The sequence below is a fragment of the Capsicum annuum genome, chromosome 4 (assembly GCF_002878395.1).
Source record: "Capsicum annuum cultivar UCD-10X-F1 chromosome 4, UCD10Xv1.1, whole genome shotgun sequence".
Lineage (NCBI taxonomy): Eukaryota > Viridiplantae > Streptophyta > Magnoliopsida > Solanales > Solanaceae > Capsicum > Capsicum annuum.
Genome location: NC_061114.1, coordinates 211,247,298 through 211,319,386, shown reverse-complemented (window position 1 = coordinate 211,319,386; position 72,089 = coordinate 211,247,298). Strand labels below are relative to the sequence as shown.

General features: G+C 34.8%; 4 protein-coding genes across 7 annotated transcripts; 2 read left to right on the top strand and 2 right to left on the bottom strand.

The window, feature by feature from the left end:
- The first annotated feature begins 27,469 nt into the window (after window positions 1–27,469).
- Window positions 27,470–34,428, top strand: LOC107867446 (O-fucosyltransferase 7). The gene is made up of 12 exons (XM_016713696.2): window positions 27,470–27,872; window positions 28,625–28,723; window positions 28,921–29,020; window positions 29,136–29,203; window positions 29,958–30,046; window positions 30,200–30,380; window positions 30,459–30,587; window positions 30,672–30,805; window positions 31,328–31,541; window positions 32,836–33,020; window positions 33,131–33,226; window positions 33,755–34,428. The coding sequence occupies exons 1-12, from the start codon at window positions 27,726–27,728 to the stop codon at window positions 33,906–33,908; spliced, it is 1,596 nt and encodes a 531-aa protein (XP_016569182.2). The 5' UTR covers window positions 27,470–27,725; the 3' UTR covers window positions 33,909–34,428.
- Window positions 34,429–34,701: 273 nt separating this feature from the next.
- LOC107867447 (protein FRA10AC1) lies at window positions 34,702–40,555 on the bottom strand. Of its 3 annotated transcripts, none has more exons than XM_016713697.2 (2): window positions 40,415–40,555; window positions 34,702–35,991 (listed from the first exon to the last, which is right to left on the bottom strand). In XM_016713697.2, the coding sequence occupies exon 2, from the start codon at window positions 35,767–35,769 to the stop codon at window positions 35,038–35,040; it is 732 nt and encodes a 243-aa protein (XP_016569183.2). In that variant the 5' UTR covers window positions 35,770–35,991; window positions 40,415–40,555; the 3' UTR covers window positions 34,702–35,037. The 3 variants fall into 3 exon arrangements, with proteins under 3 accessions (XP_016569183.2, XP_047266922.1, XP_016569184.2); XM_047410966.1 differs by lacking the exon at window positions 40,415–40,555 and adding an exon at window positions 38,129–40,050; XM_016713698.2 differs by lacking the exon at window positions 40,415–40,555 and adding an exon at window positions 36,135–38,088.
- Window positions 40,556–41,372: 817 nt separating this feature from the next.
- LOC107867450 (thylakoid lumenal 29 kDa protein, chloroplastic) lies at window positions 41,373–48,705 on the top strand. Its single transcript, XM_016713701.2, has 11 exons — window positions 41,373–41,664; window positions 42,214–42,312; window positions 44,853–44,937; window positions 45,029–45,063; window positions 45,155–45,220; window positions 45,295–45,335; window positions 45,977–46,107; window positions 46,576–46,682; window positions 46,923–47,060; window positions 47,936–48,070; window positions 48,345–48,705. Exons 1-11 carry the CDS (start codon window positions 41,572–41,574, stop codon window positions 48,453–48,455), a joined length of 1,041 nt encoding a protein of 346 aa, XP_016569187.2. The 5' UTR covers window positions 41,373–41,571; the 3' UTR covers window positions 48,456–48,705.
- Window positions 48,706–48,797: 92 nt separating this feature from the next.
- On the bottom strand, window positions 48,798–64,851 carry LOC107867448 (serine--tRNA ligase, chloroplastic/mitochondrial). Of its 2 annotated transcripts, XM_016713699.2 has the most exons (10): window positions 64,524–64,851; window positions 64,288–64,436; window positions 62,738–62,831; window positions 62,511–62,659; window positions 62,333–62,425; window positions 54,253–54,432; window positions 53,472–53,638; window positions 49,771–49,905; window positions 49,547–49,640; window positions 48,798–49,346 (listed from the first exon to the last, which is right to left on the bottom strand). In XM_016713699.2, exons 1-10 carry the CDS (start codon window positions 64,672–64,674, stop codon window positions 49,062–49,064), a joined length of 1,497 nt encoding a protein of 498 aa, XP_016569185.1. In that variant the 5' UTR covers window positions 64,675–64,851; the 3' UTR covers window positions 48,798–49,061. The 2 variants fall into 2 exon arrangements, with proteins under 2 accessions (XP_016569185.1, XP_016569186.1); XM_016713700.2 differs by lacking the exon at window positions 64,524–64,851 and having other exon boundaries at window positions 62,738–62,838; window positions 64,288–64,427.
- Window positions 64,852–72,089: the final 7,238 nt, after the last annotated feature.

Genomic DNA, 72,089 nt, shown 5'->3' with positions numbered 1-72,089 from the left:
CTTTATACTTGAGAGATAGTATTAAAGTTTTGTGGTGTTTTCTCTACTTTTTGATCTTTTGTTTGGATGGGACTAGTGTTTATAGAGGTTTCACTACACAATAGGTAATTTTTAAATGAGTCGATTGTCCTTACTTTTTTTCTTTTCAGATATATTACGTGCATGTAATAAAAAAAATTTAAAGAAGTTTATGAGTCAATAAAGTGGGTGAAAATCATGAAGCATGTTTAAATTTTAATGAAGACAAAATATGATGTGAGTTCTTTATTTGATAATATTGCTAGTATTAGAAGATAGCAGGTATGAAATTAGTCAAGATATGCACGAAGTGGCCCGATGGGACATGTGCTTTGACATAATGTTGGAGCTACCAAATGTAAATAAAACATGAAAAAAATGATTGTTCTGCTTCAAATCGTTTCTCTGGGGCAATAATATAGGAGTATTATACAAATAAATAAACAATACATTGATGTGAAAGACATGTTTTAATATTTCTGATCTACAAGCCAATCCAAAATGGTTTTGTTTCTCGTGCTTTTCAATATCTCCATTTTACTCTTCAAATAAGACTAAAATATTTCATTTCCACATCAAAATAAAGTAAGAGACAAATGTAAGAGATTGAGGAAATATAATAAGTATATTTAGAGCATCGATCTTATGCTAGTTAACTAGATAAATAATTAAGTGCTCCACTAATAATCATAATTATCTTGAGGGCATGACTCATCTAAATATCTAATTGTGTTCTTCACGTTAAAAATTATATTAGTTAAATATGGATGTTATAATTCAACCTTTATCACAGAATATATGAGAAAAACGTGATTACTCGAGTAATTGGATAAAAAATATAATCGAGAATAGAAAGGCAACTACTATAAAATATAGAGCTGCCTCTTTATTTGTTCACAGAAATCTCTACTTTCTGACATGTAGAGTTTTGATGATAGACATGTGAATGAAACATGTTGTAAAAGCTGGTCCATCCAAGTGATCAAAGCTAAGCTGCAGACAAGTTATGGATAAGATATCTCTACGTACAAACAGAAATGGATAATATCTATCACATCATAAGTTGAGTGGAATAAGAAGTTCTGTAAAAGAGTCCTAGTTAAGATGAAGAGAAACATGAAATAGTACAGAAGTCGGGTTGATCAAGGAGTCCAGCAATAAGAGAAGAAAGAGTCCTATTAAATCTAAGAGAGAAAGAGGCGGCAACAACAAGTAGAAGAGTCACTTGATAAGAGTCCCGCTGGAGAGAGAAGTAGACATCAAAAAGGAATTTATCAGAAGAGGGCTTAAATACAACAAACGGAATTAAAAGGCTGAGTACTCAAGCACTGAAAAGAAAATCAGCAATCAGCATATCAGTTCACATACTTGAAGAAGAACCTGGTTTCTTACTTAGCAAGTCGTAGACTGTGTATAGTAGGCAGGTTCTTTGAGTTGTAATGAGTCATTGTTCTAGTTTCAGTGATCTATAAACTGAGTTAGGAGTTGTGTCTTCAAGTTGGGGAACTCGAAGATTTGAAAACACTTATCTTGGAAAGATTTGTGTTTTTGTAGTGACAGGAGTTAGAAGTTTTAATTCCTAGTTTACAAGAAGTCTTGTAATTCTGTTGATTGTTAAGGCTCAAGTATTATAGTGAAGTTGGAGTTAAATCCTGTAGAGGTACAGATCATGATTTTTTACACCTTTCTAGAGCCGGGTGTTTTCCACGTAAAAACACTGTGTTCAGTATTTACTTCTGTGAACCATGTCTACTTACTTATTAAACAAATAGGCAATTAGTAGGGCTCGTACTATAACAAGTGGTATCAGAGAGAGGTTGTCTTAAAAAAGGCTAGTACCTAAGAAAAGATCAATATGATGAATTTCGCAACTCCTACTGGTCAAAGTGAAGGTCAGTCAACTACTAGACCTCTACTTTTTATGTCTCTCATTTTATTTGGTGGAAAGCAAGGATGGAGATGTTCATTCAAGATGAGGATTATGAATTATGGGATAGGATTACTGATGGTCCCACTATTCCAATGAAAACAATTGATGGTGAACCAGTCAAGAAAGTAAGGAGTGAATTTACTCCTGATGACTTGTTGGCTTTGAAGAAAAATGCAAAGGCCAAGAACATCTTGGTCTGTGGACTAGGACCATCTGAATACAACAGGGTATCCACCTGCACCACTGCTAAGCAAAATTTGGGATGCACTGGTAAATGCTCATGAAGGCACTTCTCAAGTAAGAAAATTCATGATCTCTCTCCTTTTTACTGAGTATGAGACATTCAAAATGAAGAAAAATGAAACCTTGCATGAAATGATGACAAGACATACCACTTTAACAAATGAACTGACTTCCTTAGGAAAAGTCATCTCTGAGGAAGAACAAGTTGAAAAGGTACTGAAGGTATTACCTAAATCAAAATAGAATTTCAAGGTGACTACAATCAGGTAGGTGAATAAGGATCTTGAAGACATGACTCTGGATGAACTAGTAGGGAACTTAAGGACTTATGAAATGGAAGTTGATAGAGTCAAAGAACGAGCAGCTCTTGAGAAAATCTTAGCATTGAAAGTTTTTAATAGTGATGAGGAATTTGAACTTGACAAGGAGCAAGTTGCCTTCATAACTAAGAACTTCAACAAATTCTTCAAGAAGAAGAAGAGAACAGGTACTAAGAAACGTTCCAATGACAATCCAAATGGGTGCTATAAATGTGGCAAAACTGATCATCAGATTAGAGACTGTCCAGTCTGAGAAATAGAATGAAAAAAAGAAAAGGGCTGAAAAGGAACTAAAGGCAAAAAAAGAAAGAAGAGCGTACAATGATAGCAGCCTGAGAATCTGATTCAGATGAATATGAAGTTGATGAAACTGCATTCATGGCCCTTGGGGATTCAGATCTAAATGAAGAAGATGAGGACTCTGAGGTAAGTATACTCGAACTCAAAGAAAAATTAAAATTGTTTTCAAAACCAAAACTTATTTCCTTGATGACTGCATTGATTGATAATTTTCAAGAGTTAACCTCTGATAGGGATGAGTTGTTCAACAGTCTAGCAAGTCTTAAATTTGATCTTATTGATTTAAAGGCTTCCTCAAATATAGTTGACAAAAAAAATTACATTCTCAAGAAACAAGTTGCAGAACTTGAGATTTTAAAACAACAATCTTAGGTCTGAAGTTCTCAAATTAACCCTCACTGAAAATGGGAAGAAGGCCATGAGTAAAGAACAAGAAAATGCTGAACTTGAGCTTGTTAAATACAAACAAGAATGCCATAATTTAACTGAAAAAATAAATAAGTTGAATCAGGAATCTCTAAACTAAAATTGGATCTTGAAAGGACAAAAAGATGGACAAACTCCTCTAGAATTGTTCACAAATTAAGTGAGAAAAATTTTAATGAAAAGGTAGGTTTGGGATTCCACAAAAGTTTTGATGATCCAAAAGATTTATGTTACATGTGTGGAAACCTTAGAAATCCAACCACTGAATGTCCAGTAGCAGCAAAAAGCAGATCAAACAGTCAAAACCTGGCTAACAGATCTTCTCAGACCAAAAGAAACAAAACCAGTTCTGGCCAGAGAAACAGGTTGCACTAAATGTTGCCTGGATGGACTAAGAGAAATTTAATTCATCCTTTCACTCATAAAACAGGACCCAAGTTTGTCTAGGTTCCTAAGGCTAACCTTTGAATAATTTTGCAGGAGACGGTGAAAGGAAACAAAAGGCACTGGTATTTAGATAGTGTTTTCTCAAGACACATGACTGGTGATAAGAAAAAGTTTCTTTCACTCTCCAAAATAAATGAGAAGGAGTTTTTTTTAGTGATGGGAAAAAGGGAATCATAACTGGAATTGGAAAAATTGGCTCATCTGACTGAAAAGCATTGGAGGATGTCTATCTTGTAGAAGGATTAAAGCATAATCTATTGAGCATCTCACAGTTGTGTGATAAAGGTAATAAAGTTATTTTTATTATTGTAGGAGTCAAGGTCAAAAAGATGGATACTGAAGAGGTTGTGCTCTCTCCAAGGAGATATAAAAATGTATACAAAGCTGACATCATGGCACTACCAGGACCTGAGCTGACTTGTCTGAGTGCTATAGAAAATGATCCCCTTATATGGCACAGAAGACTTGGTCATGCAAGTCTGAAACAACTAAACATACTTTCATCCAAAGACATGGTATTGGGATTACCCAAGACCAAGTTTAAGGAAGAAAAGCTATGTAGTGCATGTGTAAGAGGAAAGCAGGTAAGATCCTCTTTTAAGTCAAAGAACCATGTTAGCACTACCAAGTGCCTTGACCTGGTTCATATAGACTTATGTGGACCCATGAGACTTCAAAGCAGGGGTGGAAAAAGGTATGTGTTTGTAATTGTTGATGACTATTCCATGTTTACTTGGACTTTGTTTCTAGCCTCTAACGAAGATGCCTTTGATGTCTTTGAAATATTCATTAAGAAAATTAAAAAAAAACTAGGCACTTCATTAGTTTCCATAAGGTCTGACCATGGTTCAGAATTTGAAAATGTAAAATTCTTGAAATAATACTCAGTAAATGGTATAGATCACAACTTCTCAGCTCCTAGAACACCACAATAAAGTGGAGTGGTGGAGAGGAAAAATAGAACTTTGAAAGATATGGCTAGAACAATGATGCTTGCAGCAAATGTTGCTAAAAACCTTTAGGCTAAGGCAACAAGTCCTGTAACATATATCATAAATAGATGCATGATCAGACCTTTGTTAGAGAAGACTCCCTATGAATTACTAAAAGGAAGAAAGCCTAACATCTCTCACCTTAGAATCTTTGGATGTAAATGTTTCATACATAATAATGGAAAGGATAATTTGGAAAAATTTGATACTAAAAGTGATTAGGGAATCTTCTTAGGATATTCACTTCATAGTAAAGCATATAGGATTTTAAACAACAGAACAAATTGTGTTAAAGAAAGCATGCATGTGATCTTTGATGAATCCTGTGTTAAGACTAACCTGGAGGAAGAAAATGATGCTGAGGAATAGGTTACACAACCCGGTTCATTGACTGAAGCTACCAAACTTGGAGGCACTTCAACAGGGGGAACTAAAGCTGAAGGCACAATGACAGGGGGAACTGAGTCACCAACTACCCCAGATCAAAATGTCATCAGTAATCCCAGTAGCTCACTAGGCTTGATTCCAAAAGGGTACAAGTATCAAGGATTGCATCTTATAGAAAATATTCTCACTAAACTCATATCTGGGATTACTACAAGATCTATACTGAGAAGTATGTGTGCTTTCATGGTATTCCTACCAGAAATAGAGCCAAAGAAGATAACTGAAGCATTGTTTGATGCTGATTGGATCATAGCTATGCAGAAAGAGCTGAATCAGTTTGAAAAAACCAAAGTATGACACTTAGTTCCTCTTTCAAAAGATAGATCAGTAATTAGAACTAGGTGGGTGTACAGGAATAAAGTTGATGAGCATGGAACAGTCACAAGAAAAAAGGCAAGGTTGGTGGTCCAAGGATATAACCAAGAGAAAGGAGTCAACTTTGATGAGACTTTTGCTCTTGTAGCAAGACTAGAAGCTATAAGATTACTTGTTGCCTTTGCTGCCTACAAGGAGTTTATACTCTATCAGATGAATGTGAAGAGTGCATTTCTGAATGGCTTTCTCAAAGAGGAGGTGTATGTCAAGCAACCTCCAGGATTCAAAAGTAAGGAGTTTTCTGATCATGTGTATAAACTGAATAAAGCCTTGTATGGGCTGAAACAAGTACCTAGAGCTTGGTATGAGAGGTTGTCAAAGTTTCTACTGGAGAATAGTCATTCCAGAAGTAAATTGATAATACCTTGTTCTTAAAAACTAATGGAAAGAATTTGTTAGTTGTGCAGATATATATGGATGACATTATTTTTAGATCAACCAACATTAATATGACTCATGAATTTGCCAAACTCATGAGTAGTGAATTTGAGATGAGAATAATGGGAGAGCTGAATTATTTATTGGGGTTGAAAATACAACAGTCAGCATCAGGGACAATGATCCACCAACAGAAGTATGTCAAAGAGCTTCTCAAAAAATTCTTCATGGAAGAAGCAAAGGAGATCAGTACTCCCATTGCCACTACCACAAAGCTGGATTTGGATGAAACAAGTTCAGATGTAGAGCAAAAAATGTATAGAGGTATGATAGGATCATTATTATATTTCACAACAAGCAGGCCTGACATTGTGTTCAGTGTTGGGATTTGTGCCAGGTTTCAAGCAAAACCCAAAGAATCACATCTAAAATCTATGAAGAGAATTTTTAGATATTTGAAGGGAACCAGTGATCTTGGCTTATGGTACCCTAAAGGTAGAAATTTTAATTTGGTAGGATACTCAGATGCTGACTATGCAGGATACCTGATGGACAGGAAAAGCACTACAGAAATGCCACACTTCCTTGGATCATGTTTGATTACCTGGTCCATAAAGAAGCAAAATTCAGTAGCTTTGTCTACTGCTGAAGCTGAATATGTTGATGCAGGTTCTTGTTGTGCTCAATTGCTATGGGTTAAGCAAAAACTCATGAACTTTGGTATAGATGTTGGTCGTGTTCCTATTTTTTGTGATAATACAAGTGCTATTAACATAGTTAAAAATCCTGTTCAACATAAAAGAACCAAGCATATTGATATTAGACATCACTTTCTCAAAGATAATGTTGAAAAAGGTTATATATCAATTATGTTTTACTCTACTGAGGATCAGATTGCTGACATTTTTACTAAGGTTTTAAGTAGAGAACACTTTGAGAAAAATAGGTTAGCCTTGGGGATGATTAAAATTGCATAAGTCTCCCTCAATGCTTGATTAGAAAGAAGTTGTTCTTAAAAAGTGATCGTTGGTTAATTCAGTCTCACACATTTAGTTGTGTATCCTAAGTCCAAGATCTTATAATATGTTGACTAATGTATGTGTTGCTTTTGCAGAGAGTCTTGATTACAACAGTAATTTTGTCTATCTTTTCATTCAGGTATGATTATTATTACTAACAGTAGCTAAAGAGAAACAAGTTGGTTACCTGGTTCCTTTCTGGTCTATTTAAACCGCCAAAGTCAAAGAGTCACATTTACTCAAAAAGCTGCTACTCGTTTTCCCATCAGTCCAGAAGTCCTCATCATTACGTTCCTTTTCATAGGTACAGTTTCTTATCTCTTCAACTTCTTCCATTTCTCTTTTAAATATTCCCTCTCCTGTTTCATGTTTCATACTCTTCTCCTCAATTAAGAAAAATTATCAGTTACCAATGGCTTCCTCTTCATCTTCTTCATCATCTTCTTCTCCTAGTTCTGCCAAAAATCCCTGCACCACACTTATTCTTCATCCAAACATTACTTTACCTTCCTTAATCCCTTCTCAAATCTCCCAAAGATTCACCAATTTTGCTGCTTTTAGAAATTTCCCAAACCCTTTTGCCCAAATTTCTCCACCTTCTCCATCCTCCTCAAAACCCCTCCTTCCTCCTTCTATCCCACTCCAAATTATTGAATATATTGATAATCCTAGTGACAGAGATGACCTTCATATCGCAGAGTTAATCCCAAGGAGATCCAGGTCCAAGCTCTCAAGAAAACCCCCTTCCATTCTCGTCACTATTGACAACACTGCCCCTTCAGAACCTTCTCTGAATATCTCTATTCCTCGAACTCCTCACACTCGAGGAATAAAATAATGAGAAGATGCATCCTTTGTTGAGGCTCTTCAAGCCAGCAAAAAAAAATGTGTGGCTACATCTGATCCCACCCCTCCTCGTGCATCTTCTCCTGATCTTCTACTTTGATCTGTCAGAAAGAAAAAGACTATCATGGCCAAAGTCCCAAAACCCACGTTTCCTACAAAACCCTCTTCTAAATCTACTAAAAAAGCCTCTTCCTCTTCAAAATTCCATTCCATTGTCAAAGGATCCACCTCCTCAAAAGTTTCCCCTTCCAAGCCTTCTACTCGTCCCAAGAAACAGGTCACCACACCTGTTCCTTCTAACTCATCTGACTCTAACTTTACCCTAGATGCTACTGATGAGTTGGGACCTGAGTTTGAAGTTCCCCACCCATCTTCTCATCAGGATACTCCTGAGGCTCATCATCTTCACTTTCAAAAGTGAAAATTAGCTAGAGAAGGGGTAGTTAGTAGTTTGGGGGGGCCTGATATACAAATGTTACTGGAAAAATTGGAGTTTCAAGGTTGGTCACATTTATTTCTTCAGCGTGATCTTCAGCATAGATTTACTAAACCTGAAGTATATGAGTTTTATACGAATGGGGTGGGAATTGGTGAGTTGTTCTCCACTACTGTCAGAAAGGCTACCATGAACCTTTATGTTGCTGACATTGCTAGGATTTTACATATTTCCTCTGGGGGATGGGGTCACTATGTTAAGTGCGCTTGGCCACCTCTGGATAATCTTGCTTCTGCCCTCGACATATGTAGAAAGTTTTCTAGAAATCCTAAATTGCTCTACCATAGAAGAGTCCTTAAGAGAGAGATTTCCCCACTACGTCAGCTCTATTTTGATTCGGTCCATAAAATGACTATCCCTGGGAAGGAGATACAGTGTATGGCTAGTTTTCTTGATCTTACACTCATGGAACTGTTGGACACTGAAGTGAGAATTGATTTACCTCGACTGATCTTGAAGCACGTGCAAAGGTTTATCCTCAAAGAGATTAATGGATATGCCCTACCTTATCAGTTCTGGCTCACCCCTATATTTGAAGAGTTTGGTGTTTCTGTCTAAGTGTGGTCTTCACAGACTACCAAGGATATCATAGGGCCTATGAACCACATGACGCTACCTGTTTTCATGAGGAGTGTTGATAATCCAATGCAAAAGTTGAGAAATGCACTGGCTGATAAACAAGCTGAGGTGGAAGTTGCTCAGGCAGCTTTGGAGGCTGCACAGGCTGCTCATGAAGAAGAAAAGGGGATTCTTCAAGCTCAGATTGCTTCCCTTACTTCACTATTTGAAAAAGAGAGAGTTGAGAATGTTGATGTCATTAGGAAACTCACCTCCCTTCTTCTCTCTTCTTCATCTACTTAGCTTTTCTACTTAGTTTTTTTATGACCTCCTAGAACTGTCTCTTTTTGTTGATGCTCTGGATAACTTGTTTTCTATGTAGTTGTTTTTGGTATATGTAGTCATATCTACTACTTAATGAAATGGACTTGGTTGTTATATTGTTTTCTGCTCCTGTTCCTTCATACTGCATTTATGTTATATTATTCTGAATTTTGATTGTCTTAGTGATAGCCTCAATGGCCATGAATTATTAAATATTTCCACTTGTTAAGCCAGTCTTTCGATGAAGTCAAAAGGGGGAAGAGTAGGCTATGCAATACTTATAACTCAATTGGATTAACATGTGTTTCATTCTGCTTCTTTTACTTTAATTTCTTAGTAAGTTTATGTCAGGTGGTGTTTTGCTGCTATGTTTGTCATCATCAAAAAGGGGGAATTTGTTAGAACATGTGGAGTTCTGACGATAGACATGTGAATGAAATATGTTGTAAAAGTTGATCCATCCAAGTGAACAAAGCTAAGCTGCAGACAAGTTATGGATAAAATGTCTCTGCGTACAAACAACAATGGATTATATCTATCACATCAGAAGTTGAGTGGAATAAGAAGTTCTGCAAAAGAGTCCTAGTCAAGATGAAGAGAAACATGAAATAGTGCAGAAGTTGGGTTGATCATGAAGTCCAGCAATAAGAGAAGAAAGAGTCCTATTAAATCTAAGAGAGAAAGAGGCGGCAACAACAAGTAGAAGAGTCACTTGATAAGAGTCCTACTGGAGAGAGAAGTAGACATCAAAAAGGAATTTATCAGAAGAGGGCTTAAATACAACAAACGGAATTAAAAGGCTGAGTACTCAAGCACTGAAAAGAAAATCAACAATCAGCATATCAGTTCACATACTTGAAGAAGAACCTGGTCTCTTACTTAGCAAGTCGTAGACTGTGTATAGTAGGTAGGTTCTTTGAGTTGTAATGAGTCATTATTCTAGTCTCAGTGATCTATAAACTAAGTTAGGAGTTGTGTCTTCAAGTTGAGGAACTCTTGGGAACACTTATCTTGGGAAGATTTGTGTTTTTGTAGTGATAGGAGTTAGAAGTTTTAATTCCTAGTTTACAAGAACTCTTGTAATTCTGTTGATTGTTGAGGCTCAAGTATTATAGTAAAGTTAGGGTTAAATCCTGTAGAGGTACAGGTCGTGATTTTTTACACCTTTCTTGAGCCGGGTGTTTTCCACATAAAAACACTGTGTTCAGTATTTACTTCTGTAAAACATGTCTACTTACTTGTTTCACAGATAGGTAATTAGTAGGGCTCGTACTATAACAGGTACATATATCACTAAATCATATATAGTTAAGTACTCCCAAGTCCTAATAGATATGTGTATTTCATTTGTCACAACTCAAGCACAATATGACACATTTTGTGTGCATTAGCACAATAGGGGATCTCACAAATTTGTCATTTGGTGGAGCTACACCATCATCGAAACAAAAAAAAAATACAAATATCATATAAATTTGTGTATTATTTCTTCCCTTTCTGACGTAAGATTCGCCTAAATTAAAGTATCATGTGTTCCCTTTATGTCAGATCTTGTATACGCGCCCTCATTGATCCGTCTTCTTCAGGATTGTCACGTTAATTATTCAAATAAATACCATATGCAAACAGTTTTTTATTTCCAGAATGAGGTCACCAAAGCTTGGACGTCTTGCAGACTAAAAGGTATAAAGTTAAAAATAATTTAATTAAAAAGGGAGGGGGGCAAAGAGTCACGAGAACTCAAAGAGAATAGGTGAAGTAAGGAATGCAAGGTTGCTATTACACTTTTCTATTGGTTTCTAATGGTGTTCCGTATCTACCTAAAATTCGATCAAATTTAAATTCGCAAATTGCATAGTCATTTCTAAATTAACCATCCATCATGTGAGAGACAACGCCCCACATGCATCTCCTAAAATGCTTTCCCCTCCTCCAAAAATACAGAAGAATAAATATAACCTTTTCCTTTTTATCTTAGAATCTTTTTTATTTTATTTTTTTTACTTACATAGGAATATATGATTTAAATCAACCAAAAAAAGCGTCAAAATGGATTGGTGTACCCTTCAAGCACAACCAAAGCTTACATATTAGTAATAATGTTAGTATAAGTCTTCCATGTGATATGTGTGAGTTCAGTATATTTCCGGAATTGTATACATTGCTTGTGATTAATTCGTATTATAAAACAGACTTAAACTCCTTAAATTTAAAATAAAAATCAAGCTAGAAAAAAAAAATAGAGAGAGATTCTTAGGCTGTAAGCTAAAAGTTGAGTCCACGTTTGGAAATTGGAATTGATCCAATATATTAATGGTGACAGATCAAGCCAAGCAAACCAATTAAGAGATTACGGTAATTAATCAGAAAATTAGGTGGCATTAATGGTTTCTTACTAAAAATAAAGGAGAAAAAACCTACAAGCATGTACTAAATAATTGTTTTATTATTATTAATGGTTCATCAACTTTGATGACACTTAATACTACTCGTAATAAAATTAATAGAATGGTCCATTCCATTATAGAAAAATTATTAGTATATCTTTAAAGGAATCAGTCTGAAGAGACAAATTAACAAATAGTAAGGCTAATGTATAGACTAACCCACACCTAGACCTAGTACATGCATTGAATGACTTTTTTGAGACATTGCTTTTGGACTTGACATTTTCCACATATGATAAAACTTATTATCAACAAGATTATATACGCCAAAACTATATGTATACATGATATTACTCTTTTTATACAAACTTTAATTGCAGATTGTGACTGATTTAGGATGTTACGTGTATGTTTGTGTGTATTCTGACATAGTAGTACTGTTACTAATTATATCAATTTCTTTCTATACAAACTTTAATTGTTGACATCAATTAAATTATAGTACAGTAACATTTAATTTATGTCTACCTTTTAATGGGCTGCGAGAAAGCTACAGAAAGAACTCATATTATCTCATGTTGTTAATACTAATTTTCACGTTTCTTGGTCCCCAGCTAACTTTATTATTCCTTGAGAACAACATATATTTTGTAATTGCATTTACACAAGTTTAAGGGAAACATTTGTTGTCTACCTTTTATTGAGAGTGTTATTTGTTTTAAAGGCTAAATAATCAAACAACTACTTCATATTAATCGTAAATTATTTGGGTTCAGTTATATTAATTATCTATATCTATTTTGTTCTATCCATTTCAAGTTTCAACAGCATGAACTATTATATGTTCAACACTAAAATAAAAAAATAGAAAAAATGGACATTCTTTACTTTTATTATAAAAAACATTGCGTGTGTTGCCATGATTCTCTAGTAAACACTTTACAATTCGTTTGTTATTTTTATACTTACATTAAAATTTACAGACCTCATACTAATCTTAACTCTTATAGTAACTTCTTAAATAGTAGTTTCATAACAAGTGTTTTTTTTTTTTATCTATGTTTTTCTAGGCTCCTTGTTGGGTATAAAATAGAAAGGATGATGCCAATTTTTCTTATGAAAACCATGACTAGTTTAGAACTTAGAAGTATTCTAAAGCATACATCATGCCAATTAAGGTAGATATTAAATGTGTCAACCAAAAAAGATACTCCTATTAAATGCTACTTAGGTCATCTTGAGATCTGCACGCAATTCTTTCAACTATATTTTAGTTCCATATGAGAGTAGCTAATATAAAAAATATTTATAAAAAGTCAAAAGCACAAATACTAGTAATTCAGAGATGAAACTGGTAAAATATTTGTTTTAAATCTTTAAAATTTTGAGGCTTCAAAAAGTTATAATATGAATCTTATAATTTTATTTTCACTTAATTAAGGCAATTGAAGATTGTAAAAAAAAAAAAAAAAGTACAAAATCTATGTTTAAAAACAAAGAAAGGGAGAGTAAATATTTTGTTTGTCGATTTATTTTAAAATCTTAAATTAAATAACTTAAATTATCATATTACAACATCCAAAATGTTGAATTACAAATAAATAATTAACATCTTATTAACTAGAATAATTCTTTCTTTTATAAATAATAAAAATACTATTTGAAGTTAAAAAAATAACTTTATATCTTGTAATAATACTACACTAAAAATAAGTAGTATGTAAGATATAATAAAATAACTCTGAATTATTATTATTGTGAGTATATATACTTAATGACTTTTATATGATTTAATTTTGGACAACTAATTTACTGAGACTGTGAGACAGAAATGTATATTTTTTTCTTGTTCAAATATTATGGTTGATTCAGTTTAGAATTACTAAAAATTCTATCAACTATAGCGGCAATCGTGGAAGGTCATGATACGTAATCAATTTAATGTAATAAGTTTTTCATGAATATCCATTAAATTTTTAGACATAATTTTTTTTTTTTGGTAAAGGAAAGATTTTATTTATATAATAACAACCTATTGTCAGGCTAATATTACATCAGCAGAGTACAAAATAGGGATATTAGTAAATCCTAAACTTAGATACTCCTACAAAATTATATGTTCTAAGAAACACTTTTTTAGTAATTTTAGTCACAGTTTTACTTGTACGTATAATTAATTATGCAAATTAGTCATTACTGCATATTCAAAAAACTGTCAATTTCATTTTATTTTCATTATATGTTGTTATACTTGTTACATCGCTAGTATAGTTAAGATTTTTTTAACATAGAAAATTTATAATAAGAATTTTCTTACGAAGCTTATCCTAAAAGAAAAGAACTTGACAAATTTGTTTTTTACTAGTTTTTGTAAAATTTTCGAATCCAACAAAGTCTGACGTTCAGAGTTTGACATCTTGTTAATCATGAATTACTTTACCTTAGATGGAAAAATAAATTAATTTTACACATTTCCTTTTTTTTCTTAAAATTTAATTGGATCCTACTTTTCCTCAGGGCAGCATTATTCAATCTGAATTTAACTCATATTTAATTTGTTTACCATTGAAATATCTAATTGATTAGTAATCTGCTAATACCAGCACTAGAACTAAGCTACTATTTCTTCCGTTATTTTTTTACTTGTTAGATATTTAATTTTAGTTTAATAAATTAAGGGATAGTTTATTATTTTATATGTTTTTAACTCTTATTAGTAGGTATTTCATTCATTTCTTAATATTTAAACAATGTATAATAGTAAAAGTTAATATAATAAAGCTATCGTTTTTATTTATTACTTCCTTTAATCTAAAATAAGTGAGTTTTAAATTATTTTTAAATGTTCAAAATAAGTGAATTATCTATTCTTCAAAAGATATGTTAAAAATTTCTTTTAAATTTATCTTTCATTTACACTTTCTAAGTTATGAGTTTCAAAAGACTTAATTGGCTTTATTTTAATGTGGCTGAAATTCAAGAGTAGTCTGTAATATCTAATATCTAAAAGGATAAAAATAAAAAGTAGAGTACAATTTATTTTCTATCTTTTTTTCTTAATAAGTCTGAATTGGGGTAAAATTTTATTTATTTTAGACTAAAGGAAGTACTATTTTTTAAAGAGATGCCAAGTAAAACATCTAATAGGTCTAGTTAGGATTATAAAAAGAATTTGAGGAATAATTATGTCTTTAATCCTGATAATGCATGTAATCTTTTATATTACTAATATTATAAATTTTGAGGTATTAATAATACACACCTCAGTACATGATACAGAATACAACTAATGCAAGTATTAGTTATACGTAGACTGAAAATGTCCAAACAAGGTACTAGTAATACGCATTAACTGATGCACACATTTTTTTTCAACACACTCTATCAAACGACCCAAGGGTAAAAGTGAAAAAAACCAAGTATTCCTTCTGTCCAATAATACTTATCCACTATTTAATTGGTATACAAGTTAAGAAACAATAAATAAAGGCGTAATTTCACAATATTATTTCGAATATAATAAATTTAATGCTTTGAAAAATGCATTGGGTGGTAAAAGTATTTAATAATAGGGATAAAATGGGTAGAAAAAGAATAAATTATTCATTAATTTTTTAAATTGGACAAGTATTATTGAATATTTATTTTTAGTATAGTTGACAAGTATGGCTAGACAGAGAAAGTATTTATTTCTTGATTTTATGAAATATTTCCACCTCTGGCCTTTACTTGTCACTTTTTAGCAAGACACATCCATTAAGAAAATAATAATTGGTATAAGAACTTTACCATATTGCTTCTATTAATTGACATTTAGTAATAAATATAAAAAAAATAATTTGAAGAATAAGCAATTAATGCTAACAATAAAATAAAAAAAAATTATCTTTTCTTAATTTGTCCAAGATGATATTTAAAATTGAAAATTAAATTAAAAAATAATAATAAATAAAAGCAAACATAGAGAGTAATAAACATTAAGAAAAAACCACATATATACCGCATAAAGTGCAACTATTTACATAATTTCCCTTGAGTTTTTCTCTCTCCCTATTTTGTAAAATGTTGTCATACATTTGGTTGGTTGTTATACATTTGCTGAATGTATGATATATCTGATTTACCTAAAATTATGGGATTGGAAATCAATAAATGTATCTCTACTCCTTAAATTACGTCATTTAATTACTTGATGTTAATTATTGTATGAGTTAAAATAGTGACTGAAATTTGAATTTCAAAAAAAAAACTCTTAAACATTACCTCTAATTGTCTTCTTTTCTGATTTATGATTCTGGAAAAAAAAATCTTTGTTCGTGATTTCTTGTGAGACAAAGGATGAACATCCCAATATTGTTGCGTTATATCGGTGTATGAAAGACGAAAATAAGTTTTAAGACATACAAAAGTGATGCCATTGTTGTTTCAGAAAGTATTAACTTTTTTAAATTGATTGCGACAATCGCGATGGAATCGGGTATTGACGATGTTCGGAAAAAAATTAAAGTAAAATATATCGTTGATGGTAATTCTTCTCCAATTATCATAAGAAATAATAATGGAGTGAAGGTTTATATTGAGTTGAAGAAACAATGTTCTGGATTTATAAATTTTCCGCTATATATAACAACTTCCAACAAATCGATTAAGGATATCGAGTTTGATAACGAAAATGGGACCGTAATGTGTATTGAAGGTAGTGAATTTGATTCGGTTGCTTTAACTATTGTTGAAACGCAGAATCAGTATTCATTATACATTCCAGAATTTGAAGTTAATAATTTCATTACTGATTGCAAGAACACTGAAATAAAAGTTAACCAGCTTTATAAGGATAAGAAAACTTTGGTATCGGTTATGGCGAAATATGCGATATCGAATGGCTTCAACACCTTTACTAAACGATCTGACAAACAAAGGTATGGAATAAATTATTATTTTCTATTTGTAGATGCTGTGAAGGATGTTGTTGTGTTGTAATAGCATTTGTTAATGGAGTTTCATTGTTGACTTCAATTTCTGATTTTGTTGTTTGCATAAAATGGAGCTTAATTTATGATGTATAATATTCCATTATACATTCATTCGAATGTACAATAAAACTGTAACAATTTAATTATGGTCTTTTTATTTAAATTATTAATTTTATATGTATGTTCATAAATTGACAACATGTTTTAAAATGTAACTGCAGCTATGTGTTACATTGCCCTGTCAAAAATTACAAATGGGTCCTGAAGGCGTATTCGATGAATCATTGGGAAATTTTTGTGATAAAGACATTTGATTCGGAACATAGTTGCAGCCTAAGTGATAGAGTACTAAATAATTTGGTTGCAACAACAGCTTCTGTCAGTAAGTTTACTGCACCAAAGTTAATTAATTACAAGAGAATACAAATACCGGCGAACATAATTGAAGAGATGAAGGTTGTCTACGGTGTTGATATTAACTACATGATGGCTTGGCGGGTATAAGAAAAGGCAATTAAGATGCTTAGAGATGGACCAGCTGATGGATATCGAAAAATGCTCCGTTATATATATATGTTGAACCAGGTATATCCTGGATCATACATTCGGATGCATAAGGCATTAGATAATGAGTTTAAATAATTGTTTATTACCTTACATCCAATGATTAGGGGGTTCGAATTTAGTCATCCAGTAGTAGTTGTAGATGGTGCACATTTAAGCGGGCCATATCAAGGAACGTTTGTATCGGCGAGCACTCTTGATGGTGCAGATATCATACTTTGAAATATTTACTTTTGGTATTTCAGTATTGTGCATGCATTCTAGCTGATTATATGCTACTCTTGTATGTATAATAAAATTTGGTCTTGCTTAATGAGTATATATAGTACCAATGTACACCTTTTATTTTTTGTTATTGATTTTTGCTATAAAGTAGATGCTAGTTTCTGTTTAAACAACCTTAGAAATTGCATTTTCATTTTAAAATAGGATGAGTAAAATTTAAGTAAATTTTGCTTTGTGTGATATGTGTATGATTAGCGATTATACATTATGATGTTGTAAAATATTCATATTTTCTTATCAATTTTACGTTTAATGTCTGATACATTTACTAATAATTAAATGTATAATTCCCTAACAGTATGTTTACAATGTACGATGTATTGTTATACGTTATTAAAATGTGTGATGTTATATATTTTAGTTGTTTTCAATTTAGTGATAAAGGTGGGACAACATGTTGATGTCATGTATTACCTAAATGTAAAATAATTAGAGACCTGTTCAATAGTGTACATATATTATAGAACTGCACATATCATTTTATTAATTTTTTGTTTAGGATGTATTCTTCTATTAGCTTACGGTATTGTGGATTCGGAAAATGATAATTCGTGGACTTGATTTTTTCATCAATTTAGAGAAGCATTTGGAAAACGGGACATGTGTGTTGTATCGGATCAAAATAAAAGTATCATAAAAGGTGTGAGCATTGTTTATCCTAATGTCCTTCATCTTGCATGTATTTGGCATTTATGAAAAAATATTTGTAATTATTTTAGAAAAAGTAAAGATAGACTTAGTGACCTTTATTATTCCATCGCTAAAGCGTATAGAAAAGAAGATTTTGATTACATTATGTCAAAGGTTGGAAAGATTGATCCAAGGGTTGAGGAATATCTGGAATAAGCTGGATATGATAAATGGTCTCGATGTCACTCCCCTGTTAATAGAGGTAGAATGATGACCTCTAATGTAGCTGAAGCCTAAATGTATTAACAGTTGTTTGGTAGAGGCTAGAGTACTTCCTATTTTAGGTTTCCTTGAAGAAGTTAAGATTCTATTTGTTGCATGAAATTGTAAGAATAGTGAAATTGCATCTTATACGAACACAACGCTTGAGAGAAGATTTCAAGAAATACTAACTGATAATCGGGTTAAATCGTTGCGGATGACAGTAGGTATTATGATAGATGAATCTACTTTATATTTGTTATTAATTTGTATGTTTTTAACTGTATAAAATTAATCATTGGTAAAAGGTTTAGGCAGCTGGTAGTTAGCTGTATTGTGTGTATGAATCAGGAAGGAGGTACATTGTTGGTATTGATCGTGGCACGTGTAACTGTTGTCGATATCAAATTGATGAAATTTCATGTGCACACGCAATTGTAATTTTGAAGAGTATAAATGTTGATGTAAAATAATATGGACGTTACTATTTAGAATTGTACAGGCCAAACACCATTGTCAAGACATATGAACTCCCCATAGTTCCGATGCCAGACATGAAAGATTGAATTATTTCAAATTTTGTTGATGCCGACGAAGTTTTGCCACCCAAATACAGAAGACCTCCTGGGAGGTCAAAGAAAGAAAGGCATTTAAAATCTAGTGAATCACTTACAAGTTCAAACCATTGCGATAAATGCGGGCGTGCAGGCCGCAACCGTAGGACGTGTGGTTTCTTTCCCAAAGAAAGTTGAAGATTTATTTTGTTGTTTTAAATGCTAATTGTTCGTTTGGGTTATGACTCCAGAACATCATTTTATTTTGTTTTTTTATTGATTTGCTTGTTGAAGTTTATTTTATGTTTTTAATTGTTATGTGATGTTTAGTTATTACTTAATGTTTGATATTTTCGCAACCAAGTAATGCAGTTTTGAATTATTATATTTTGTGACTTTACTGCTCATTATTATAACGTAATAATATGTAGTTATAATGTATAATACATTTATGTATGCTATACTATTATACATTAACAACATGTATGATATTAAAGTAAATACTTTTGAAAAGCATAAGAACTAGCAAAATACAAAGCAAACAATTTTGTGTTAAGAGTATGGATTATACATTAAGATGTATGTATGATATTAAAAAATATTCTTATTTTCTTATCAGTATTACGTCTAATGGCTGATACATTAAGTTTATTTACAATTTACGATCTACTGTTATTCTTCTTAAATTTTTTTGAATACCGTAGTTGTTTTCAATTAAGCAATGAAAAAGTGTCAATATGTATGATGTTATCTAATAGATTTATCAAAAATAAATTGATACTTGTTCAATGTATAATTAACTCATAATATAATATTAACTTCTTTAATGCTAGAAAAAAATATAATGTTTTACATATATATAATTTATTAATATGTAAATTGTTGTTATACACTGTTAGTAATATTATGTTAGGCAAAATGACTAATTAACAAACAATATAGAATAAGCACAATAGATTTTATGTAAATGTAAATGTATTAGAACAAAAAACTGTCATTCATATAATGTTGCCTAAAAACCAACATTCAAAAATATATTACTGTATATAACTATTTAGCAGAAACAACTAAAAAAATAATTAGAATGTTTTTCGAAGGAGCTATTCCAAAGTAATAATAGCACTTTCATCCGGTGATTGGAGAAAAGTATTCTTTGGCCGAGGAGTATCGTCATTATCACTCGTATAACCTTTCTTTGCCTTCGTCACTCTGTAATGCCATAATAACGAAGCATATCGTGCACGTTGACTTGCAGCTTCAAACTCACATGAATGGTCTTGCTATCCTTCACTCAATATTTCTACATATGCAGCCACAAAGATCCCGCAGTCCCTGATTTTATAATAAAATGAAAGACCAATACGTTTACTAATTTATCATGATTATACATGTTAAAATTTAAAAAGTAAGAGACACTTACAAACTATCAGACTCTTGCTGTGGAATGCTTTTAAAGTATTCAACATCAAATGGGTTGTGACTTATCTCACCACTTTGCAAACTAAGCTTCCCTTCGTACGCTTTAAGTTTGACTAGTCAATTCTTTCAGTCTTTTCAAAGACACCACTGTCCGACAAGTAAGTAGGCAGCATGACTGCTAATTTTCGTATTTCGGTTGGTGTTTCACTTTTTATTTTGCTTGACAATGAGTCATACACACATATCGTTCTCTCCTTTAACACAATTACAGTCAGTACCCAGTGATATTCTTTTCCACAGTTAACAGGAACATATACCTCATCAACCAAATGTCTTGGTAAATCCGCAGGAATACTCATGGTAAATCCGCAGGAATATAGAATTCATTAATTATGTTAGTTATAGCGATTTTATTTGAAGCACAAGCAACAGATTCTGCGTAGTCTTCTTGCGTGGATATCTGATCTGTTTTAACTGTTGGAAAATATCATTCGTATGTCTTTTCCATATATGTTTTGAAGAAGCAGCTGGTTGTCATATTTCTATATGTATCACACTGTTGCAACTTTAATTTTTTCTCAAATGGTAGAATATCACGTCTAAGTGCTACATGTTAAAATGGGTAAGATTATGTTAAACATTGAAAGAAAACTGCATATATTTTAGTTATTAGTATGTATTCCTCAAGAACTTGAGTGAATGATCTATTGCCATTACATTTATATAATGTGATTATACATCACTCAACATGTATGATATTTAATCATACAACAGATTCTAATGCATATGTTTTAGTTATTATTATGTATTGGTCATGGACATGAATGTATGATATGTTAACATAACATGTATAAATGTGATTATATATCATACCACATGTATAATATTTAATCATAAAATAAATTCTAAGTCATATGTTTTAGTTATTATTATGTTTTCAACAAAGAACATGAATGTATGATTTGTTACCATTGCATGTTTAAAATGTGATTATACATCACACCACATGTATGATATGTAATCATACAATAGATTCTATGTATTCTGTAACAATGAGTACATTTTTAGTAAAAGTTTAAACAAGAATGGTATAGTTTAGTTTAATTTACCTCATCATTCCAACACGTGTTGCGTTGAGACATCAAGTAGAATCAATTCTTTGAGAGTGCTTGTGCAACAACAAAGTCCAATAGAGGATAACCTAATCCTGGAGCATTTTTTAGATAGTGATTGTCTGTTTGTTTTCTATAACATAAACAAGGATTAGACTTCACCAAGATTTATTCTTCTGTACTATTTTTAATAATTTAGAAATCTTTCTAAATAACTTACTTGGAAGCATGATATTTGAGTAACTCAATTTCAAGCCACTGTGAATAATCGTTGATCAATTGATTAGGCAAATCTTCGTAAATGGTACAACCATCAAAAGCATACATCTACTTCTCTTCATTATCAGAACTGCCCGCATCTTTAGAGCTTGATCCAAATTTTGTGATGTATGGTGACCTGAAAATCTTTGACTTTTTTCTGTCTCTTTTTACAAGTGATTTTTTGACTTCACGTGTTTTTGCTGCTTCAAGCTCCCTTACTTGAGCATCCGAAAAATCAAGTGGAAACTGACTATCTGGAAGTGATCACTGACTTTTCGTCACTATATATGTAACAACATCAAATTTGTTTGTATCTGAAGGTGTTGACAACCCAAATAATAGTGCGTCTAAAGCATCTTGAACAAACTTCGTTAGTGTGGCATTGACATCATCCTACAGATAAAAGATTGATGTGTTATGCGTACAAGCAAACATATTAATGTATTTCATTAATTATATCTAAACAGCAGCTACATTTATGTAGATAATTTTTTAGTTAAAAAACAACATATGAACTGTCAAAAAAATACCTGCAAATCTTTTACACCAGTACTATGATGTTTGTTCAGTTCTTCAGCACAACATGATTCTTTTACGGTAATATGCTCATCCTATTTTAAATAAAATTATTATGTAAGAAAATAAATATGTCAAGGTGATTTAAAATCTCTATATATAAAAAATTGAATATGAATGTATAATACTCTGTATGAATGTATAACATACTGTTATACATTTAAATGAAAGTATAATGAAACTGGAACATCCCTAAATTAAGATAGTATTGCAATGCACATTATACATAATCCACTGTACTTGGGTAGAATCAGTTCATATACTGTTAAATATTCATCATAAGCTAAAATTAATAAAGACCAATATTAGAAGTGCATAATACGAAGTAACAAGACAAAAATAAATCGATGTAGAATGAAAATCCAAAAATTTAGATATGCATATAGAAATATTATGATCCTTTTTTTAACAGTAATATGTCGCAAGTTTATGTATTTAGATTTGAAGTGTTAAATCAGTAGGAGTAAAATAGAAAAAAAACAACAAATGTACCATCACAGGACTGTGCTCTTTTCTCAAATCTTCGATACTAGCTTCCTCTTTATCGGACATAACCTCATCTTAAATTAAGAGTGAAGTAGAATGTTGGAACGTTTATTCAAAGTGAGACATCGTTCAACGGAAAAAAATTTATAATAGTGATTTGAAAAGTCATAAAATGGTGAATGAAAAGTTTTTTATATAATTTGATATCTATTAGGCATGGGGTGAATGTATAAGCATGTAAGTTTTGAGTTAAAAAATAACATGAACAACCAAAAAAATACCTCTAAATGTTTCATATAAGGGCTATGTTGTATGTTCAATTCTTCAGCACAACCTGCTTCTTTTAAAGCTCATCCTACATTCAGTAACAATCATCATGTATGAAAGCTTATTCAAAGTGATATGTAGTTGAATGAAAAAAATATGTACCGGTAATTTGAAATTGATATGTATAATAAATGCGTATGTATTTGTTATATGTTGATTTTATGTATAACATAATGTTATACATTCAAATGAATGTATAATGAAACTGAAACAGTCGCAAAATAAGATAGTATTACGATGCAAATTATACATAATCCATTGTAATTTAGTAGAATGAGTTCATATCCTGTTAAATAGTGATAATCATCAAAATTTCGTAAAGACCAATATTATTAGTGCACAATACATAACAACAAATGTACCATCACTGATAAGTTTATGTAGATAATTTTGAAGTATTAAACCAGTAAGAGTTTTTAAAAAATAACAACAAATGTACCATCACAGGACCATATTCTTTCACCAAATCTTCAAGACCAGCTCGCTCTTTATTAGGGATAAGGTCAACCTAAATTAAGTGATAATTAGAAGGTTTGAACATTTAATCAAAGCAACAACTAGCTGAAAAGGAAAAAAATTATAACAGTGATTTGCAATTGTTGTCTGTAAGAAGTGCGTATGAATGTATTTCATACTTTTTTTGAGTTGTTAGGTGATTGAGTAATGTTACTACATAAATAATTGTAAGTAACATAGATAAGTATGAGGATATTCATAAAGAACATTCATTTTCTCAAATAGACTATTAGTATTAATAATGTATAACATATCATTATACATTCAAATGATGTATAATAATATTGTAACAGCCTATAAGTAAAGAGTTTTAAAATATTGATATTCATCCAAGAACAAACCAACATGAGAGACAAAAATATACTGATATATCTTCCATATCATTACTGTGCGTGTTTTTCGATTCTTCTTCATGTTCCTCTTCTTTATCATTCATGTGCTCATCCTACAAAAAATTGACAAGCGGATGTCTGTACATTTAATCAAATTTATATAATGATGTGAAAATATTTTTTATAATTTAATATCTATTATGCATGGTTGTGAATGTATAACCATATTTATACATATCATATATATACCTTCTGTTCGAATTGAACCCCAGTTATTATTGGACATTCAGTATGAATGTGGACACAATCTTGGATCTCTATTTTCAAAGGTTCAAGTACTGATGATTCATCATTTGTTATGTGAATGACTGGTCCCTTGTACTCATCTTCATGTTGTATAAGAACCAAACAAAAATAGGCTAAGATGTTGGAGTTATACAAATTTATGGTAACACGCCAATTTAATTTAGATTAAAATTACCGACAAATCATTCTTATAAAACACTGTCATTTATTTTTGAGCCTTCTTCTGCACCTTCTTGTTGATGAATAATTTTCTCCTCCTATATATCATGAATAATACTAATGTATGAGTATTTATTCAAAGTATTAAAAATTTGAAGAAAAAATTATTTTTATACCGGAGATTCTTTATTCTCTTCTTTCTTCAATGATTTAACGACCTCAGCAAGTATATTGGAGATTAGTGTTTTCAGCTCAGCAATTTGCTCATCAACCTTATAACGTACAGATAAACAATAAGATATTAGAAACAAGTAATGTTTTTCAAAAATAAAAATTTGTGAACAAGAAAATTAACTTACATATGTTTTGATGTAACTCTTTATATGCTTCATATCTAAATTAGACTTAGAAGTCCCTTCAGGCATTGTGGAAGATGAAGGAACAGACTTGAGTTGTTCGCGGTCAGGAGACACACCAATTTTTACTTGATGAGGATGATCAAAATCAGACACACAAATTTGTAGTTTATCTAGTGATTCTTATTGTTTTTTAGAAAACATACCAGACACATGACGTACTGAAGGAGAACTTGTTGATTTCTGTCCATCTGTCGCAGTTGGACTAACTTCCTGAAACATAACTATTTTTCTTCTTTTGGATGGTTGTTCAGTTGATAAAGGTGTAGCCAAACGAGCCTTTCTTAGAAATTCCAGAGTAGTTCCAGTGGTGAAATCATCATAGTCGTCATCTGCAGTGACAACACGCAATTGATCTTCATCGCATGACGTTTTCAATGTTGCAGCAACAGAAGTGGAAGCAACAAATATTGGATCAAAAAACACAAAATCTTCAGAGAAAGATAAATCTAAAGTACGAACTTCTTCGCTTGTAGGTTGTAAATTCTTGAAAGAACACTGAAAAATTAATTTCAAAATGAAATATTAGAACTTCGATAAATTGAGTATAAAATAAAAATACTTAACATGTTATACAATTACCTTACTGAACATGCCAGACATAAAAGATTCATACTTAGTCCTTGTACACTCCACAGACCAGTTAAGTATTCTTGGGATGATGTTTCTCTGTTGCAAAGCAGTTTTTTTATCTACCACAGAGCAACACTCAAATACCCAGACATTTAAAGCGTGGGGCATTCCACCCAAAGAATAAAACTACTTTGCAACTTTGAAATTCTGCCGCCATGATTTGATCAAATTTTCAAAAGTTATCTTCCCCCATGGAAAGTGTATGTACCGACCATCCTCGACCATTTAGAAGTGAGCTACACTAATTGGTGCTTCTTTATGCTGAGATAACATGAATGCATGAACAAAATATAATATCGCAAGGTTCAGAACATCTCCAGAGTTCTCAAATTTTCCATCTTCACACGTGTTATCAGTTTTGACCTAGTTATACCCCCTCCAGATTCAGGAAAATACTTCGACATCAAAGGAGATTTTGATGATGAAGTATACATAAACTCATCAATATCACCGGTGCATTTAAGGCCGGTGATAATGGCAAACTCAAGCATGATAAATTTCAAAATCTTCCCCTGCACACATGTATAATATCAGACTTAACATTTCACCTTAAACATCTATGACATGTAATGTTGTCAGAATGTACAATAAAACATTATACAAAACGAAGACTTCATAAATGTATAATAACACACCCAGTTTCAAATGCCTCTTATATGTAATAAAAACATCCAATGTATAAAAAAATGAAATGTATAACATACTAGTAATATTATACATTAGTGTTGCACAAAATTCTATGTTCCACTATATTATACACTAATGTTGCAACGTAAGTAAAGTATAATGTTTAATCAATACTTTCGGAAGACGTGGTCTACCGGAATCATCAAACTTCTTCTTACTGGACATTTTTTAACTTGATTTCTTTGATTTGGAAATGGCCGCTTCCTTCAATCTCTTCATTATTGTCGGGTCGTTTCGATGCTTTGAACGATTCTCTGCGAAATTGGGTTCTTCAAAATCAAATGTACCAGGAACAAACCCAACGGGTATATCTTGTTTTTTAGAATCTAACTGACTAAGTCCTAAACTAAAGTTAGGACAATAATCCATTACCAATTTTATTCAGTAATTCGATTAACCCGAATCAACTACGAAACTTGAAAATACTTGCAAAAATGTGGTAAATCCTTATAAACAAACATGCATTCATAAAATAAACTGAAAAATACAAAAATAGGTAAATTTGAAAAAAAATCTACAAATCAAGAATCGAACTTGTATTATATGAAGAAAACATAAAAATCGAACTACTAAACTTGAAAATACTTGCAAAATAAGGTAAAACAAACATGCAACGACAACAATATACAGTCAATTTAAAAAATTGAAAAAGTTGAAAAAAATAAAATAAATAAAAATCTTCAAACTTACAAATTGTAACCCCCATTCTTGAATTTTATCGAGAATAAGGGGATTCAATTATGGAGTAAAAATCAGGTGTTGTGGGAGGATATGGGAGAGTAAAATACGGAAGAGAAAACTTGTTGAGAGATGTATAATGTTTAACAGAGAAAAAGTTGAAAATAAAGGAATTTATATAAATATTTTGGGATATGTATAAATACTTTATCAAATTCGTATATTATATAATAAAGTCATTTTATTTAGTGTATATATGTAAATTTTAGATATTTATATTTAGTAAATACGACAACTAATTAGGAATGCGAGAGAATTTCTGAAACCTTCATCTTAACTAATCTGAAACGTTCATTGTGCTTAGCCCAAAAGCCCAAATGTGAATAATAATAAGCCAAAATAACGTAACATTCATCTTAATTAATCATATTTACATAATTTTTTATTTGTATAAAGTAGTTATAAAAAATTTAACTAATTATATATTTTTGTTGGATGTATCGAGAGATAATTATGTATCTCCACAAACAAAATAATAGAAAAATATATCAAAAATTAATTATGTATCTTTATAAAAAAATAAATGTAACTTCATTGAATATATTATGTATCTCAACAGATTTAAGATCAAAATAAATATATTGAAAGCTAATTACGTATTTTTATAAAGAAAAAACACATATTTTTACTAAATATATCGAAAGCTAAGTATCTCGACACATCCAAGATTAAATTTCCCTAATTAAGATCGGGATTTAGTCGTTCGCCCTAGTAATAATAATAATGGTAACTAATACTAACTGTATAAATGGCATTAAACGAAACCCAAACAAAAAAAAACAAAAAGCTAAAAACCCCACCAGGCTTAAAGATTTCAACTTTCAAGAATCAAACACAGTTACAAATTCCACGCAAATAAAGAATCAAAATCACCCAAAATTTCGTCAACAGCCATAAATACCAAAAGGGTATTTGAAATTTTGGTCTATTTTTGTCTTCTTTGATCGTAAAAAAGGGTGGCGGTGTTGGTGGTGATTGATCAAGATGCACAAGAAAAAGTGGAAAAGAGTGGCTATTGTGCGCAAAGTATTAACTTTTTCCATAGCTGGAATTGCCCTTTTGGCTCTTCTTTATGTTCATGTTGTTTTTCCTGCATCAGAAATTACCAAGTTGCCTGATAAGCTTCCCACGGTACATCCAAAATTACTGTTTTTATGGTTCTTGAAATCTATTTTTTTTATTTGTTTATTTATTCTTGTTTTCTTGAAAGATATGTAATCTTTGTTTTATCTATTTTTGCTTGTTTTGACTTTTTTTAAAATTTATTATTGAGTATGGAAATGGATATTGAGGATTTTGTATATTGAGAAATCAGCTGGGGTGTGTACTTGCTTGTTATGATTTTCATGGTATTGGGTTTGGTAAAGTTTGTGTTTTTTTTAGTTTATTTGGCTAAATTGTGGATTGATTGATGCAATCTGAAATGGAACGTTGTAAACAAATGGATCTTGGGCCTAACTCGACCCCAAAGCTAGCTCATGAGAACAATTAATTGCCCATCCCTTTTCCGACGAGGGACTTTTAACAAACTTAACTTAACTTGAAGAAAATTAGGGATGGAAGGCGAAAACAGCACGAGATTAAGGGATATTTTGTTTATTGATCTAATCCTTGAGATTGAAATGGAAATAAGCCAATATGTTCCTCTAAAATAAGCTGTAACTGCCAATGCTAACTTGAGCTGTCTTTTCAAGCTACTTCTAAGGACTAGAAATTAGATTGTAATCATTAATTTTCTGGATTTCATCAAAAAAATATCTGTTTTTGGCGATGGTTGATGTTGAAAATACTTTTTTTCGTGTTTCTTTCATTTTGACGTTTGTTCTTGGTTATAGTTGTCGTTCAAGGTTTTGGTACTGATATGGGGTGTTTTATTGTTATAGCAACATGAAACTTCATACCAAAGGCTGAGTAGAGAGCGAAGCTGGATTCAAGAGCTTGCCCCACCCCATTTGCCAAAGGCTCCTCTCGCTTCTCGCAAGGTTTTATGCTCTCTCAAAAATATATTTCGATTTGTCTCTCGAGAAAAAGATATTCTTTCTTCTAGTAAATTGAGTTTATGATGGAATTAATTATGGATCTGGTATGATTCAACGTATGTTTGTAGACGTTCGATGTACAATTCTGTAAATACGAAGTAGTTATGCGTATTTCATGTTCACTCCTTTAGATTTGACAGTTAGATGTCGCAAGTCGGAATGGGAGTTTGGACAAGTTATGGAAACCGCCCCCAAATCGCGACTATGTTCCTTGTGTTTCTGCAAGTCCATTATATACACGTAAGTAATTCCTTGTCCGCTTACAATTCAATATTAGAGAGTAGCTTTGTTCATTCTTGAATCAAATGTTTATGATTTTCTATGTTGCTCATCTCTATTTGCAATTTACCTCCAGCTCCTCCAGGGTCTCGAGGCTATTTGCTGGTTCATACCAATGGTGGGCTCAATCAGATGAGAGCTGGGGTCTGTATTCTTCTCATCTCTTGTCGTTTTCACATATTAATGATGTCCGTTTCTCTTTCAATTTCAGGATTATTATTTTCTTTTACCCTTCAGTATCATGCTCCACTAGAATATTTATGTTGTTGGACACTATATGGTTCAGACTGTTGATGTTTACCTTCTTTGAAGATCCAAACTAAAACATAAATATTGGAATCAATCCTTTATGTAACTATTAGAAGTTAGGATTAATTCTTTTAAAGGAAAGAAATGATTCAAAAAGTTTAATGCTATGACTTACCTTCTTTCATTCATTTGTTGAATATGCTGTGATGACTGGTAATCATAACTCAAGCCATCCATAACCAGACATTACATTTACTCATGGAAAATGGATTGTGTTTCCTTCTATGGGTTGAGTGGGGTGAGTGGAAATCTGGTTTACTAAATGTGCATCTTTAACTAATCATAATCAAACTCGGCATGAATTTCTTCAATTAATATGTCTTCTGTCCCTTATTTCTAGCATTTGATTCACATCTCAATTCTTGTCGAAGACGGTTTAGTTTCCCTAAACCAGTATACGTTCTTGTTCCCAAATTTTTACCTGTGATTCTTTTCTTTATAAGGTGATTGGTCCTTCATGATTTTTTATGTTTTGTTGTGGAATTATGAAAGTTTGTCATCCGTGCAAAGTTCACATAATGTATGCATAGAACATTTACTTGTCATTGGTTGTGGCTTTCTGCTGAAAGTAATGGTTGTTATGTTGCAGATATGTGATATGGTTGCTGTTGCTCGCATCATAAATGCTACTCTTGTCATCCCTGAGCTTGATAAGCGCTCACTTTGGCAGGACTCTAGGTGCGTAATGTCCTTCAGTGAGCAATTTTTTTTGGGTATGCTCATTTTGAACTGTTGGTTGCAAGGGGATCAGCATCCTTTTCATCCTTACAGATTAATTGTATTATTTTTACTGTATAAATTGGTGAAATTTACTCTTCCATGACGTTGCAGCAATTTCTCCGATGTCTTTGATGAAGACCATTTTATTAATTCTTTGAAAAACGATGTAAATGTTGTCAAAAAGCTACCGAAGGAACTGGCAACCGCAACTAAAGCAGTTAAGCATTTTAGGAGTTGGTCTGGTGTAGATTACTATGAGGAAGAGATTGCACGATTGTGGGATGAATACCAGGTACATAAAACTAATCTGTATGCTAGCAAAGCAACAATGTTCATTTTGTAACGAATGGATGCCATCTAATCTTTTTAGATCATTCGAGCTGCCAAGTCTGATTCAAGATTGGCGAATAACAACTTGCCTCCTGATATTCAAAAGTTGCGCTGCCGAGCTTGTTATGAAGCCCTTCGATTTGCTCCCAAGATTGAAGCAATGGGAAAGGTGACCACTTATTGATGCTTAGTTCAAAAACATGTATAACTATTTCTTTGCGAGCTATTTCATTGATTCAACTTCTATTTACAGATGTTGGTTGACCGGATGAGATCCTATGGCCCCTATATTTCTTTACATTTGCGATTTGAAAAAGACATGCTTGCTTTTAGCGGATGCACGCATGGTCTATCCCCAGAAGAAGCTGATGAACTGAAGGCAATTAGGTAGATTATTATGACGTATAGTTATCTGATAGACGGCACATGTGCTTGCGATTAATTGTTGGCTAAATACTGACCTCTTCAAACAAAAGTTTGTCCACTAAGAAGCAACAACACTTTTTAACAACCATATGCGTTCATTTTGTTTTGAGTATTTGACACGTGTGAGATGCCTGGCTCTCTGTTCTCCTATTTTAGTTCCTGTGGGGTTCAATTGTGTAGTATACGAACTTCAAAACTATCCATTCAAGAAGTTGGTAAAAAAAGATGTGAACATCCACAAAGAAAGGATTTCTGAATGCCATCCTGATCAGTACATTTCTTCTAAAAGAAATCTATGATGATGTGCTTTTTTGTTTCTGTGTATAGTAATTGGCCTGAATTGTAGCCCTTCCCCTGTCACATCTATTGAGCTTTTAGAAATGTTCTCTCCTATCTTTTATTTGCATTAGTAGCATGCCATTGACTAGACTGTTTGAATTTGTAATCTGGTGTTGGTTATTTCATTATCTTGATCTTTCGTAGGGAAAACACCACATGGTGGAAGGTGAAGGACATAGACCCTGTAGAACAGAGAAGTAAAGGCTATTGTCCACTAACTCCAAGAGAAGTTGGACTATTCCTCTCCGCTCTTGGATTTCCATCAAACACTCCTATATATATTGCTGCCGGAGAGATATATGGGGGTGATTCCCATATGTCTGATTTGTTGTTGCGCTACCCCTTATTAATGAACAAGGTATATGGTCTGCAAACCTTCCTTGCATTTTTGCTTAATATCTTGGATGATTTTTGTTAGTCAGATGTCTGACATGATTGTAGATTTCTATGAGTAACTTTTAGTGCATGCTCATGAACTCAGAAGGTATGATAAGTGGTCAACGATTTAAGGATATTTTACTGTGTGAGATGGGCCTGTTGATAGTTTAAGTTGATAAGCACGAGATATAGTTTTATCACTGGTGCTATCGAACACATCACCTCCAAAATTGGGCATATGACCAGAACCTGATGGGCTCGTCCCACCAAACAAGCCACTGTCTAACTTGAGTAAGATCAACTCATCAACCCTCAAGACAATACTTAATATGTTTAAACAAGCAATAGTTAGTCTCAACAGCTTAAACATGATGATGGAACAATAACCAAGACTTAACTATAAATACATTGTGTTACAGTCTATTTAGTATAACTCTGTCTCTAAGAGTGTTTTACATCCAAATCAAACTAAAATAGAAGATGAATATAGTTCCACGAAGACTAGTGAGGTGATCATGAGAAACTAATTCAAAAACTCATTGTGCTTGATTCTTGGCCTCAACGCCTGTATATGCTATGTGAGTAACATAGCTGTTACAACTTAAATTGGCCCAGTTAGGATAATAATCTGAACATTTCCTTGGAATGAATTAGAATAAAATCATCTACAAATTTTGCTTAGTACTGATATCGTCGTTCTTTATAGCAGTATGCGTGGACCTTTCTTTTTGTGCTAGGAAAATACTATTCATGCTCATCAAGTGAATAGAACAGAACCGGTAAAAATTAATAGAATTGTTTTGGATCTTTTGAAAAAGTTGCAAATTTTAACTGTAATGCGTCATAGAGAAAACAGGTCACTCAGATATCCACTTCAAGCTCTGTGAATATTTGAAATGGCAATTGTGATGTTCCCATTGAGAAGAGCAAATTCTCTAAACGCTTAAGCTATTCTAACCAAATCAAAGTCATTGTTTTTCAGTCAGGGAAGTTGGACTTATTGTGATGCTTCTTGAGATCCCAAAGAGAACTTATGAGTGGTTGTCTGTTCAAGTGCTGAAACGGCAGCATCAATATTGGCATGAACGAATTGTTTATTTTACCTTTTCTCGCTAATGCATTATTATTGAATATCAGTATCCTATCTCAATCTATCAAGGCACGTTCCTTCAATTCTTGGTCCTACAGAAGCCATATAATCTCAAAACAAAGTACTTCTGAACTATGTATTAGTCTCTCGCTTGCTGAAAGAGTGATTTCCATCTTTCTTGCAGGAAAAGCTAGCGTCTATTGAAGAGCTTGAACCGTTTGTCAATCATGCATCTCAATTGGCTGCCCTAGACTATATCGTTTCTGTTGAGAGTGACATATTCATTCCTACCTACTCCGGAAATATGGCAAGAGCAGTCGAGGGACATCGTCGATTTTTGGGGCATAGGAAAACAATATCTCCTGATAGGCAAGACCTTTCTACACATGCTATATCAGTATCTTTAGTCCCCACTTAGTGTTTAGTCTGCTTGGAGGATTATAAATATCACCTGCTAATACTATCTTTGTAATCTCCAGGAGAACTCTTGTCCGTCTTTTTGACAAAATTGACCTGGGTACGATGAAAGAGGGGAAAAATCTGTCCAATCGCATTATTGAAACCCACAGGAGGCGGTATGTCAAACGTAGAGATATTTTTATCTGTTTGTGAAATATAATCACGGTGCTGATGATATTCTTGATGCCATTATTTAGCTGGTCCTGCCAATGTAGTGGTTGAATTTCTATATGTACGCTTACAGTTATCTACTTGAAATTAATCTTGTCCTATCTTTCGGGAGTCGGACATACTTTGTGGTATGTTTGGGCAAATGTTTGCATCTGGATGCGCTTCGAAATTTTTTCTGGCATTGGCCAGTATTGAGTGATATCTTTGTCACTTCCAATTTTTAGAGCCAAAAACTGAAATTACAATTTTGAGTGTTGTTTGCTCTTTACTACTTTTATAGTACATCTTTGAAATCTTGTGACGATTAGTTTCTCTTGGATCTGGGTTTTAGTCTATTGTTCCATCTGCACTGCGTAAAATCATTTCTCTTATTGTTATTAGATTGAGATATGAGTAGGTTAAGCAAAAGAATCAATACAAATTGGTATCTGATCTCAGTTGTTTGCTTTTTGTTGTCTTAATCATTTGTGCAGGCAAGGATCGCCGAGGAAGAGGAAAGGACCAATTTCAGGTACAAAGGGAACGGATAGGTTCCGTTCAGAGGAGGCATTTTATGTAAATCCTTTACCAGACTGTTTATGTCGAATGGAATGGCCATACATGAATAATTCTCATAGTATCAGCTAGTTCTGATGAAGCACAAGATCCATGTGTTGCATTAGTGATGATGCCGTTCCAGTCTTATTTATTGATGCTGGAGCAGGCAACAAGCTGGTTAGCACGCGAAATGTACATATACAATGAGAATAGATTGTTCCAAGTGACGGTATAGGTTTAGATGATTGAAGAAAATAGATTTCTCCATTTAGCAGAGAGAGGAGTTTGATTGAGATGAGGCTTCCGTGAAGGGGATGTCGATCAAATCAAAATGAAGAGTTGAGTATTAAAATGACAAATTTGTACAGAGGGAAGGCAGGCCTAATTGTGGAGGAGCCTGTTTTCTTATTTACATTTAGCTCTTCTTTTTTTCTTGGTGTATCTATTTATTCTTTACATTTTCACCAAAAGAAAGCTAATCAATTCAATTCCTCCTTATAAGTGGTGTACCTGGAATTGAGCTAGTCGTAACTGCTCCATTTGGCTCAACTTTCTGTGGAAAAACTTCTCCTTCCATGCGTCCAATAAAGCTTAATACAGTTATTTGAGACATGATTGAAATAGTTAAATAGCAGTACATAATTTAATTGAACAATTGTTTTCACAAATACCGAAGTGAAGTTCAGTTTCATCCATTTTGATAACCAATGTGAAGCCTAGTGGGTACTTGATTAACAGCAAACTAACATAGAGGAGCAATAGAAAGTCATGATGGACAAGTGTATTGTATGCAACCTTACCTTCTAAAGTTACACAACCATACATGATTATGTTTTCAACACACTTATTGATCTACAAAATTGAAGGATGGATATACACTAGGTCAACGGAATAAACTTCAAGGAACTTCATAATGAACATTAGTGTACAAGGATTCTATATTTACATTCAGAGGAGCTACTTATTAGCAAAAGCTGTTGAAACTAAGTAGAAATATCAGTTGCTGCACTTCTTGCTTTTGTATGGATGAGACAACCAAATAGAATACTTGAGCTCCATACTTCCAGCTTTTCCAGGTTCCTTCATGTGTTTCTTAACCTCCATACGAATTTACTTGCACTTTTCCTGCCAAATTTCCTCTCCATTGCCAAAGCGAAAATACCTAGCTACAACCTAAACTAATTTAATGAAATTTGAAATCTCTGAAAAGAACATCCTGTCAAGGAAACATTCCCTCCAGATACTCGTCAATATCTTCATTATCCGGATTATCAGATGAAGTTGAAGCCTTCGACCCTCTACTCCTGCCTTTCCTTCGTTCATAATTATCATCCTTATTTTCATCATCACTTACAGATCTTTCCCTTTTCCTTCTATGCTTATCCTTCAGATTTTCCTTAGATTGATCCTTCTCCTTCCTCTTTTTATAAAGAAGCTTTTCTGCACATCTCTCACAGGCTACCAATTTCACCAGAGCCTGTTTGTTTTCTCCAGCTTCAACATATGAAAAATTTACCTCGTAGCTTGCTAGACCGTCTTTCTCATTGCAGTGTTTGTTACCACAGACAAAATGCCCTTTCCCAGATGTCACTTCCTTTTCGGTCCTCCATCTCAGACCAATCTTGCCACTCTTATAGTGTGTCATATCAGCTATGCAATATTCTTTGAAAAGCTTGTCATAGTAGCGCTTCACCAGTCTTTGCTCCCAAGATGGATTCATATCATCTTCCTCAGTTCGTATGAATCGGTATCCTTCTCTAAGAGTATCCTGATCTGTTTTAACAGGCAACTTTTCTTGTGTAGATGTCTCTCTTCCATAAAATCCAACATAATCATTGAGGAACTTCTTGTGGCGATCATAAGCATTCAGGCCTCGTATGTGATCTTGGTATTGCTGTTTCCTTGTCTCTCTATCAAAGACAGCCTGCTTAAGAGACCCAAACGAAGCCATTATTTTCTGAATGAGGTGGAAATATCCCTGTTAAACCTTAAAAATATGAGGATGACACAGGTTTAGGGTTTAATCCACGTTTAAGACCACAAAGCAAGGGTTTTTCTTTGTAGCTTTGCTTTTTATGTTTCTTGATATCCTTGAGTTGGTTGAGTTCTATGAGAAAATGAGTAACCTTAGGAAATCAACAGTTTTGTAGTATGCTAAGGTATCCACAATCTCCTGCAAAAGTAATTAATCCAGTCAGAAAGCTAATAAACAAGAAGAATTAAAAGATTTATGACTTCCGAAAAGAAATAGAATTAAACGATTTATCAGCCAAGTCCATTACAAGGGAAAGGAAAACACAGAAGTAGCAAAGTTACCAGCACATAACTGTCACTAAGCAGTGTAATTGATTGAAGGGCATGCTTGAATATTCTGACCAACTCCATCAAAGACAAATGCATATATATTAACACAGATTAAACATGTGGATAATAGGCTAGTTTATCATAGTTTTCTGTTTTGAAACTAAACATGTTTATCATGGTTTTCTAAAAAGAATTTGAAACTGGCAACTCATAGTTTTCTGAAATGTAATTAGTTCTAGAAGTTCAAGTACACAAAAGCAAAAGGGAGATTAAAACAGCTCTAGCCAGCAGAGGCATTTAACAAGTGATTGTTAGGCTCATCTACTTCCGTGCAATCATGCCGGGAGCAAGGAACTAATAAGCCAAATTTTGGCACAAAGTCACAGACCTCAAAACCTGATTGTTATGGTAAAGGTAGTGGTTGTTGTATCAATATAACCGATTCTCTTAGAGCACCCAAAAAATTTGGTTTAAATATTCTTACACAACGAATTGTACTCAAACTCTGCATTATTTTTTACTATACCTGAAGTAACCAATCTAGTAAAATACATGATTCTCAAACTCATTAGTAGTAACTTCACACTCTTGCCAAGAGCTCCAATTATGATTCTCAAACTCATTAGTAGTAACTTCACACTCTTGCCAAGAGCTCCAATTATGCATATGCTAACAAGAGGTGGTGATTATCAGACAGCCACTTGGTATGGTTTAAACTATTTATTGTTCTAATTTGGAGTAAATTAAAGAAGAACTTTTCTCGACATCATTATTTGAAGAAAATAGAAGAAACAATTGCATATTGGTTAAGTATGGAGTTAAATAAAAACAAAAAAGATATGAAAAGTTTTAATTCCACAAGGATAGTGCATATTGTCTAGTATATCTGAAAATAAATGCAATAATAACTGTATATCGGTAATAATGTGTAGTAAATGATGGTTAGAATAATTTACGGAAATGCTAGAAATAAAACATAAACCAGAACAGTAAGCAACACGTCTGAATATGAACTATATCCTTCGCATCGGACCACAAAAAATTATACTTTAGCGAATTCTGGAATTCCTAATACTAAGAAACATATTCTTTAGATAGTCCTGGAAAACAAAGAAATGCATACAAACGTGTATCGTGATAATATACTTTGTATACAATCAACAGAATACGCAATATCCCATTAAAATTTTACTTTTACTTGTATCATTAAAGGTCTTCCATGTAAGTGTCTTGATATCTAAAAAGTTAGAAAGTCATGTGCACTACAACCATGTTAGCAATTCTTTCATCCACCAAGCTTCCTAGAGTTCACAGTAGGGCTCCTCTTCAAAATAGAGTTCCTATCTAAACTTTCTGATTATGTGATATATCTCTCAAGTAAAAAAAGTATTAACAAAAAGAATCGCCTCGTGTGTAACAAGGCAGCATGGTCTCAAACTGTTTTGCAATTCATCATTAAAGAGGATCTCCAGAATCTGCTTATTTTGGATCCCCAAATTAATATCCTAAATAATTACTTCAACATACATACCACTCTCAAATCTACAACATTGTGGAAAAAAGAGTGAAGGGCTTGTCTTTTATATCCTGATATATCTTGATAGATTGTTGGGCAAGAATAACTATAAGGTGCATGCAAATATACTAAGCTGTCTCTTCATTTAACATTATAGTACCTTTTTGATTTAGAACTATCAATATCTTACGGTTTTTTCCAGGAAGAGTGGTCCTTAGGTAGGTTTGATTCCACATGAGAAGTCATCAATATTTCAACTACATATCTGTCTCAAACCACTAACTAATTGCTCGTATTCCCAGCATGTATAGGACCTAGTGGTTAGATTTGGGAAGCTATAATAAATGTAACTCCAGTTTACCATCAAAGTAATAGTCTTTATTTTTCCTTCTAAATTTTTTATGTTACCTTGTGACCAGAAAACAATATATCAAGCTGCAGCAACAATTGAAAATGAGGCAACTAATATTAATATATTAGAATATCTTACTACTACATAAAGCAGTATGCATTCCACAGGCTAGGGTAATGAAACGCAGCTCATGAAGCATGTACATTCATTAGCTCTGCATCAATTGACTCACAACTCCACTTTTCTTGGAGTTTTGAAGGATAATAAATTTTTCTTGTAGGATAAGAAAAATGTAAAGACTCTTATCAGTCGACACAACTTGCTTTAATTGGTCTTGCCAGCTCGCTTTGTCTTGCCGGTCAAATGAACGTAGCTGAAATGAGGATGCTTAGATGGATGTATGACATACTAGGAGAGCTAAGATTAAGAATGAGGATATACACAGCAAAGTAGGAGTGGCTTCAGTGGTGGACAAGGCAGATGCCCCAGTGAGGAAGTGAGGATGTGCAAGAGGTTACAAGTGATAGGTCTTATCCTTACCAATATTAGTATCATAATCTACCATTACCTTATTCTTCAATTTTATTTAGTATGGTTGTTTCTTTTACTTTGTCTATCTTGACTATTTTTGTTGTAAATACTCTTACTTACTCCAATATTTTCATTTTAGCGCTTTACTCGTATATTTCTCAAACTTGTTTTGAGAAACGCTTTTCTTGAGATCGGGATCTATCAGAAACAACCTCTCTACCCCACAAAGGTAGGGATAAGGTCCGTGTACACCCGCCCCCTTCCCAGACCCCACTTGTGGGATTTCCCTGGGTTTGTGGTTGTTGCTGATCAAGTTCCTGTTTGTTCCTAGTTCCATAATACATGTATGTTGATCCTGTAGTAACTATCCACTTCATTATCAAGAAATAGCAAGTTCTATTTTGAAAATAGGGCGAAGGCTGCATGATTGTTTAAAAACATTTAGTATTAGCTCCAATCTTTTTTTAGGTAAAGGTTTCACTTAGTCGTCAGGCCTCTCTTCTCCTCAACCATAGACCCTACCCTATCTCCTTCCTCCACTTCTTTTCATTCTTCATAATCTCTATGTATTCTAGGGCTACCCACAACCACAGACTTCAACTTCAACAACAAAGAAGTCACACAAACTGGAGGATACAAATTTGAATGCCCTTTTTGGTATACACAGACATAAGTAGTCAGTTGAGTGCCTTTCATAAGCCCTATCCGCCATAAAATTTCCTAAATTTCCAGATCATCTACCAATCAGAAATGAAATTCAGATCAGGTAAAACACAAAGTAACCAAACTCGTTTGAGCAAAATGCACAACTTCAATATCTATTTATTTATTTATCAAAATAAGATGTGTTTTGAGAAACATTCAGCTGTAGTAAAAAGTTGGAAATTTGTAACAACTATACCATATAACTAATGCTTGGAGTCATGAATCATGAAGAACGATGAGTAAGCATATCGTATGTTTCGGTCTTTTAGCTAAGAAAATGTAGGAAATGAAAGGGCTTTTTCTTCCCTCTTTATGGTATATACCTTATAACTAATGCTTGGAGTCGTGAATCATGAAGCAAAGAAGAATAAACATATTGTATATTGCACAATCTTTTAGCTAAGAAACTGTAGGACATGAAAGCCCTATTTTTTGCCGACAGTTACCAGTTTAAAAAAGGACCTTCTTCTACCCTCTTTATGCTACTATAGAATGGTATAAAGATACACAATGCAGCTGAAAGTTTTACATTCAACCCGAACAACAAACTGTCAGTGTTGCACCCTGAAATTGATATTTACCAGCATGACCAACATGAAAGTACAATTGGTCAATGAATTCCTACATAGAGTGTACTACTTTGTGACGTCATTACGTCAACAATCAATCCCAAATGCTTAATCCAAACAGGACACTCACAACCAAAATCTAATAATATGATTTTGTTAGGATAGTGCAACCCCAGTAAATCAAATTATTTAACCAACTTTGCACTCAAGGGAGTGGTTGTTGGTCTCAGGTTCAAATCCCAGCAGAGACAAAACACTAACTGATTTCTTCCCATCTGCTCTATATCTTGATGGAGAAAGCTACCTGCTACATGCTGGTGGTGGTAGGTGTGTAGCACGTATCACGTGGAATTAGTCTAAGTGTGCGCATAAGCTGACCCCGACACCACATTTATCAGAAAAATAATACTAATATTTAACCAGTTGATGTGAAGTTATTGAATGCAGGGAGGTGCTCTAAAGATCAAAGCACTTTGATTTACACAAAAATGGAAAATAGACAAATCAACAATTTATAACCCTAGGTCCAAACATATAATAAATAGAATCACACTGTCCACAAAAAAAAAAAAAAAAAAAAAAAAAAGGTAGATAAAGCAGAGAGAGATGTAATACTAACCTGAAGATTAGCAGGCGGAGAAAACAGAACAAAAAGATAGAAGAATATTTATTATTACTATTATATGGTGAATTTGAGACGCAGGAAAAAAAGAACGAGGTGGCTGCTGTTCGCTCAATTCCATCGCAAGTATTGAAATGTCAAAAGTACCCCTTGTTCCTTCACTTAAGTTTTAATTTTGAATTTGTGATCCATCTAGTATTTGATTTAGCATATTTAACCTCCAATTATTAAAATATATGCGATTTTGATCTCTTTGCTTCTAGATATTCAGAAATATAACATAATTATTAGTCGTTTCACCACTTATTTAACTCATATATGTTATTCAGTTTGTGTTGTTATTCAATATTTAATGACAATATAATTCTAAAGATAGTTCAAATACAACATAATCCTTAAATTAAAGTATTCAAAGTATTTTTAAGTGTTTTACTTTTAATTAATGAAAAAAGGTCAAATATACTTCCGAACTATTGAAAATGATACTTACATATTCTTCGTTATATTTTTAGTTTATTTGTGCCCTTGATGTCTAACTTTGGGTATATATATACTCCAAACTATTGAAAATGGTACGTATATATCCTTCAGTTGAATGGTGTACTCCCCGTGTCCTCAATCTGGAAGGAATTAACTCATTTCCCTTACAATTTACCTCCTGACCTGCGATGAAATGATATATATGACCGGAGTTGGAAGCGAGTTTCGCCACACCTATTTTTTGGTGAACCAAAATCAATGTCGTCACAGAATATGTCTTTAGGATGGGAACACGAGAGCGAAACTCGATTTCAACTCTAACCGCAAAACACTTTCTCAACAGGTTAGGGGATAAATTGCTAAGAGGAAATAGGTTAATTTCTTTCAAATGAAGACATGTGACTTAGCATCGTCTATTTAATTATTCATTTGGTTCTTTTAAGGCGCACGAAGAAATGACCCCACAATACCAGCAAGGCATCCATAGCAATTGTTTGGATAGGATAACACAATTGTGTCCAACTCCAACACATTATATTGACAGTTTGACATAGCTAAAGATTTTGAAGACCCCACTCAAACTGATCACTATCTACTCTCCTCCACTACTCTTCCAACCATTTTCTCCTTTGCACAAACAGAATCTTGGAACTAATAGCAGCTCTACAGAAGGAATGGTCTCTTTTGCTTCAACACTTCCCTCTTTGGTTTCACTCAGTCCCTCCCAATCTTTCATTACCAATGCCTCAAGATCCCCTCATCAACCTGTAAACCTCTCTTTATTTCTATATATGTTTTGTTTTTGTTTTTTTTACAATTTATACTTGCTTTTCATGATCACTCACAGTTATTTATCCTGCCCACTAACATAATAAAGATTGGATTTTTAGAGTATTTTTGTTAGTACAAGTTATGGGATGGAAAGTTGTGAGGTTGGGCAGAATGTTGCCCATTGTATGAGGTGATTTCTTTAGATGGTCACTCAACTAATAGTTATAATTTCAGAAAGTCAGGAAAACGTGACTGTTTAAGAAAATCATTACTTAGTTGTGGGGCTGAGTCAGCCTTTGGGGGTTCACCAAACAACCTTCGGCGGAAAATTATACATCACTAAAATTATGTTTTATGTATATATAATAGGTGTTTGAACCCCCTTCAATTAGTTTTTGTTCAAACTTTGAACCTCCTTTGTGGAAATCCTGGCTCCACCTCTGGTGACCAGCAAGGAAATCAGACCCCCCACCCCCCAGTAATTTCTCCAAGTGGTATTGACAATATTTCGTATTTATTTTTATTCTTTTTTGTGAACATTCCAGGGTGTGATTTGTTGTAAGTTTGGAGCAGATCATAATAATGAGGATCGCTTTCGTAGACGTGATATTCTTCAATCCGTAGGAGCAGCAGCAGCAGCTATGGTGAGTCCCTTGTTTCCATTTAAGCAGGATGGTTTTGCGTTGTTGGAAGAAATGAGTTAAACTTCAATAATGTAGTGTAATGTGATCATCGGGTGTGCATCTTGATTTGTGTTGTTGGAAGAAATGAGTTAAAACTTCGTAAAGAACAAAAACACTAGTGGGGTTCGATCGAACCCACATTTTTGGGTGGAGGACATTTTACTCTCACCTGTGCTCCATTGTACCAGCGTCCCATGTTTGTATGTGGATTCACAGAATTTTATAGTATAAATACAAGGTCTAAGTAAAAGCTACTGGGTTCGACCGAACCGCCCAAAACCATCTAGCTCCGCCTCTGCTAACAATGAGAAAGATGTCTAACATGTTCGCATTAACTACCGTCAACAGAAGAAATGATTTAAACTTCAACAATGTTGTATACTGCAATCCAATATGCATCGAGAGCAATTACATTGTGTCTAACAATGAGAAAAATGTCTAATTAACAATTAGTAATCAACTAACTTAGTGCGGAAAAATAATTTTTAGTATCTAGGGCTTTGCTTAAATACATCCTATTAAAGCTCCAAATTTTGTAACACATAATTACTGTCAAAGCCTCTAAGGTCATTCCCACTCTCAACAGAAATAATCAAAAACTAGCAACAAACACATATATACATTTCCATGTGTAGCCTTGATCATAGGTGGCTCAAGGACAAGACCAGTAAAGCATTTGTTGTAGGCCCTCAAAATTTTGAAGCCTCTAACAAATTGTTAAAGACCAGTGTTTAGAATTGCACCCGCAACGTCGCATAATGCGGCCAATTAATATGGAACATTAATATTCAAATGAGAATATTCTCATTTATGGCTCATTTATGAAACTAAATTTAGTGTAAGTATATATTGAACATATTAATATTCTCATTTTTTATTTTTTTATTAAATTGCGTTTCACTTCAATGATGCGGTCGCATCGCATCACATCACGCATCGCATAATGCGTGATGCAGAGCCTTGTCGCATTTTTCCGCATCACGCATCTCTGAACACTGCCTTCAACACAAGATTATAAGTAATCTATCCAAGAAGTATGTTATTTTTTCAGAAAAGAGATAAGACAGAATTATAAGGCCAAGTCCCCTGACTTCACGGAGTGTCCTTAAGGAATAATTTCCCTCATTGTATCCGAGGTTATGGAATCTTCCTCCCAGGATAAAATGGCCTTCAGTCCGAACAATAGTGGTACCTCAAATTGTTGGATTCTTCGAATTCACTCAATAGCTTAATGATCACGCAGAGCTTTTGTACAGAAGAAGAGTATTTTTGCTGTCAAAAATTATACCAATACTTGAGGAATATATCAAGTATTTATAGTCTTTAATGTGTCTTTTCAGAAAGGATGCATTGGTTCAGCAGAAAGGCACCTTTCAGTAGCAGTCACGTCCCTGCGTCTAGTTTGTGCTGGACTTGCGCCTGATCTGCGGCCGCAGGTGACGTTTGGCAAATTCCAGTAGCTTCTGCGCTACATCTGCGCCCACAGGTCGCGTACCTGCGCTGTGTCTGCGCCCGCAGTCACCCTACAGCGCGAAACAGTGTGCCTTTTCCCTTGAAGGGTCGCATCCCTTCGTGATGCGTTGTGTATACGTTTGCATGGCGTCAAAATTGCGCCCGCACTTGGATAAAATTAATTATATCAGATTTTGGATCAAAAAATTTCACTTGTAAACAAGTTTCAAATAAAATTTGTCTAAAAAATTAGATCTCATCGATCAATCATAAATCCAAATCCAAAGCCAAGCAAGCGACAACGACGGCGCAAGGCTCCACCTTGTTCTTGCCTCACTATCCATGTGGAGTTAGTGTTTCTCCTTAAAAACACTCCAAAGTTCCTTTCTCCCACCAATGTGAGAGAATTAGTGAACTTTCCATTTTGAGAGTACACTTTCTAAATTGATGTCTCCCTTTCCCTCCACCATTTTTCCCTCCATTTTTCATTCACATACATTGAACTCAACAGTACTAACTACTGCTGACAGGTTATGTATGTTTGTAATTTCTTTCTATTAGCTCTCCTAACTTATCTAAGTCTTCGTCAGTTTGTGGTGCATTGAGTTGAGAGTCAAAGGACAAAGGAGTACAAAACCTTCTAACTGGAAAAGATTTGAGTGAAAGCCAGCTGCATTAAGTCCATCGATAGTCATTTTTTTTCAATCAATCTTCTTTCTTTTGATTGCAATATTAGGTTCCGCTTTATTTTCAGAATTCACGGAGGCACAAACTTCTCCAGCACCTAAGAACTCATTCATCGTAGTACACATATTCATCTTTTGAAAAAATGAAAATGATTACATGCAGATAAACTCAAAGTAAAGAAGTAAGATAGATGGAAAATTGTACAACTGGAGATAAAGTTATTATGGACCAAATATTGAAAAATTTATTCAAATGCATGTGTGCGCTAACAAAACTTAAGAAATTTACATGGTGGATTGATATCTCATCTAACAATATAAGAGTGTTGAGATGATGATTACTTTCAGCTGAATTTCTGTTAGGACTTGATAGCAAGATCCACCTCGTTTATTGAAGTAGCTAATGCTGCTGATTTGATACAACGCAGACAGCGGTCAGAATTTCAATGTATGCAAGTCAAAGTCTTCATTTTCTTTGCAAAAGCAAATCTGCCACGCTTCATTTCACTGGACTGACACTCCTTTTTCTTTATTTACAGCAAAGATAAAGACGACTCTTTTCGATGCTATGAAGGTGAATCGTTAATAAGTGGTGCTAATTACTCAAGTTGAACATACAAATTCTGAAAGTTCTTTGTACCTTTTCTGTGTTTGGTTTCTTCCAGGCAAATCCGGATATAATTCCATCCGTACTAACTTTAGCACTTAACGATGCCATGACCTATGATAAGGTCAGAAACCATTATCTCCTTTATCTTGACTGAGAAAAATAAAAGACTTTGTGTAATTGAGGAATATTCTGCAGGCAACAAAATCCGGAGGTCCCAATGGATCAATACGCTTAAGGTACTTACTTTTCATGATTCTATTGCCTTTGATAAAGTGTTATACTCCCATGAAGTCAAATGAAAAATACCTTTTTTTTTACTGCATCTCCTTTTTTTAAGTTGAAAGTGGATAAAAAAGACTCTAGTCATAGTGGCAGAGCTAGGGGCCAGAAGAGGACAGGCCGGATCTAGAGGCCTGATGAACCCAGTAGCTTTTGTTTAGAGACGGATTCATGATTTAAAACCATTACTATTGTTGTTTTCACTTGAGGTCACGGGGAACACATAAATTTCAAATCATGAATCCGTCTCTTGAAGGAGGTTCATCGAATCCCCTTCGCTGAAAAATTACACTATATATAGAAGGACGAAAATATTTTTCTATATATATATTAGATGTTGAATTTCGTGGTATTACGTTTGTACTTTATGAATCCTCTCGATGAAAATACTGCTTTTGCCATTGTGTGGTAATGTTTTCATCAATCCAAATGCATTTAAGTTCTCTGTTAGGTTTCAGGACTGAATTTGATGGAAATGTCATAGATATATGAACTGTGTTCATTAGCCTGGCTGACTTTTTGCTGAAAGTTGATTCACCATTGAGATATTACCTTGCATTTTTTACATCTTTCTTGTACCCTTATTCCCCATGTGAAGCTCAGAGATCAGCAGACCAGAAAATAAAGGGCTTGTTGCTGCTTTGGATTTGTTGGAGGAATCGAAGAAGGTTATAGATGCAGATTCCAAAGGTGGACCAATTTCGTATGCAGATCTCATCCAGTTTGCTGGTAAGTGGTTTTAGATGCTAGTTTGTTATGCGTTTGGCTTCGTGCTTCTGTTAAACAAGCTTCATTAATAAAGAATACACCTAGAGGAGATTTACCAACAAATTCAGGTTCTTTCTTAATTTATATAATTGATCAGAGATTGTCTGGTCGATATACTCATAATAACTAGTCTCTCAAACGTAACAGTTGTGGGAGTCATTCTAACTTTCACTGGTATCTTCTACAATCTCTTTTATCCGACCTGTTTTTTGCCGCATTTCGTCTCCAACTATAGCGTCATTTAGTGTCCAGATATTAGTCAAAGGTAAACTTGGTTTCTAAAGCTAAAACTGCACTGATAAGAAAAACTATTGAAGTCATAAGCTTAAGACAGATAACTTTAGGTGTTTGTTGAATGTCATAAACGCCTCAGTTAATTTTGGTGCCTTGCTGGAAAATTCTGTCACGGTTTTCTTTTGCTTGATACAGCACAAAGTGCAGTCAAATCAACCTTTCTCGCTTCTGCTATTAGCAAATGTGGTGGTAATGTAGAAAAGGGAACTTTGTTGTACTCTGCATATGGTTCTAATGGACAGGTTAGTTTTCCAGTTTATGTTCTTTCCACATCTGAATATTGCAGAGTTCAATATAATGTTAGTTCTTTCTGACTAGTAAATCTTCACTTGAAAAAGATACTCTGATCAAAATGAAGAGAAATGCCAATCATTTATTACGTATATGGTTTTCAACAAAGTAGTTGATTCAGATTATTTCTCTCCAAAAAAGAAAGTTGTTGCTTAAGATTGATTGTGTCTAATTTTTCCCTCTGCCTACAGTGGGGCCAATTTGATAGGCTATTCGGGAGATCAGATGCCCAGGAGCCTGATCCAGAAGGGAGGGTGCCTCAATGGGATAAAGCAAGTGTGCAGGAAATGAAAGACAAGTTCAAAGCTGTTGGTTTGGGCCCTCGTCAGGTAAAAGAGCAGTTATTATTCGCGACAGTAGATTTGTACATTTTGGACCTAGTTATCGTAACATTTCTTTTCGGAGAAAAATAATTTGGATCCGTTCGTGTTAAATCTAGAAATGGAAAAGATAGGAGGAATGACTTTTGACTAGACAGATTAGACCCTCAGCTGTGCTACTGCTGCAGAATACTTCCATAAGCATTCCTCCTTTAGCTTGTGATCCACATTGGACCTTGTATCTATTTGTAATCAGTAACCTTGTATCTATTTGTAATCAGTAGACTGTTTAATTTCAAAAGCCAGGACAGAGGAACATGTTCCCCTAATTTGTCGTAACCAAGATAAGATTGATGTCTCAACTGAAAGTTAAAAAGTCTCCGAGCATGCAATCCTGCTTGCTTAACGAAAAAAAAAACTTTTAATGTTCGTCCACAGTTACAAAGATGTTATAGCTGATTCTCTAGACGAATAGTAGAACAATTTACAAAATGCATTACTTTTATGCGTGTCCTTATTAGGTGCCAAAAACTAGTGCTGCACCTTCCTGAAAAGATAAATTTGATAATTGACATATTTACTTTGTAGTTTTGGTGAAAGGATATGATTTCTACTTGTAATGTTTCCACCTGAAGTGTAGAAACAAAACATTAAGGTTCGATCCATCATTCCAGTGCTTAGCGAATGATACTCTGAACAAAGAGCCATACAATTTACAAATGCATTATACTTTTTATGCTATGTCTTTTTGTCAGTTGTCGATAAGTATTTTGCATCTACGAACAAGATCAACCGGTAACATTTTCTTTTCCCATTAGGTAAAATATCTTTATAATTAATGTAAGAGCATAAACAGCTAACTATAATTTTCAACTTCTGCGCAGCTAGCAGTAATGTCTTCATTCTTGGGTCCTGATCAAGCTGCAACAGAGGCCCTACTTGCTACTGATCCAGAAGTTCTTCCTTGGATTCAGAAGTACCAAAGGAGCAGGGAAACAGTATCTCGAACTGATTATGAGGTTAGTATATGCTATCCTACTTAAATTTATAAAGGACCTCCGTGATAGCTAAGTATAATCTCATCGAGGATTAAATAATAAGAGGCTTCGTAGTTGTGTCAATGCACCATCATTACAGTTCAACAACTCGTGTTAGAGCTGCTAACTACCGGGAATATTTGAACAAAGACGTGCCATTACTTCCACTTCGCTATCTCTCTTTTCGTTCACATGATTAGTTACCTGTGTGTGGTTGTATTAATGCTTAACTAACGGCGAATCTATATAATTTCAGGTTGATTTGATTACTGCTATTACAAAATTAAGCAGCTTGGGACAACAGATAAACTATGAGGCATATACTTATCCTGCCAAGAAAATTGATTTAAACAAACTCAAGTTGTAGAAAGGTGTCAGCTGCAGTTTTTAGCACTATGAATTGAGATACATCTGCTTACTGGTAAAGATTTGCAGATCAGTAACAGAGGTTTGAGATTTTTTTTCCCACGAGGGGATAGAAACCGTTTAGTTTACAATATGATTTTTCAATCAGTGTTATATGCTGGTATATTGTGCCAGTAGAACCTCTATATGTATTGTCCGCCAGGCGCCAACAAGATTGTCTTTCAAGATAATTCATGCAACATATTTCATTAGCCGTGACTTTCTTGGTTTACATTGCATCAGATTTTGGTTCAGTAGCAAAAGTAATACAGTGCAAGATGTGTAATAGATGCACATGCTGGTGTTAAAAGGAATAGCAGAACTGAACTGAACTATAATTTGTAGGTTACAGTTACTACCTATACAAGGTACAAACTAGATAGCTGAACATAATAGTCAATTCTGCTATTTGCAGTGATAATAATTGTTCAACTTTTATATCTACTAAACTCATCTCAACTGTCTGTCCAATCAGCTGCCGAACTGAAGGTGAAAAATATCCAAAAAAATGATGCTGAAAAACATTATGATGCAAATACAGTATCTAATATTAAATGTGCTTCCTATTTCAGTTCTGTATATGTTTTGGTTTAATAATCTGAAGTCCGCCCATGAATGGTCTCAACGGCTCTGGTATAATAACTGAGCCATCTTCTTGCTGGAAATTCTCGAGCAAGGTAACTATCATTCGGGGAACTGCACATGCTGTGGCATTAAGTGTGTGAACAAACTGTGTCGGAGCTGCATTTTTGCCCTTTTTCGAACTTGATGATGATGATGATGATGATTCAGGACGATATCTTATTCCCAGCCGGCGGCTTTGATAATCTGTACAATTTGATGCACTTGATATCTGTTGGACAAAGAATATAGCTGATTAGAGTATTGTTAAAAGGATATAAAGAATCAAGTTAAGGCAGAACAGTGATTCAGTTCTATTTTAGTTCAAACTCTTCCCAACTTTCAGCAGTTGCGGAAATTAAGAACAGTTCAGTTCCACATGAGATATGTACAATTGTACGTGTGAAAAAAAAAAATGGTGCCATTGCCTACCTCACCATAACGACCCAATCCTGGCATCCAGGCCTCAACATCAAATTTACGATATGCAGGTGCACCTAGATCCTCAGATGCCATGTCCAGTGTCCTGCACACAGTACGCTTTGCTCATAAGAAATGGAGAGAAAACGAGTGTGCGTTTGGTGCACAGAAGTACTCAACAAATTAACGAAATATGCATAAATTGTTCCTCAAAGACATGATATTAAGATTCACACTTGAAATGAAATCCGAGCGATGAGAAGAGCTCTTCTTCAATTCCAATGAGTTCTTCATGGTATGAATCACTTTCATCTGGTCGGCATAGTATGAACATTTCCACCTTGCTGAACTGGTGAACTCGATAAAGTCCCCTGCAGCCGATCATTGACATTAATTACTTGATGCAGAAAATAAATATATGCACGACTATATGTGCTCACATATATAATTTTCAGATAATTAGAGATTTTTGATGGACAGTCAATGAAACTGGGAACTTAAGGCATAAATCGTCACAGAACCCCAGTTATAACGTTAACAATATATTTGGTGGGCTCATGGAATTCAATACTCCCTCCATTTCAATTTGTTTGGCCTACTTTCCTTTTTAGTCCGTGTCAAACGAAATGCCTCTATCCTTTTTAGTAACTCTTTAATGTCAACTTTCAACGTGGCATGTTTAGTACCACAAGATTAAAGGGTATTTTGGTATATTTACCATATCTTTAATTTAAGACTATAAGATTCAAAAAGTTTTTTTACTTTCTTAAACTCCGTGCCAAGTCAAAATAGTACATTAATAAGACCTGAACTACTCAATGTCTTGCGACTTTCATACTTGAATTGTTGGATGTTGTTATCACCCCACGACACATGGTATTTTTCGGAATAAAATCCCACAAAATTGGCACATTTTGCAACTTACCTAAAATTTTGTTTCTATTACCCCTTTATCTTCAATTTTTTCCCTTATTCAGTACCACCTAAATTAAACTAAACAAAAAGAAAACCATCTTCAAATCCTAGACAAATTTTATGGTCAAATTGCTTGATGAGATGAATTTTTTAAAAAAGGAAAAAATTTAATAAAGAATTTTAATGAAATAGGAATTAGGTCTTCCTAAAACATTGGATCTTTTAAACATGGGAAAAGGGTCAAATTTGCCCCTTCACTATGCAAAAGGAATCAATCTTACCCTCCATTATACTATTGGGTACAAAAGTACCCCATTGTTATATAAATGGTTCAAACATATCAATACTCTGCTAGGATTGTCCAAGGCGGACACCCTATCCCACGTGACAATGATGTTTTGATGAGGTAGACACCACGTGGCATTCCACCTCAGCGCCCCAACCAATTTTGCCCCTCCCCTCCCATCCTATCCACTTGTTCTTCATCGATAGCATTTACTTTTGTCTCCACCACCATTAACACCACTGTTTTGTTTACATACTTAATTCTGTGAGACAGAATCTTTTGTCAGAAACTATGTAGAGTCACACAAGAAGCTCTTAGAGCATGGATCTTCACAACCATCAACTTGTTAGCAGTAAAGAACAGTACATTAGTATTAATGACACACGGTGCTGTTGTAGCATCTGTTGTGACATTGAGTTACTTTTGTTTTTTGAGAAAGGTATCATCATATTGAGTTACTTTTATGAAGTCAACAACAACAACAAGCCCAGTGTATTCCCACACATTGGGGTCTGGGGAGGGTAAAATGTACACAATCCATACCGCTACCTTCGAAGAAGTAGAGAGGCTGTTTCCAATAGACCCCCGGCTCAAGATAAAGAATAGTAAACAAAATCGTGATGAAACGTGAAGCAGGATGGGTGGCTTAACAGGAGTAAAGAATAAGAAATAGTAAAATAGAACTCAGAGCAAATGAAATCAACAAGAGGGTCAATTATAGCAAATTAGAGATGAATAGCTCCATAATTCAATGGCATCAAAATTGATGATTGTTATTGGCACCGCAAAAGAATGATGCTAGTATTTCTCTATGTTTCATCGATAATCTTGGGATGGGCTGTTTGTAGCCACTCAACTGTAACATAACATGTCTTTGGTGGGTTTTTTAAAAAAAAAACTGGTAAGGTTGTATTCTTCAGCATTAAGGGTATGTTGGCCACCTCCAAAAATTCCACACTTCCTATATTAGATCTATGATTTGATCAGTATCCTCTATACATAACTGTTTAGACCAAAAGAGGAAAGATACAAGACAATTCCATTTAACTTTTTGAATGAAATTGGACCTATCTTCAAAACATCTACCATTCATTTCCAGCCATACAGACCACCATATACATGATGGAATTAGTTTCCACCAGCTTTGGTGGCTTTGAAATATCATAAGTCTATTGGTCCAAACATGTTCCTCATTGAGGAAGGATTGCTCACATATTGGCATCACATTTGTTAATTCTCACTGTTTTCTACTAGTTGTCACTTATAGTTGTTTACTGCTAATAGGACAAAAAAGAAATAAATGATACCTTTGTTATTTTGGTAGTATTTATAGTGTTAATGGCGGTGGTGGGAAAGGAAATGCTAGCGGTGATTGAACAAGTGGAGGGGAGGGAGGGATAAAAATTGTCGGGGCATTGAGGTGGAATGCCATGTGGCGTCCACCTCATCAAAACATCAGTGCCAGGTGGGATCGAGTGTCCATCATGGACAACCCTAACAAAGGAGGGGTATATTTGAACCATTTAGGTAACAATGAGGGGGATTTTTGTACCGATAGTATAAGGGAGGAAAAAATAAATCCTTTTCACATAGTAAAGGGGAAAATTTGACCCTTTTCCCTTTAAAAATGTTAGTTTTGAAATTATTGTTTGGTTCTACCTTTCGATATTCCAAGTATTGCTTGTTATGTTAAATTCTTATTGTTATTTTAGGATTACAGATTTTAATTACATATATTGTTATTGGTTAGCAGCCTCTCAACCTCCCAAGGTAGGGGATAAGTTCTATGTATGTACACTCTACCCTCCCCAGACCTCACTTATGGGATACACGGGTTATGTTGTTGTTTGATATTGTATTGGTTACAATTATGTCATCATTCACAACTGGTTTCTTCTTAGTGATTGAATTCTTTTTGATGTTACTGTTATTTTGGAGTTGACGATTTTTAATTGGGCTTATTATTATTGGTCAGATTTTATAGTGATTTGCAATTTGGTTTACTATTATTTAATAATTTATTCTGGTGTTACTGTTATTATTGGGATATGATTTTCAATTGGATTTTACTATTATCAACAAAAAATAGCCAGGTTTGAAGAAGGGAGAAAAAAAAATCTAAAAAGATGGATGAGGGAAAAAAGAAAGAACAAATAGGAAGATTTTTTTTCAATTTTTTCTATTATGTTAATAGTTTAGTGCTAACTGTTATTTTATGATTGCCTTGTTAATCGTGTTTATTGTAAGATAAAACTCTTATCATTATTTACAAATGGGTTTATTGTTTTTATTAGTCTCCTTTGGTGTTATTGTTATTTAGGATTACATATTTACATGTTGCAACTGGATTTTACTATTATTAGCACAAACTTAAAAATTTTGAAGAAATCAAGAAAATTGAATAAGAGAGAAAAATAAGGAATAACATTGATTAATACAAAAGGTGAAGGGAAAATGCCATATGGCGGCTTTTTTTGCCTAATTTTAGCTCTCTCACACGCCACAAATGAGAGTAAATCCACTCTTCCATGCCGCTTGGCATTCCGGGAGGTTTTAAATTTAGGGGTAATGGCAATGTTCCATAATGTAAGTATGAAAGGTGCAAAGGGGGGATACGTATTTCTCTTTATATTTAGCATATGTCATCATAGTTTATTAAGTGAAGAACGAAAAGATTTTTTTAAAGGACAACTGGAAAAGAAAAGATGAACGGAAAGATAAGAAGTCGCAAGTAACCTAGTTGCAGCTCCTGCAGCACCAGCCTCAGTTCGGAAGCAATGGGAGAAAGCCACATATTTCAATGGTAGTGAAGACTCAGACAGAATGGAGTCCATATGTATACCGCCTACTGGAATCTCAGCTGTGCCAATCAGGCACTGATCACTATTTTCGATAGAGTACACCTATCAGCCGTTTAGTAAAATATCACTGATCAGCTAAACCAATTTAACAAATTCATTTTAGTGAATGATATCTCTTTTTTTTCTCCTTCCTCAAGCCCCCCCAAAAAAGAAAAAATCACAAAGTGTACCTTGAAAGAAAAAGAAAGTGAAACATACAGAGTTATACATTTAATACACTAAAGACTAATATGTTGCAAGTATGAGGTTCAAAATATGATTCACGTAAAGAGGTTGCTCTATTATCAATTAAGTAATATATTTGCATATGAAGTTAAAACCCCCAAGGCCCAAACTATGAAGGGAAAATAAGAATCTAGCTTCAAAGAACAATGTCAAGGTCATTCAACTCTAATTTCAGTAAAACCAGGGTTACCTTGGAAGCTCAAGACTTGGTTTGAGTAAAACAATCAATTCAAGTGAGAAAAGATATTATGCTCTTCAAAACAAATATATTAGTTGGCTTTTATGGTCATCTCTCAACCTAATTTTCAAGCAAAGTGATAACACCTAAGTTACAGACACAGTGGCAATGTTCACACTAGAAGATCAGAAGGAAAGATCACAGATTGTTGATGAGATCATACAAATGGCATCAACATTGGTGAAAGACAAACCTGAGTGTTTGTTCCACGGGGCTGAAATCCACATTTTTCCACCACAGATGACCGTACAATCTCAGGAGTTGTCAGAGGTGTAAAACCTCTTTTCATGGCCTCTGAAACTGCCCAATTTACAAGACCCATCTCTAAAAGAACTGCTTCATTTTTCAAGTAATAGAATTTGGACCCACTGACCTGAAAAGCAAATTTAACTTAATCATGAGCAAACTAAATCAAGAATTCAAGATTTCCTGTATGTAACCAACCCAACTTCTGAAAGAAAAACTGCACCCAAGGGTGTGCCTAGTGGTTCAATGAAGTTGGGTTGAGCACCATGAGGTCTCAGGTTCAATTCCCAACAGAGACAAACACTAGGTGATTTCTTCCCATTTGTTCTAGCCTTAGTGGACAGAGTTGCTTCGTATCTTGGTACCTGTTGCTGGTGAGAGGTGGCAGGTATCCCGTGGAATTAGTCGAGATGCGCGCAAGCTGGCCCGGACACCACGGTCATCCAAAAAAAAAATCTGAAAGATAGAAGTGATAGCAGGTCAATCTTCCTATGTGGTATACAAACTTAATCATGTCCTTAGATCTTTGGATGCAAGGCTTCTGCCAAGAAACAAAGTAGTGGAAGACTAGACGTACAACCAGCAAACACAGTTTACTAACAGCTTGGCTTAGACTGTATCAAAGCCAGTGGCTATAACACTAGGAATGATAACTTGAAGCAGAAAGATATTGAGAAGAACATGGTCCAGTATGCAAAGGGTCATGGTGAGGAAGAGGCATATTTTTTTCAAAACAAAATGGATTGTATTTGTTAGAATATGAGTAAAAATAGGAATAGTATATGCAAAATCCTATTTGGAAAAGGATTGTACTATAGTGTCTATAAATAGGGTCTCAGTGTAATTATGTAGACACACAATTTCAATAATATTTTCTCCATTAATTCTCACATGGTATCAGAGAATTGGTGAGAAACATCAGACCGGTGATTGTTTTTCGTCAAATTTAATTTTGTGGGTTGTGTGAAAAATACAACACCACCAAGAGGATCGGAAAGATCAGGCGACTAAAACCCGACCAAAATCGCCGGAAAAGTACCATCCACGCGCCAGCCGGAATCCCAAAATTCCGACGAGATCTACTTCACGCGCCGGTGTGTAGATAGTCTCCGGTCAAATTTTTGAGTTTTTCTTTCTTCTGTTGGGGTCGCCGGTCTATTCCTACTCCGACCATATATTCTTTTCCAGATTCCGATCGCCGGAACCTAAATTCCGGCGACTTCATAATATTTCTGGTTACTGTCTTCTGTTTTCTGTTTCCAGTGGCAACCAATTTCTTGGGGTTTTCAAGTTAAATTCCCAAGATGTCTTTCGCGCATGATATTTTTAGCTCCAAAAATACTGGAATTGAAAGTTCAAGCCCTATGATCACTTCCGAACCTTTAATGGGAAGTTCAAATTATTTAGCCGGGCTTCCTCGGTTGAGTTGTGGTGCAAAGGTCAAGGTGTCCAAGATCACTTAACGAACAAGGCTAATGTGGTAGATGAAAAGGGAAAGTCTAGCGCGGAAGATGTGAAAGCTAAAGAGCAATGGGAGAAAGTTGACGCTCAATTATGTAGTCTCTTATGGAGATCTATTGATTCCAAGTTGATGCCTGTGTTTCGTCCATTCCAGACGCGCTATTTAATTTAGGAAAAGGCTCGTGCTTTATACACTAACGACATATCTCGTTTTTATGATGTGATAGCTCGAATGACCAACTTGAAGAAACAGGAATCCGATATGTCTACTTACTTGGGACAAGTACCCGCAGTCATGGAGGAATTTGATACATTGATGCTCATCAATGCGGATGTAGAAAAACAACAAGAGCACAGACAGATGTTTTTAGTTCTTACACTTGCTGGACTTTCTACTGATGTTGTACGTGATATGAGAGCCTAATCGACCATCCAATAATGCTCATATTGCCCAAACAAAATAAGAGGAGTTCCCCCAGTATAAAGCAAGTAAGCAGACATCTCCACAAGTAGCCTCAGTTGCCCAGCCTGATGCTTCTGTTGCTGGTAATCCTTTTGCTTATGTTTCACAGTCTAGTACTCCTGGATCATGGGTTGTAAACTCAGGTGCTTCTGATCATATTTCTGGTAACGAATCACTTTTGTCTGATATTGTTTATTCACAATCTCCTCCTGCTATTACTTTAGCCAATGGGATACGAACAAAACCCAAAGGAATTGGACAAGCCAAACCCCTATCTTCTGTCACTCTAGACTCTGTTCTTTATGTCCTTGGTTGTCCTTTTAATCTTACATCTGTTAGTCGTTTGACACGTGCCCTTAATTGTAGCATAGCTTTTCTTAATGACTCTTTTCTAATGCAGGACCGCCAAACAGGACAAACGATTGGTGCAGGACATAAATCACAAGGCCTTTACCATCTTACCTCTTCAAATTCCTTCACAGCATGCTCCGTTACAGACCCTCCAAACCTAATTCACAAACGTTTGGGACATCCGAGTCTATCCAAGCTGCAAAAGATGGTGCTTAGTTTGTCTAGTTTATCCACATTAGATTGTGAGTCATGTCAACTTGGAAAACATACCCATGCTACTTTCCCACGTATTGAGAGTCGTTTAGAGTCTATTTTCTCATTAGTACATTCTGATGTTTGGGGTCCTAGTAAAGTCAGTTCACCTTTAGGTTTTCGTTATTTTGTTAGTTTCATTGATGATTTTTCAAGATGTACTTGGGTTTTCTTAATGAAAGATCGTTCTGAGATATTTTCTATATTCAAAAGTTTTTGTGCTGAAATACAAACTCAATTTGGTGTTTCTATTCGTACTTTTCGTAGTGACAATGCCTTAGAATACTTATCCTCTCAGTTTCAGGAGTTTGACTCATCAAGAAATTGCTCACCAGACATCTTGTCCGTACACCCCTCAACAGAATGGTATAGCAGAAAGAAAAAATAGGCATCTTCTTGAGACTGCTCGCACTCTTCTCATTGATCCCATGTTCCGCTGCAATTTTGGGACAATGCAGTCCTCACATCTTGTTATCTAATTAATAGAATGTCATCATCTTCCCTTCAGAATAAGGTTCCCCATTCTATATTGTTTCCACATTCACATCTCTACTTTATCCCCCCTCGTGTCTTTGGGAGCACATGTTTTATCCGTAACTTAACCCCTGGAAAAGATAAATTAACCCCTAGTGCTCTCAAGTGTGTCTTCCTTGGTTACTCTCGAGTTCAAAAAGGGTATCGTTATTATTCACTAGATCTTCGACGCTACTTTATGTCCGCCGATGTCACTTTTTTTTTAATCTCGACCTTACTATATATCTTCTTATCATCCTGATATCTCTGAGATTTTACCCGTATCTCCAGTCTTACCCGCACCATCCTTGGTCTTACCCACATCTCCAGACTTAACCGAACCAACCTTTAAGGAATCAACGGTAACTTCTACGTCTCCTGCTACTGTGCCACCACTTCTGACTTATCATCGTCGTCCGCGTCCACCATTAGTCCCAGATGATTCATGTCATGCGTCGGACGCTGCTCCTACTGCGGACTTGCCTTCTTCTAGCCAATCAATTGCACTTCAAAAAGGTATACGTTCCACTCATAATGCTAACCCACATTATACTTTCTTGAGTTAACATCGTTTATCATCACCCCATTATGCTTTTGTATCATCTTTATCATCTATTTCCATACCTAAGACTATAGGTGAAGCACTTTCTCATTCAGGATGGAAGCAGGCTATGATAGATGAGATGTCTGCTTTACATGCAAGTGGTACTTGGGAGCTTGTTTCTCTTCCTGCAGGTAAATCTACTGTTGGTTGCTGTTGGGTTTATGCAGTCAAAATTGGTCCAGACGGTAAGGTTGATCGGCTTAAGGCTCGCCTTGTTGCCAAAGGATACACACAAATATTTGGGCTTGATTATAGTGACACTTTTTCTCCGGTGGCTAAAATAGCATTTGTCCGTATTTTCCTGTCCATTGTTGTCGTTCTTCATTGGCCTCTTTATCAGTTGGATATTAAGAATGCTTTTCTGCATGGTGATCTTGAGGAAGAAGTCTATATGGAGCAACCACCTGGTTTTGTTGCTCAGGGGGAGTCTAGTACCCTCGTATATCGATTGCGCAGGTCACTCTATGATCTGAAACAGTCTTCTTGAGCTTGGTTTGGAAAATTCAACACAGTAATTCAGCAGTTTGGCATGATTCGTAGTGGAGCTGATCACTCAGTGTTTTATCAACAATCTTTACCAAATTTGTGTATTTATCTGGTGGTTTATGTTGATGATATTGTTATCACCGGCAATGATGAAGATGGTATCTCTAAATTGAAGCAACATCTCTTTCAGCACTTTCAGACCAAAGACCTCGGCAGACTAAAATATTTTCTAGGTATTGAGGTTGCACAGTCCAGATCAGGTATTCTTATTTCTCAACGCAAGTATGCCTTAAACATTCTTGAGAAGACAGGAATGATGGGATGTAGACCCATTGACACTCCTATGGATCCAAATGCCAAACTTCTACCAGGACAGGGGAGCCACTCAGTGATCCTGAAAGGTATAGGCAGTTGGTTGGAAAGTTGAATTATCTCACCGTGACTAGACCTGACATATCCTTTCCTATGATTGTTGTAAGTCAATTTATGACTTCCCCCTGTGATAGTCATTGGGATGCAGTTGTTAGTATTCTGCGATATATAAAGTCAGCTCCAGGTAAAGAACTACTCTTTGAGGATCGAGGTCGCGAGCATATCATTGGATACACAGATGCTGATTGGGCAGGATCACCCTCTGATGGGCGTTCTACCTCCGGATATTGTGTTTTAGTAGGAGGTAATTTGGTGTCTTGGAAGAGTAAGAAACAGAGTGTGGTTGCTCGATCCAGTGCAGAAGCAGAATATCGAGCAATGGTTGTAGCAACTTGTGAGCTAGTTTGGATCAAACAGTTGCGGGGAGAATTAAAGTTTGGAGAAACCGGTAAGATGAAACTTGTGTGTGATAATCAAGCAGCCCTTCATATCGCATCAAATCCAGTGTTTCATGAGAGGACTAAACACATAGAGATTGATTGTCACTTTGTCAGGGAAAAGATACTCTCAGGAGCTATTGTTACAAAATTTGTGAAGTCAAGTGATAAACTGACGGATATCTTCACCAAGTCCCTCACCGGACCTCGTATTAATTACATTTGTAACAAGCTAGGTACATATAATTTGTATGCACCAGCTTGAGGGTGAGTGTTGGAATATGAGTAAAAATAGGAATAGTATATGCAAAATCCTACTTGGAAAAGGATTGTACTATAGTGTCTATAAATAGGGTCTCGGTGTAATTATGTAGACACACAATTTCAATAATATCTTCTCCATTAATTCTCACAATATTGATAATATACAGCCACTAAGTTAGTTCTACAACAACAACAACAACAACAAACCCAGTGTATTCCCACCTAGTGGGGTCTGGGGGGGTAAGATGTACGCAGTCCATACCTCTACCTCTGATGAAGTAGAAAGGTTGTTTCCGATAGACCCCCGGCTCAAGGCACGAGATACCACACAAACACATAGTGCAGCACAGAAGCAGATTACATAACATAAATACGGCACCCATAAGTAATATAAAGCAGAGGAAAGCAGGGGAAAGCACACAGATTCGTAATACAACATGGAACACGGAACACGGAATCATGACAAGAATAAAACCCCCACCAAGTAATTCCCTACACTAGCGACCCGAACTGGCCCTAATCCTCTGCCGTAATTCGCGTCCTCCAGACCTTCCTATCTAGGGTCATGTCCTCGGTGAGCTTTAACTGTTCCATGTCCCGCCTAATCACCTCACCCCAGTACTTCTTCGGCCTACCCCTACCCCGCCTAAAACCATCCAACGCTAGCCTCTCACACCTATGGACCGAGGCATCTATGCCCCTCCTCTTCACGTGTCCGAACCATCTCAATCGTGTTTCCCGCATCTTGCACTCCACTGAAGTCACACCAACCTTCTCCCGGATAGTCTCATTCCGAACTCTATCCCCTCTAGTCAGTCCACACATCCAGCGCAACATCCGCATTTCTGCCACCTTCATTTTTTGGATGTGGGAGTTCTTAACTGGCCAACACTCCGCTCCATACAACAAGGCCGGACGGACTACCACCCTGTAGAATTTGCCTTTAAGCTTGGGCGGCACCTTCTTATCACACAACACCCCCGACGCGAGTTTCCACTTCATCCATCCCGCCCCAATACGGTGCGAGACATCCTCGTCAATCTCACCGTTACTCTGGATCACGGACCCAAGATACTTGAACTTGTCCCTCTTACATACCTCCTGAGCTTCCAGCTTCACTACTACCTCATTCTCCCGCCTCACGTCATTAAACTTGCATTCCACATACTCTGTCTTGCTTCTGCTCACCCTGAACCCTTTAGACTCAAGAGTTCGCCTCCACACCTCTAATTTGTCATTCACACCCCCTCGAGTCTCATCTATCAGAACTACATCGTCTGCAAAAAGCATACACCACGGCACCTCCCCTTGAATACGCCGCGTCAACACATTCATCACCAACGCAAACAAAAAGGGACTAAGAGTAGATCCCTGATGCAATCCTGTCAGGACAGTGAAATGCTCCGAGTCTCCTCCCGCCGTCCTCACCTGGGTTTTCGCTCCATCATACATATCCTTAATTACTCTGATATATGCCAGCGGTACCCCACTCACCTCCAAGCATCTCCAAAGCACCTCCCTGGAGACTTTGTCGTAAGCCTTCTCCAGGTCGATAAACACCATGTGCAGATCCTTCTTCCTCTCCCTATACTGCTCCACCAACCTCCGTACCAGGTGGATTGCCTCCGTCGTCGAGCGGCCGGGCAGAAATCCGAACTGGTTCTCCGAAATAGACACTATCCGTCTCAGCCTCACCTCGACCACTCTCTCCCAGATCTTCATCGAGTGACTCAATAACTTAATCCCCCTATAGTTATCGCAACTCTGAATGTCCCCCTTATTCTTATAGAGAGGGATCATGGTACTCCACCTCCCCGCCTCGAGCATCTTTGCCGTCTTGAAAATTTCATTAAACAATCCAGTCAACCACCTTACACCAGCCTCTCCAACGAACTTCCAAAACTCCACCGGTATCTCATCCGGCCCCGTCGCCCTACCCCTTCGCATCCTGCGGACAGCCTGTCTAACCTCTTTTACCTTAAAACGTCTACAATAGCTAAAAACCCGACACTCCTCTGAGTGCTCCAGTTCCCCTAACACAATAGCTCTATCCCCTTCGTCATTCAAGAGCCCATGAAAATACGACTGTCATCTCTTCTTGATGTGGCCGTCCTCCACCAACACTCTACCGTCCTCCCCCTTAATACACCTCACCTGATCGAGGTCACGACCCTTCCTCTCCCTAGCCTTAGCGAGTCTAAACAACTTTTTCTCCCCCTCCTTTCCCCTGTAACCCTGCATACAAGCTCTCAAAAGCGGCCGTCTTAGCAGCCGTGACTGCTGACTTCGCCTCCTTCCTCGCTAGCTTGTACTCTTTCCTGTACACCCGCTTCTCCTCTTCGTCCTTACTTTCCACCAACTTAGCATACGCCCCTTTCTTGGTCCCCACTTTCTTCTCCACCTCTTCATTCCACCACCAATCCCCCCGATGGTGCCCGGCCCGGCCCCTAGAAACACCCAACACCTCACTTGCATTCTCCCTGATGCACCTTGCCGCCCTGTCCCACATACTATCCACGTCCCCCCTACACTCCCACACCCCCATTCCCGCCAACCTCTCCCCTATCTCCCACGCATTCACTGGCGTCAGGCCGCCCCACTTAATTCTCGGTCTACCCTCCTTACTCCTCCTCTTTCTATTCTTCTTTATACCCAAATCCATAACCAAGAGCCTATGCTGGGTCGAAAGATTCTCACTCGGGATGACTTTACAGTCCTTACACAACGCCCTATCCCCTTTCCTAAGCAACAAAAAGTCAATCTGAGTCCTGGCTACCGCGCTTCTAGGTTACAAAAAACAAATAGCTAGGGTGAGAAAGAATACCTCAGCTGCAGCATCAAAATCGAACAAATCTAGCTCTTTCCCCAGTTGGACGTGGTCCTTAACAGGAAAGCTAAACTCAGCAGGCTTACCAACCTGAAACATGAGGGATGCAAATGAGGCTAGAGCGGGACCAAAACAATTGTGGTCTGCACGCCTGTGTATATCAAACTAGACGTACCATTTTCCTGACTGTTGAAGAATCTTCCCCTCCTAATGGAACATCTGGATGTGTCATATTAGGTATGGATTGTGCTTCTTGCTGTAGCTCATCTGTAAGTTTTAGCAGTTCTTCTTCCAAAGTAACAAGTTCTTCCTTCAGATTCTTACCTGACGAAAAATACAATTCGAATAATGAATAACCTAGCCAACAAAAACTTCAAGGTGGACGTAAAATAAGAGATGAACCTTCTTCAATGAGCTTCTGGCGCTCTGAGGGTTCTAGTTTTCCTTTCATCTTGTTTGCGACTGCATTTCTCTCTGCTCGTAGCTTTTCAACCTCCTGTAATCTGTGAGTAACAATTAGCTAAAATTGAGAATAACCAGTTCTATAAAAATCATTCACGCATGTGCATGTGTTGCTTCTATGAATAATAAATCAAAGCTCTAAGAATGCAACACAAAAGACAAAAACACCATGAAATAATCAAGACAATGGTAATGTGCAGAAATTCTGTTCCTTTTGTCATGCACCAATTATCCTATAATGCAAAGAGAATGCAAGATGGACAGGGAAAGGAATCTCTACAGAGGACAGGACCATATCTTGGATATAAATGAACTTTACAAGCAGTACACAGCGGTTCACATCCATTAATCAATTAAAAGCCACCTTTTACCTATATCAGCAATCACTTTTGCCAAAAGTAAGAACTACTAACGCAGAGCTTCTTTTAAAATGTGGTTTACACAGTTGCAAGGAGGGAGGTTGGAACGGTCCCAGAACCAACTACAAGAAAACGGGAGAGAAACGTAAGAGAAATTCTCATACTCCAGAAACATAAGAGAAATTCTCATACTCCATAAGACGTAAGAGAAATTCTCATACTCCTCGTGACGGATTTTCAAACTTATATCATGAGCTCTGTTACCCACATTACAGAGTCATAGACAGATCTTACAATTTTTAATTAATTCGATTATAGTATGTGTATATGCATGTAAAATATTGAATATTTGCAAAGATTATGCAAGGATGCAGTAGCCAATGCACAGAATCCTTTAGCTAAAATGTAGACTTGAAGCTACAATTTCAAGCTAAAAGTTGAACTAAAAGCACAACTGATTATGACTATTGAAGATAGACAGAAAATATCGATGGCAGGGAGAATATATCTTTTTGTTTTATAACCATGGTGTCCGCAAAAGCTTGTACACCTCGACTAATTCCCTGGGAAACCTGCCATCTCCCACCACCCACCAGGAACAAGTTCCACGTACCGTTGTCCACCAAGGCTAAAACACATGAAAGGTTACGACTTTATTGCCAAAAGAAACGAGTGAGAAAATTGACCTGTAAATATTATAAAAAGGTCCCGGACAGATCTTCTTCTGAATAAAATTTTCCATTATAGTATGCACATGTGTGTAAAAATGTTAAATGCTTGTGAAGATTATACAATGATGCAGTAGCTAGTGTTCAGGATCCTTTTGGCTAAAAGTTCGACTTAAGTTACATTTTCAATTTAACAAATTGAACTAGCAGCACAGATGAAATATGAATTTTGAAGATAGATGCTCCCTCCATTTCAATTTTGGCCAACTTTCATTTTTAGTCCGTTTCAAAAGGAATGCATCTTTCTTTGTCGGCAACTCCTTAATGTTAATAATTTTCGAAGCATATTTAAGACCACGACATTAAAAAGCACTTTGTTATATTAGAAACTCTGGTCTATTTATTTAAACTCCGTGTCTAAGTCAAATTAAAAGGCAGTGAACAAGTGAGATAGAAAATTGACCTTCTGAACATTGAGCAACTTGTCATAAAGCTGAACAACAAGCTCCAGATTAGCATTAGAGTTCCTATTCTTAATATTAAGGGCAACGGAGTCCTTATTATCTCTTATCCACTTGAAATCAATTGCCGCTTTCCATTGAGGCTTCACCACTACATATTCACCGCCGCAAAGCAAACTTGAGCATTTTAACAAAACTAAACTAAACTAAAGTAAAAAAGTTATCAGTATAAATTTACCTTGATTTTCATGTGTAACGGCGGCGGCGGAAGTAGAAAGGGATCTAATGGCAAGAGGGAGGAGAGGACGAGGATAGTAAGGTAATAGACGGAAGGTTAGGGTTCTGAGGGAATGGAAGGTTGTTCCGGTGAGGCAGGAATGGAGTACCATAGCTAAAGTTTTCTGCTTCTTTTGGCGTCGATGCTGATGCTGGTAACGCAAACCTGTGACTGCTTTTCTTCCGCTTATTTATCTCCCCCATTATTCTTTTCTGTTTTTTTGTTTTTGTCCTATTTTAAAATAAAAAGAGGACAGAGTTTCGGGAAAAAACAAGAAGTTTTTACTAGGGTGTGCATCAATATTGATTTGGTTCCCTTTTATATATTATCAATTTAATTTATTTATTTTTTATTTTAAAAGTATTAAATTAATAAAATAATTGTTATTAATTTAATTGATAAGAAAATATTTTCATAATTTTTTTATGTTCTCTTATTTTTATTTGTTCTACAGTATTTTTATGCATGAGATCTCCACAAATTATAAGCACTAAAACAACAAATATAAGATTCAAACAGCAATAAGGTATGTATTTATATTGAAAATCACTATTATAATAGAAATATAATTTTATTGGGTTATCGATTTCACCATTAACTAAAATTTTACAACCGAATTGATAGTTCAATTAAAAAAATTATAAAATTATTTAAAAATCATTAATTCAATACCCGATGCTGATAAACAAATACGAACATTTTTATAGATTCGATTTATCAGTTGAATAAATTTTTGCATGCCTCTAATTTTTGCACCAAAGAACATTTTATATTCGAATGTTTGTAAATGTTTATAAGAGATTGAGTAAACTCGGTGGTTTAACTAAGTGACCTGGAAAATTATTAGCAATTGAGGTTAAATATATACTTATTGTTATATTTATAATTTTGAATATACAATCAGATCTTTCTACAATTGCAATATTTGTCCGAAAATCTCATAGCTGTTATAGAGAGTTGTTATTATTTCTGTATATTAGCATTCAAAATTAGATGTTATAAGCAAAAGTATGTAAAAATAGAATGAACACGAATATGAAAAATGAGAATATTAGTAGTCTTTTTATGGTGAAGTTATGAAATAACTAATGTAGATAATTTAAACATATTTTTTTCTTTAAATTAGATAATCCTAATTAAAAGTTACTAAACGCATGACATTGACAATGATTACCATAAATATTTAAGTATTTTATTTTATACATAGTATGCTTTCTATAAAATATTATAGTATTATATAACATTTAAGTATGTTGATATGGAGAAGTAATTTTATAAATAATGTATCACTATAATAAATGACTAGAGCCATCAAAATAGGCTTGACCCTTAAGGCCGGTCCAATCCAGCCCGCTACAAGGGTTAGGTTGGTTGTGATTTTTGAACCATTTAAAACTGGGGCTTACAAGCCCAGCCCAAGTCGGCCCGATGACTCTTGAGGCTTGACTGAGGCTGGATCGGCCTGTGGACCAAAATACTAATTAATTTAAATTAAAAATAAATGAATATTGCAAAAGAAAAAGTAGTACTATGAATAGTAGTTATTGGATAAGTAGTACTTAATGAATAGTAGTTAAATCATTAAGTATAGGTGTTTTATTTGTTATTGTTATTCAATTTAAACTAAAAATTAAAGAAAATTGTAAACAAAAAAGAGTTTAAAATATAAATAGTGATTACTCAATAAATTTTACCTAATATCTTACATAATATTTTACTCATTTAGCATTAAATGACAAATATTAAAATTTCTAATCATAAATATGAAAATTGCATCCATCATGAAATGTTCAAACATTTATTGTAGCTACTCGAAATCAATTGCAAAACATTACCCAAATTCAAAGCGATAATATTTTTAAGTGAATTTTAAATATTATTAATTCTTGATATATAACTTTTTGTTATTGTTCAACTTATTAAATTTGCATATGAATTTAGATGAATGTTGATGTTAATTAAGATAATGTAATCAATGAATTTAAATGTGTTTGATAATGTATTGGAGTTGAAAATATTATAAATCATCGTAGAATTATGTAATTTATAAAACAATATGTTAGAAGTAGAGGTGTACAGACCAAACCATCAAGTCAAACCGAACCGATGAACCAAACCAAATTGAGAAAAAAAAATCGACTTATGGTTTGGTTTGATTGGTTTGACGTTAGAAGAAAAAAACTGACCATTCTTGATTTGGTTTGGTGTTGACCAAAAAAAAGTCCAACCGAACCCGAATCAAACGGGCATAATATATATATATATATATATTCAAACTTTTTTATACATAAAATATTAATTATAATCTACTTTTTATATACTTTTTCAACGAGTTTTAGTAATTTTCAATAATTTGAAAGTAGATGTAGATATGTATTTAGATTTAGTCCTTTAACTTGTAATATTTATCCATTAATTTTAATTAAATGATCCAAAACCCAATATAAACTTAACGCCTAAACTTTTCACTCTTCATCTCACTTTTTAGTTTCAAGAGAGTTTTTTGCTTCTCATTTTTTTTATAATTGTGGTTTTTCATTAGCACATGAGTGAAAATATATTTGATCTAGTCTTCGATCACAATATAATTGTAAAATCTAATGATTATAAAAAAATAAAAAAACTGAAAGAACCGACTAAAACCTAAACCAAAAAAGACAATTTTATGTTGGTTTGATTTGATTTATAGTTTTAATAAACCGACATGATTGGTTTGTTTGTTTGTTTTAATAAAAATCGAACCAATCCGACCTATGTACACCCCTAGTTAGAAGTGTGAATTGATTGTCATACCTATTAGTTCAAATATAGATTGAAAAAGAAAATCTAACACAAAAAAGGTAAAAAATAAAGGGCTAGCCTGCCCCAACCCGCGACCCTATTAGGGCTGAATTGGGCCATATATTTTAAGGCCCTTTAAAGTGAACGGTCAGCTCGTCCTATCCCATCAAACTCTTTGACCCGTAAGGCTTGGTTGGGTTGGGTTGGACCAGCCCATTTTGACAACTCTATAAATGACATTGGCGTTATAAGTAGAATGTTATTTCGGAGAAAATCAGGCTGCTATACAGATGTCGTTATAATGAGGTAACGTTATTTTTTCTTTTTTTTTAAAAGGTGACATTATCGAGAGGTCTAATAGTATAAGTCATTTATATAAAGGGACCTTTAATTTGTACAGCAAAAAAGTCTTATTTCCTGTTAAACTACGTGAAATGGTTTAAATTCACTTATGAATTTTGCGAAATTGTATCGAACTCACTGATATAGTAAAATGTTGTTACAATGTGTTGAAGTTATAGTGAAATCTGACCGTCTTAGGTTTCGTTTGACTATGAAAATCAAAATTTTCTAAAATTGAAGACGTGTTTTGCTATGAATATAAATTTGAGTTGTTTTTAGAATTTTGTGAGAGAAGTAGGAGTTCGAGAGATTGTATGCGGGGTTAGAAGAGAAAGGAGGGGAAAAGAGGTTGTTTAGGCTTGCAAAGGCTAGGGAGAGGAAGGGTCATGACCTTGACCAGGTGAAGCGCATTAAGGGGGAGGATGGTAGAGTGTTGGTGGAGGATGATCACATTAAGAAGAGATGGCAGTCGTACTTTGATAGGTTATTGAACGACGAAGGGGGTAGAGATATTGTGTTAGGGGAGCTGGAGCACTCAAAGGACTGTCATAATTTCAGTTATTGTAGACTTTTAAGGTAGAAGAGGTTAAAGAAGTTGTTCGCAGGATACGTAGGGGTAGGGCAATGTGGTCTGATGAGATTCCTGTGGACTTTTGGAAGTTTTCTGATGAAGCAGGCTTAAGGTAGTTGACTGAATTGTTTAACGACATTTTCAAGTTGGCAAAAATGCTCGAGGCTTGGAGATGGAGTACAGTGATCCCTCTTTATAAGAACAAGGGTGACATTCAGAGCTGCAATAACTATAGGGGTATTAAGTTATTAAGCCACACTATGAAGATTTGGGAGAGATTGATCGAGTTGAGATTGAGAAGGATAGTGTCTATCTCGGAGAACCAGTTTGGATTTATTCTCGGACGCTCGACGACAGAGGCGATTCACCTGGTGCGGAGGCTGGTGGAGCAGTATAGGGAAAGGAAGAAGGATTTGCACATGGTGTTTATCGACTTAAAGAAGGTGTACGACAAAGTCCCTAGGGAGGTTCTTTGGAAATGCTTGGAGGTGAGCAAGGTCCCCGTGGCGTATACCAAAGTAATCAAGGACATGTATGATAGAGTCAAGACTCAGGTAAGGACGGTGGGAGGAGACTTAGAGCATTTCTCTGTCGAGACAGGGTTGCACCAGGGATCTACTCTTAGCCCGTTCTTGTTTTCTTTGGTGATGGATGTGTTGACGCGGCGTATTCAAGGAGAGGTGACTTGGTGTATGCTTTTTACAGATGATGTAGTTTTGATTGACGAGATGCGGGTGTGTGTGAATGATAAATTAGAGGTGTGGAGACAGACCCTTGAGTCTAAACAATTCAGGTTGAGCAGGAGCAAGGCAGAATATTTGGAATGCAAGTTTAATGACTTGAGGCAGGAAGACGAAGTGGTAGTAAAGTTGGATTCCCAGGCGGTGTGTAAGAGGGATAGTTTCAAGTATCTTGGGTCTATGATTCAAGGGAATGGTGAGATTAACGAGGATGTCTCCCACCGGATTGGGGCGGGATGGATGAAGTAGAAGCTCGTCTTGGGGGTGTTGTGTGATAGGAAGGTACCGCCTAAGCTTAAAGGCAAATTCTACAGGGTGGCAGTTCGTCCAGCCATGTTGTATGGAGCGGAATGTTGGCCAGTCAAGAACTCTCATATTCAAAATTTGAAGGTGGCAGAAATGCGGATGTTGCGTTAGATTTGTGGGCTTACTAGGGGTGGCAGAGTTTGAAATAAGACTATTCGGAAAAATATTAGAGTGGCTTTAGTGGAGGACAAGATGCGAGAAGCCCGTTTGAGATGGTTCGGACATGTGAAGAGGAGGGGTACGAACGCCCCGATTCGTAGATGCGAGAAGCTTGCTTTGGATGGTTTCAGGCGAGGTAGGGGTAGGTCAAAAAAATACTGGAGAGAGGTTATTAGGCGGGACATGGAGCAGTTACAGCTCACAGAGAACATGACCCTAGATAGGAAGATCTGGAGGACGCGGATTAGGATAGAAGGCTAGTGCCATTTTGGGTCGCTGGGGTAGGGCATTACTTGGTAGGGTATTATTCTTGTTATGATACCTTGTTGCATGCTTTATTACGAGTTTGTTTACTACTCTTTGATTATTATTCCTTGTGGGTGGCGTAGGTATGTACTGTCATCTTGTTTCATGCTTTATTAAGGATTTGTGTATTATTCCGTGTCTTGAGCCAGGGGTCTATCAGAAACAGCCTTTCTACTTCTCCGGAGGTAGTGGTATGGACTGCGTACATCTTACCCCCCCTCAGAGCGCACTATGTGGGAATATACTGGGTTTGTTGTTGTTATTGTTGTGAGAGAAGTAGGAGTGAAAAAGGTAAAAATAAGTTTTATTTGTTTTCACTTTTCCAAATACAATTTCAAATTGCATTTGAAATTCTCATGACCAAACACATACAACTTTCACTTTTTTTTCACTAAAGTGAAATAATTTTTCGAAAAAAATAAATAATTTTCATGACCAAATAACTACTTAATCATTTATATAAAGAGACTTTTATACAACAAAAAAAAGTCTTATTTGTTGTTGAAGTACGCGAAATGATCCAAATTCACGTATAAATTTTGTGAAATTGTATCAAAAACATTTTTCTCAATCACCATTCAACATTCTTTCAAATTAATATCCATTGTAACAATTATCTATCTTCAGAAAAACATCCATTGAAAATTTGCATCAAATTTTAAAATGGTAGAAAATGAATTATAGTTATAAATAAAATATGATGAATTAGAGATCTCATTGGCGAATACTCCTAAGTACAATTTTATTTCTTAGCTTCCTTGATTCTTTTTCTGATTTTTTTGCGATTTGAGAGTTGTTAGTAATATAATTCTTGAATATAGGATGATTTGAACCTCTGTATTATATTTAGTGACTAGGAATATCACGTAACAACTTTGAAAAAAGATAATTTTTGATATCTTAATCTCTTTATAAATACATCAAAGCTTATGAAATATTCGAGATACATATTCATGGGAATATGTTATCTTTTATACAAGAGCGAGTTAGGTTCAATTAGAGTAGATCTAGGAACCCTAATAGAAATTTCACTCATTTTCTGAAGTTTCACAAAATTAGATGTCTACAAATATCTCCTACTTCAAAGCTCAACGGGATGTAAACTTCGATGAAACTCAAAAGAGAAACTTGAAGTACCAGTAAAAATAGAGTCTTCACTATTTTATGCCTCAAGATTACAAATCTAATTTGTAAATGAAAAAACTGAAGGATAGATTTGGTCCCACTAAGACTGGGAGTATAATTTTATAAATTAAAGTTTGTTCCTCAAAAATAAGAATCAACACGAGAAAAACGCGACAAATAATAATATTTAATTAAATAATTCATGTGGTAGTTATGATCTTTATAAAATCTTATATGAAAAATGTAATCCTCTAATTATTCTCTTCACCATTGTCAACTCAAGAACTTTGCGCTATTCTTTAATCACAAACATGGAGGCATAGAAACTTGCAGCTCACTACTTGAAAACGAACACTCTTTGTATATGACTTGCAGATCACTACTAAATAGCAAAAGCTTCTCTATATCTTTTCATTCTTTTTTTTTTGGTCTTCTAAAGAATTTTTTATGTAGGCACGAGTTAGAGCGCGAAGGTATTTTGATTTTCTAGCGATTCTAGAAGATTGTGGACTTAAAAAGCATGGGTTGGATGCAAATTAACTGAAATACAATTGAATTTAATTTGTCATAAAATTTTAACTTAAACTTTAGTCCAAATTTGTTAACCAATAATTGACTTGATCAACTTATCATGAATTTAAGTTTAAGTCCAGATTTCAATATGATTTTATTTAATAAAATTTTAATGAATAGACACTTCACACTGATGACACTTACAAAAAAGACACATAAAAACTTCAAGGAAAAAATATTGTTTAAACTATCTCTCTCACAACCTCATCTATACTATTTTTCCCTATCACCAGTATTTTTATCATAAAACTACCAACACGAAATCAATGTGATGTGACTCTGATCATGAGATTATTGATGCAAATGGTTTAGAAGATAATTATTTTTGTATCTAGGATTTGTTTTAACGTTAGGAGTTGGTATGAAACTTTGGTATTGTTATTGATGATTTAAGAAGGATTGGTGATGAGGTCGTGTCTATAGATATTTGACAAAGGTGAAAATATAACTGAGTGCTACAATCGTTCATCTTTTTAAAATTTAAGAAAATAAAAATCTAAATGTTAATTATTGGGAATTTTGAAGAAAATGTTGTTATTGTTGTAGAACAATGACTATCTTTTTTCAAAGTTCAAAAGCGAACGTAAGTCATTTTATATAATTTAAAGATATTTAATATTTTCA

Coding starts and splice junctions, on each gene's coding strand:
- LOC107867448 (XM_016713699.2), bottom strand. CDS start 64,674: ATGGTACTCCATTCCTGCCTCACCGGAACAACCTTCCATTCCCTCAGA. Junction 53,639..54,252: donor CCCGTGGAACAAACACTCAG/GTTTGTCTTTCA, acceptor AACGGCTGATAG/GTGTACTCTATCGAAAATAG. Junction 49,906..53,471: donor GCTGCAGGAGCTGCAACTAG/GTTACTTGCGAC, acceptor GATCGGCTGCAG/GGGACTTTATCGAGTTCACC.
- LOC107867450 (XM_016713701.2), top strand. CDS start 41,572: ATGGTCTCTTTTGCTTCAACACTTCCCTCTTTGGTTTCACTCAGTCCC. Junction 46,108..46,575: donor AGATCTCATCCAGTTTGCTG/GTAAGTGGTTTT, acceptor TGCTTGATACAG/CACAAAGTGCAGTCAAATCA. Junction 48,071..48,344: donor TATCTCGAACTGATTATGAG/GTTAGTATATGC, acceptor ATATAATTTCAG/GTTGATTTGATTACTGCTAT.
- LOC107867447 (XM_016713697.2), bottom strand. CDS start 35,769: ATGGCTTCGTTTGGGTCTCTTAAGCAGGCTGTCTTTGATAGAGAGACA.
- LOC107867446 (XM_016713696.2), top strand. CDS start 27,726: ATGCACAAGAAAAAGTGGAAAAGAGTGGCTATTGTGCGCAAAGTATTA. Junction 30,047..30,199: donor TCACTTTGGCAGGACTCTAG/GTGCGTAATGTC, acceptor ATGACGTTGCAG/CAATTTCTCCGATGTCTTTG. Junction 30,588..30,671: donor AGATTGAAGCAATGGGAAAG/GTGACCACTTAT, acceptor TTCTATTTACAG/ATGTTGGTTGACCGGATGAG.